The following is a 71,154-nucleotide window of genomic DNA, read 5'->3' as shown; positions in this document are numbered from 1 at the left end:
TCTGCCTAATTTTGCACAACGGCCAAATGTAAATTACACATCCGATTAAAATGGTGTCATATTTTTTGTACCTATATGCAATGATTTTGACTGAAGGGTAAGTTACAGAAAAGCCAGTTTTCATTCTATGTACGCGAATACGGTTAAATAATTAAACAAGTTTTACAATCCCTTGTGAGAGATAATCTCACATGGTAAGACAAAAGAGAGTAATTAGTGTTATTTCGATATTTCATTGATGGGCCATGTGAATAAAATTGTACCTAAAATGCTTTATTTCCCAAAAACTGCAAATAAAATAATTTTCTAGCAACTCCCGATATTTTTAACACGCGAAGTAGGTCGTTTACTAAATATATGTCCGTGTTACTTTCATAACCTTCACGGTGTTACTGATGACAGATTCTCCTGTAAATTAATTGCCTTATAAAAGGTCATCTGCATTTATAAATCTTCTATAGAATCTTGTTTACGAAAACTAGATCACAATCTATCAAACTAGTCAAGCGAACATTAAGTAATTTGTCGAAGTAGGTAGTTAGCTACATAATTATTTTTAAAATCGGACTTAATCGCGTATTGACTACATATCACCGCTCACCATCGACAGGGCGCTCATCCACACACCTTACAATCTAAATGGTCGCGCACCGTGCGGTTTCAGAGGAATTTCCTCCCACGAACGCTCCGGCTGTGGAATGAACTCCCATGTCGAGGTATTCCCGATGAACTACAGTATGCCTGGGGTTCTTCAAAAAAGGAGTATACAAGTTTCTAATGGGTCGGCAACGCGCACGTGACACCCCTTGAGTTGCAGGCGTCCATAGGTTACGGTGACCGCTTTCCATCAGGCGGGCCGTATACCTGTTTGCCACCGACGTGGTATTAAAAAAAAACATATTAAACTGAACTCCAATGTTTCAGGGACGGCGTTGTCCCCGTGGTGTCGGAGAAGACTGGCTTAAAATGACATCAACACCTTCTGACAGCCACGCGAAATAATCGTGAAAGTTTAAATCAGTGTTATGTAGTTAGCTATTTTACTTTAGCACCTTTGCTTTGCATACAAACTTCAGTGCACGAGCGGTATTTTTTTCTACAGGTGACTTATAAATAGTTTTTTTTAAAGAAGAAGTTGTAAATTGAACTTAGTGGATAGTTTTATTTGCCTTCCTATTTTTATATTAGATGGGTATATTGTAAACTTTCTGTCGACAACCATCAAAATATTACAGCTACCTAATATGATAATAAAAGACAATATAATCTTGCACCGGTTTTGTAAATATAACACATGTAAATAATTTACCTTTTTCATATTTTGTAGGTTTCGAAGGCATGTCTTTAGGCCGATAGTCCACTATCATATATTTATCATAGAAATATCACCATAGGCAACATGCCGTCCTTGTTTCTTCTCGTTGGGGAAAAAGGGAGACATACAGACCTACGATCATATTTCTATGATGAACATATATTATAGTGGACTATCGGCCTTACTGTATAAAACTATGACTTACATTTGGAGCGTCGTTTCTAATGTCCGAAATTGCTTGTAATTACTTAAACTCATAAAATATTTACATCTCACAACACAACACTGAATAAAGTTTGAAACAATCTCAGTAATCTCACTGAAAACGTTTTTAAACTAGTCCTGACTATTTACAATTCCTTAAAAATACAATTTCTCTTTGTTGCTGACATGACATGACACTAATAACATGGCATATCTGACGCGTGACAGTGGCAGTCAAATTGTAGATCTTTTAATTGCTACCATAAATATTTATTTTAAGAACTTTACCTCCTTTGGTCCTGATTCAAAAATTGTACAAACTACGAGCTACGCAACGGATTTTGAAGCGGTTTTTTAGGGTTTCGTGCCAAAAAGGTGCAAAAGGTACCCTTATTTAATAGATATTCAAGAGAAAGGTTTGTATGTAATGTAAAATACCCGTGTAAAGCCGGGGCGCGTCGCTAATCAAAATATACCTAGATAAATACGGAATTTTTTACAGCACGCAAAATTTTACGCCACAAAGTATGTTAGTTTACTTACTTTTTCCTCTTACAGCGATTATCTATTTCATTTGCTGGTCTCCTTTCCAATTTACTTGTGCATATTTATAAAATTTGTGATCACTGTTTTTCCCAGTGTTCGTACAGTTAGATACGTAGCAAGTATCGTGACGCATATTTATTTATTTTTAGTTTTACTTTAAATGCGCGGATACGTAAATTTCGCTGTAAAAATAAAAAGTGACAGTTGATCTGCCGAGGGTTCCTTTTTTAGCCACGGTGCGCGCTGCGATCGATTCGTGGTTCTCCCACCACCTACTTTGCACCCAGCCAATACATACGAGTAGTTAAGTACCTATGATGAAAATAGTTCTAGTGAAATTCCGCAACATGGTGCGTATAGTCACATATTTCTGGTCAGGCTTGACTCTGTTTTTGAAGACGTTCCAAAACAAAACTTACATAAACTACCTTGCCCTACAAAAACAATATTAGGCCTAGTGTATGCATTGGTTCGACACGGAATCCTACTTACCGTCCCATGTTTTATTGATGCCTTAAAGGACCATGGCACATTAAACTTTCATCACCTTTACGCCCGACCTCAAGTTATGTATGAGCATGACAATTATGTCGGACAAATTGTTTTTGTAACAAAAGGCTTAATCTTGGTGTTTACAACAAATTATACTTACTTAGTTTAACTTTTACATTATGCATATCGCTGTAATTTAAGTGCGTTTTCACATTGTCCGATCCGATATCGGATGTAGGACCGATATCCAAAACATTGCATTTGAAACAATCTTGAATTTTTTCAATTGAAATTCTTCCGATATCCGATATCGGATCGGATAGTGTGAAAACGCACTAAGAACGGAAGTTTATGTGGGCGAAGATTGTCACAAATACACGTAATCTTATGAAATGTCAAATATTGACGCTTGCAGTAGCCGTCGAAATTAATTTGATTCCTTAAGATTTAACATAGAATAATCTACAAAATGTGGTCAACTACTACTAGTGCACCTAGCGAAATAGAACTATTTAAAATATTATCTCTTATGAATAATATACTCTGGCACGTACACTTTGTCGGCAAAAAGGCGCGAAATTATTTATTTCCGGATTGCTAGGACAGCCGTTCATATTTTTATAATTTTCCGTCAGGTATATTTTATGTTAAGGTACAGCGGGGCAAATCTCGACTGGCGGAAAAATAGTATGGTAGGTGTGTTCAGTGGATACATGTAGAACTCAACATCATAGTGTAATAATGGAAAAAATTGGTCAGTTACAATTGACCCCCAGTCGAGATTTGCCCCACTGTTACTTACCTTTAAATATCTGTATGTATAAAAAACCTCATTAAATACTTTTGATATTTTAATTACAAAACTTTGGAAACCTAACGACCGAATTTGCTTTGAGGTGACAGTTTTAAAGAATACAGCCAGTTTCCATAAAAAAAATATCCAATTAATCCAATTATACGATAAAAATCTTTAATACCGAAACATTTTTAATTACTGAAACACAATATTCTTCCACCGCAGGATACTGGTGACTATAGTTGTAAATTATCTAGGTATACCTTTAATACGGATATGAAAAATTCTAAATGTTTATAAAATGTCCTGGCATTGATTATCACTGGAGACACCTCGGACTCTGGCGATCAAATATATGAAAGAGGCGCGTTCCTAGCACACAGTCTAAGCTCGTGTAGGTGAACGCGTACTATGCTTGCATGAGTGAAATATGACAGGTCGACTGTTCGCGTTTTTGACAGGCGGTAACTGTAAGGTAATTGAGAGGGGGTGAGCGGCACTTTCAGCGGGGAGCGGGAGTGGCCATACTGTACGATAGTACTCTTACTGTGCTGGAGATAAGATAAGAATCTGCACGATTATTGTAGAGCTATCTCGTAACTCACACTTAGGAGACTTCTTTGTTAAAGACGATTATTTACGAGTTCCGAGTTAGTAGGTATTCTTCCAATAACAAGACGAAAACAAGAAACCTAATAATATTGGCTCTTTTTGTAAGAAATAGAGTTGTGCCTGCTCGTTCACTGAAAAGATCGCTCCCAACTAGTACGATCTCCGAAGTGTACTAGTTCGTTCTTTTAGGACATTTAGTACAGTAATACACCGAGAGAGCGAGAGACAAATTGGCATAAATGGCGTACAGTAACGCTCGCTCGTACTAGACGAGAGCTAGTCCGAGTCAGTTGGTTTTAGTTCGGTTGCGGTCGGATCACACGAATCGCTTTGCTGTCACTGTTACTCCTCGGCTCTTCGCTCCTTTCGCTCCCATTCTGTTGCGCGTGTGTGAGTGTACTAAATGTACTAGAGAGCAGAATCATTTGCGAGTAGTTCGGTCTAGTACAGTGCAGGGAATCGTATATTTTGTAGGTACTATTAGTACATGTCCTACACAAGCCTAGTAAGAAATATAGGCAGTTGTACGTAATAATAAAAGGCACGTATGATTATAATTAGCAAAGTTTTATACAGCAATGTTTTGATGAAATTGCCTTCGCCACGAATTCAGCCTAGTTTCAGTCAGCACGGACAACTATTTAGCTAACTATTATCAAAGACCATATTATGTACAGTGAAACCTGGTTAAGTGGGACCTGGATAAGTGAGAAACCTCTTTAGTTGGAACCCAAGGTGTGGTCCCGACACTTTCACACCGATTTACCTCTATTAGTGAGACAAAACAGACCTCTATAAGTGAGATTAGCCTTTTCGATTTTATAGTCACATTTCCCTCTATTAGTGAGACAGAGTGTGTATTTTACCTCTGTTACTGAGACTATATTTGAAATGTATATGAACTTAATTGTTTGTTAAGAATTTTATAGGAATTTACCTCTGTATCTGAGATACAGTCAATCTATGACCTCTGTAACTTGGACTTCATTGAAAATCTACTTCCATATTTTTCATAATTAAGCCTATCTTTAAATTACGCGATTGATCCTTTTTGATGAGTGTAAAGGTTTTCTTGGTTTCTCTTCTTACTTAAAGTAATTAAATATTAAAAAAAAAATACTTTCATAATATACCTATAAAAGTTTTAAGACACAATGACGTTAGTCTCATATTTTATTTAAAGACAAGGCTTATTTACCTTTTCTTTTAAGTAGTATGCAACTAATAATAACTATATGCAAAACACCTTATTTATCACCTCTATAATTGACATACCCTCTATTCTGGCCTCTATTAGTGATACCCTCTGTAAATGAGACAAACATTTTATTATACCTGTCTAAGTGAGACCCTGAATAAGTGGATAAATTTAAGAGAGATAAATTTTGTCGTCCCTTGAAGTCTCACTTATCCAGGTTTCACTGTATATATAATACGGGACAGACAACGCCTATACAAAACAGCGTACCCCTGAAATGTAAGGGCCTTTTAGGCACATTAAAAAAAACGCTGATAGCTTAGCGGTAAGAGCATGCGACTTCCAATCCGGAGGTTGCGGGTTCGAACCCCGGCTCGTACCAATGAGTTTTTCGGAACTTATGTGCGAAATGTCATTTGATATTTGCCAGTCGCTTTTCGGTGAAGGAAAACATCGTGGGGAAACCGGGCTAATCCCAATAAGGCCAAGTTACCCTTCGGGTTGGAAGCGGCTGTCCAAAATCAAAACCTAGCAAGGGACATTTTTTGTCAAAATACGTTTTTTGTCAATCAATCAGCCTCAAATTTTGAGCTGCGTCTAATGCAAAAACACCTGTATTTCTATCTCAATTAGAATCAAAGTTACGGAACCCTCTAAACCTAGCAAGTGCATATCTTACATGCAAATATCAAAATCAAAATCCTAGTAAGTAACATTTTCAAGTCCAAAAACCTAGTAAGTGCATGCTATACTAGGTTTCTGAGTTTGTAAACGGAACATACTAGGTTTTTGAATATGGAATTGTCCCATACTAGGTTTTAAATTTTAAAAATTGCCGAAGGGTTGAACAAGGAATTCAAATATAACAATAAATAAAACATAGCAAGTCAGTAATGAGTGAAGTTTGAATTCAAACGGTCGCCGTTCCCGCGCCCCCGCCCGCGTTTGTTCCGTTCGGGATCCGAATTTAGGGAATGAGTTTCAACCTGAAGTTTCTAGTTTGTCGTACTTTGCGCTGCTGCGCGGACGCATGATGAATAAAAGTGATCGATGGAGACGAATTTTAGCAGCTGCTTTTAGATAGTCATTCTCATTATGTTCGTTGTTTTATCCCGTGATATTATACTTATTTAATATTGTGTGTGGCGATCGCAAAAGTGTTTGTGGTGCTGAATTGTGGTTTTTTATTTGTGATGTTTTAATGGGGCTTGGATCGAGGTATTAACATTCGGAATGCTTTTTAACATTATTTTTGCGATTTATTTTACGTAGGTACCTACTTAACCTACTTATATATATTTGACGATGGGAGCAACTTAAAATAGTTCTAACAATTATGCCTTTCCAATCTACCTAAAGGAATAACTGCCAGTAGTACCTAGTGCTTGTAACTTGTTGATGTGCAGTATAATGGCGTGTGTTACATATGAAACTATCGTGTTAAAAAAGGACACTCTAGTTGCAAAATTAGTGCCTTTAATGCCAGAAACAAGGCGTGATTTTTGGAGTCAATTGCCAATTAATGACCTTTCGGATGATCTTTAAACTGGAGGCGAATAGGCTACTAGACTCATATCTAATTTGGCACAATACATAATTGTCTTCTGTAATATTTTGGGTACCTATTAAATGTGTACGATGTCTACGTATTTTTAATTCAAAAATGTGAATAAATTTTTTTTGGCCACCGAAAACTCTGTCGGCCGTGTAGTGACCTCATAGAATTCATGTCAAATCAATCGCTGACATTACATAATACCTTTATGCCTCGTACTTAAATTGTCAGAAAGTGTTGTTTTCGCACTGAATGACTTCATTCACAGAAAATTTATAGATGACATGGCTGATGTTGTTTTTGCCTGAAATATTACGTAAGTAAACGTATTCCTTAAAAATATTTTTTTGCGATTTATAAGCCATAATAAAATATAGTGATATTTTTTTCCGTTAATTGGATAGTAAGTAATGCTATAAGACAAACTATAAAAAGGGTCAAGTAGCCTATTGTTTATCCGATGACTGATTTTTGTTTTATGCATAAAATTAAATTAATTGTCTAATAATGTTGCCTTTTGTTATTATGATCCCATCAAACAAATATTATAATGTGATCAGACACGAAACGACATTTTGATATTTGCTAGTCCCTTTTCGGTGAAGGAAAAAACTTAAGGAAACCGGACTAAGTCCAATAAGGCCTACTTACCCTTCGGGTTGGAAGGTAAGATGGCAGCCGCATTTGTAAAAACTAGTTCCTACGCCAAATCTTGCGATTAGTTGTCAAAGTGGACCCCAGGCTCTCATCCGTGGCAGCCGTGGCAAATGCCGGGATAATGCGAAAATTAACCATTTAAAATACTTAGTAAGACCACTTGCTAGCTTTTTGTTTTGTAATTGACGAAACAATACTATTATTTTTTTGTAATTAATTGTTAGTAAGGCACATAAAAGTTCTAAATAGACACATACATTTAGTTTCAACAATTTGTCTTGTAAAGCAAGTTATACTTTTGTGAGAAAAAGGTCTTTGGTATATAAAAAATCCAAGTCTTGTGAGAAAACTAGGTCTTTCATTGGTACTAATTTTTTTAGAGATCGCAACAAAATCTTTGTTTGCCTCTCCTGTAAAATTTCGGTAAATGCACTTGCTAGGCTTTGATTTTGGACAGCCGTTTTATCCGATAAGAAGCAAACGAGCAAACAGGTCGCCTGATGGTAAGCGATCACTGCCACCCATGGACCAGGGCCCAAAACACCGAAGAAGGGTCGGAGGAAGGTTTAAGAAGGGTGACCGAAAATGTATAGAAATCTGGTAACAAAAAAGGAAGGTTTCATACAAACTACATAGGACATTTTGGGAAACCTAGTGGATCTTGCTCAGCATCATAGACTATATCAGCCTACCAATTTTTATCAAAATCGGAGACGTGATCCAAATGTACAAACTTAACGGGAATTGCTGACATACGAGTACATCACTAATTTCTTGGAGGTTTGAAGGTCGTATCGGTCCGGAAATACCGCAGGCGACAGTTAATTCCATAGGTTTAGCTGTGTGAGGCAGGAAGTTTTTGGAGAAACACACACTTTGTGTTAGGAACAAGACTTAGATGTCTAGCAGGTCTGTACAGCCCAATTCCGACATAATACAACTACATGAGAACGATATCATCGTACGTTTCGTCCGCGCCAACGGGCAAACACGAGCGAAATGTGTTATTCTATCAATGTAAATTATAATTGGCCTGGCAGTAACGGGAACTTAGAGTCAATTAAGGTGCATTTGACATTTTATTAAAATTTAACCAACTTGACCTGATTTGCCAACCGCCCTTGAGTAGTGATGGATGACTCAGTAAGTCGACGCCATCATCAACATAACAGAAGCAAATTAGAATAGACTCCAAATCGCTTCCTATTAGCGCTCATTGCTTTAGTAAAAGCGTTTCTAAGACAGTTCGTAATCATTGTATTCATTGTTCTTTAAAAAGTAGCATTTTTAACCGACTACGGCAACGCAAATGGAGGTTATGATTTTGTCCGATATGTATGTAACAGTACAGGTTAAAAAGACGGATTTAGACATTAACGAGAAATCATAATTAAACAAAAAACATACGCCATATTGACAGTCAAAAATCTATATCTAACGATTCGGCAAAGAGTTTGCAACGATAGGGAGTTTAAATAGTTAGTAATGCAGTGAAAAGAATTGGGAAAGGAACCCCAAAATCATTTAATTATAAAATAAATTCTAAAACTAAAACTGGAGCACCCAAAAGGTATGAAATAAGCGGATAGAATTTTTGAATCTGGAATTATCAGTGCATTTTGCAGTAGTCGAGTTTTAGTTTTTTAATTTGCTGATGTTCAAAACAATCAGCACAAAGTGTTGTCACCTTTTTTCACCTTCTTCTTCTTCTTCTTCTCAGCATATTTGCGTCCACTGCTGAACATATGCCTCTTTCATGGATTTCCATTCTGTTCTATAAGCGGCGGTTCTGTGCCAGGTCGGCCCTGCCGTCTTTTTGATATCGTCCGACCTTACTTTACTTACTTTTTCACCTTATTGGACTTAAAGTCCAAGGTTATTAAGTGAAGGTCAACTTTTCAAATTACTCGTACAACATATAAAATAATGCAATAAACACTTACATTAAAACTTACAATAAAACTTATAAATAAAATATTTGGCCCAGGTCGTGCTCGTTGGGTAAGGTGCCCAGAAGGCTGGCCGCTCGTACATTAATTATTGTGATACATTGTCCTTATTGCATCAGGTCAATGTAAATTTGGATCGAGTGTCAGGAACTTTATAAAATAGGTAAAAAGTTTAGTCGATATCGATCGATTTACAATATAATTTAGCAGCTGCTGATAATTCAATTTAATTAATCGTAAAAATGAATGGTTATGGGTTTGAAGCAAAACTTCTTTTAGTATGATCATTAAAATATTGTCAAATTACCTACTTTTCAAAAAACTTTAACGATTGTAAAATATTATACCTTCTGGTCCATGAAGGAGCTACTGAAGGGTGACCTTCCTCTGTGTCTCAAGCGCAAAATTGTCGACATCTTAATTCGAATTTTGACCACCACATGCGCTGCAATCGCTTTACTTACTTACCCACTCCATGTACTTCTCACGAATTATCAGCCTAAAATAGTTCAATTTTAAATTAAAACGGCTCAATAAGATTTAAGTGATTGAAAAATTTTGTGCAAAATTTACATGTTTTATTAATTCAACAAATTCGCGTTATGTAAGTTATTTAAGTTCTTGAGCGACGATTAAGTGTTTTAATATTTATTACACAAACTAAGATGCCTTTTTATAATTATTTCCCTTTTACAAACATAATAACAGCAAGTTCATATTTTCTTAATAGCGATGCTTATGGAGCGATGTGTCAAGTTGTCAACTTGAAATCATAATATTTATGGCTCGCAAGACGCGTTAAGGTTATGTCTGAACTGGATCTTACTCAACATTCCTAGAGAAGCAGGGGCCTATTCGACTCAACTTGTAAGACTAGTCATGACATCGCAAAGTAAGTATTTATCCACTTTAACACCTTTGAATATAATGAATTATGTATTAGTAAGTATTTCTTCTATGTTACATCAGAGGCAACTAAGCATTCGATTCGCATGGTGGTAAGCAGTCTCTGCAGTCTATGGACGCTTTTTAGTATATTCAGATATTGGTATGGAAACCAGATCAACAACGTGAAATGGGCAGGTACACTCGCGACCATAGCAGCATGGAAACCACTAGGTCGATTATCGCATGCACGTGCCTGCGGTCGGATTGAATAAGGTGTTCAAATATTTACCTAGATGGCGTTGCTGGCCAAACGGACTTATTTAACGAATTAAAAATCAAATTTTCGTTTCTGAATAATAATATAAATGGAGTACATATAACGTAATATTATTTACCCAAATAATAATAGTTATATACCATTAGAAGTCATCTGTAATATCTTATAGCAAGAGCTGTTATAATCTGTGGTTTTACGTAGTACTTATCAACCAGTGTAGCAACTTTTATGACTTAGTGGGTCTGCGACCACTTGCTCACTTATAATAGTCTTAAGTGCCATTGACTCATTGAGACTTATGCCATTTATACCAATTATCGGCGTCACTAAATTCTCGAAACAAACATCATACTGATAAAAATATTCTTCACAATTACCTAACCTAACCTTTAGTAAAAAATGCATGATAATATTGATAATTGCAGCGGTAAAACTGGTCAAGCAAAGTTCGTTGTGCCGGTTGGAAACAATGATAATTTACTAAGTTATACAATACATATTATTTGGTGCCCGTCATGTGCACGGGTATTTGTGGGTTCGCACCAACGAAATAGAGATTGAAACAGTCGCCGTGGTCGAAATCGGCCAGGAGAGTAGTATCGTATTATTAAGTTAGAAAAGTGCCTTATCAAAAGCCGATACAGGCACAATGGGTTTCTTAAATACTTCGAGTTTTAGCAATAGACCATCGTTTGATGTGCCTTTTGATTAGAACTAATTTGAAATAACGCAATTAAATGCGCCGAAATGTGACTATTACCGTTCTTACTATTACCTATTATATCAAATAGGTATTTTTCTTTTATATTTATAAATAATATTTTTTACATTTATAAATAATAGTTAAATTTTTGTCGTAATCGTGTTTCGATTATTAGCCATGTCAACACTGTTTATCATTAATTCATTATACGGTACTAGTGATAAAAATAACCAAGAATTAGGTAAATAAAATCACTTTCACAGTTATTAAATACTTACTTATTGGGTGTACTCGTATTTTGGATTCTCCTTAGGAATTCATAAACATTAAACCATTTATTAATCTTATTATTATTAATCCTTTATTTAGAAGTAATTTAAATTATACTTAATGGCATATTTATATTATTACATTACATCTATAAATATTTTACTAGTTGAATATTTTTAAACCGACAGAAGGAATCTAACTTAACAATATAGTATGTTTACCTTGCTAGTCTCTGTGTATTACACATGCTGACAATCAATTGAAGAAATCAGTTTATTTGATTAGCAAAATTATGCCATCAACTATCTATAATAGGGCTGTTATTTAGTTCTTCAAAATGGCAAGCACCTAACATTTTATTGAGATTAAAGCTTAAGTAGCATTTCCGCAAAACGGAAAAGGATTGAAGCTTCACCACAATAAAAATAATAGGTATTAAAATAGAAGATCGGACTGCTATGTAACAAAGTATTATAACAAAATATTGATTAATAAAAGAAGCAATTTTAAATATTTACTACGAAGGTATTTGCCTGAGCGTAGTGAAAGATTCAAAAGCCCAAGGTGAAAATATATTTACTACCATGTGCACTGTTGACGTCAACAGAACTAAACAAATTATTGGAATTATGGAAAGCCACATTAGAAAATTGTGACTTTCTCCCTTATAGCAGGGAACAAACAGAGTTGATGGTGATGTAAAAAAAAAAGATTATTTGTATTATTGAAAAATACAAAAAAATGCTTTGAAATTAAAACAAGTTATAATTATATGATAAATCGAGAATCCGATCTTCTATATATCTTACGTATTTGCCAGCTGAAACCTCGAAAATGTTATATTACTGACCTGATTAAGTAAAGTATTTGCTTATCTATAATCATAACGACATAACTTCACTGCAGGTTAAATAGAGAAATAAAAAAAATATGCTGTAGCGTAGATAACAATTTATACAGAGTGGCCTTGGATGGAATGCGCTCATATAAGTAGATAAAGTCAGTTTACCTAATAAAAATATTATTTTATTTTAGAAAACGAACAAAACTGGGTAGTTTTTCCACACTGTATAAATTTGAATTCTACTGTCGTGACATACTTACTTAGTTAAGATTTTGATAAAATGACACTAATTACATTAGGTATTATCCACAAAATATTTTTTTTTTATTGTTATTGATCACTAAACACGGAATTCACTAAACACTACTTATAAGATGATACACTAATACTTTGTGTAACCTCCCTCTTTATTAATAACTGCCTGTAAACGGGATCTCATTGACGTAACTAGGTTTTGACACAAATCGGTACCGCGAATATTGTCCTGTAGCACGACCAAGTTTCCCACGCGTAACGCAGGTAGAAGGTTCCGCCGGCCCTTCCGATTCCAACGGTACCGCACCATTTTTTCTACATTGCGATGGCCGGCCACTGCAGATGCGCGGGTCCAACGTCCCGTTACTCCCGTTACACCCCCTCCACGCGGGGTGACGCCACGCCGCAGGAAGGAAGGAAGCGTCGCTTTCACCCACGCCGCCGGGTGGTATAAAAGCCCGCCGGGACACATCCCAAGTCAGTTGACATCCCAGTCTGCTCCTAACTAGGACCTTACTCTAGGCCTAAGATAGCTCCTTGCTAAGTACGGAGAAAGCCCGTTCCGATCACACATTGCGTAAACCCCTGCGTTTGGGTCGCAATTCCGATCACACACGGAGAGTCTTCTACTAGCAAGGCGTGAGCCCGGTTCGGAGTACGTCTCGTTACGTCACCTCTTTTCGGTACACCCGCTACCGTCGCGTCCATAGTCAAAGTGAAGTTCAGTGAAAGCAACAGTGTACAGTGCTAGATATACCACTCACGGCATTCGTGTTACTTAGTGTTACTAGACTACATTGTAGAAGACTATTTGTGTAAACCTGCGTGTAACTCTTGTGTTGTCTAAATAAATCCAATTGGAATCGTTGTTGTTGTTCTGTTAAGCCAGGCCTGAACCCTCACCATCTTATAAGAGTGTCGACTTATTGGGACCCTCAACCCAATTAGTCTGCGCTCGGTAAAGGGAACAACATCACCCCTTTACCGCCTGTCACAACTGGCGCCCAACGTGGGGCCCTGGCTTCAGAACCCAGAACACGAGCACAACACAGAGCAAAGATGGCCATCAGCATGACCGAAGAACAGCTCCAGCGCATCATCGCAGCTCTAGCACCGGCAAGCAGACAAGGTTCATTCGCACGATGCAACGCAGTATACGACGGGACCGGCGATAACGAGACTGTAGAGACGTTTCTCTCAGCCATCAAGGTGTACAAGAAAATCGAGAACATTGACGACGAGAACGCTCTCGAAGGGCTTACCCTCCTATTAAAAGGAGATGCCGCTGTCTGGTGGGAAGGCGCTAAGTCAGACGTCAAATCCTGGACGGATTTTGAAGATCGGCTTCGGCACGCGTTCGCACCGAAGATACCAGCGGACATCCTGTATCAGAGGATAATAGAACTCAAGCAGGATGCGAAAACCCCCACTGAGAAGTTCGTCGCAAAGAAGAGGGCACTCATAGCCCAGCTGCCTGCACCAATCCCACCGGAGACCCATCAACTCCATATGATTTATGGTCAGCTCCACTTGAATATACGGGAAATGGTGCCAAGAAGCGCTTTCAAATCGATCGACGAACTTCTGAAACTCGCAAGGAGCGCTGAAGAAATCCTATTGGAAAAGAAGACGAGCTGGGAAGAAAATGTTGCCTCAGTACCTTCAAACAATGAACGGAACACTTCAGGCCGACAACGCTGCGAGTACTGCGATAAGAACGGGCACGCCGAAGCAGATTGTCGCACAAAGAAGCGGCAACAACAAGATATGAGCTCAACTGCAGGGGAGATGTGAGCAAGGTTGCTCCATCAGCACCGGTTGGCATCAGTTGCTACGGATGCGGCAGACCCGGCGTCGTTCGCAGCAAGTGCCCTAATTGCTGCAGAAATGCAAATCCAGGAGACCAGAGCGTTGGCCTATATTCTTGGGCCCCAAGCGTACCTAGTGAAATAGGGCCAAGCCCTACAGCAAAACTTCAAGTAGGCTGTACGCAAGTTCCCTCTACGGAAGAAAGGGAGGAAATAAGAAAAGGAGCATTAGACAAGAATAGTCAGGAAGCTTTGAAGTTGCAGCCACGTGATCCAGCAGTGGTCATTCCAGCTCATGCTGAGCGTGCTAAACTTGCACCAAAACAAGATAGCTCTGACGTAAAGTCACAACGTCAGCTCGCATCATGCATAGTCACTCGGAATAGTGACTGTCCGGAGAAGATTAAACCTCCCCAAGATGCAGCGTTTGCGCTATATCATGAAGAGGTGGTGGCCCCTATGGAACCACCACTCCAGCCACTCAAAAACTTCAAGAAGAAGACTAAGAAGCCCAAGGGGCATGTAAAAGCAAAATCGATGGAAAAGAAGAAGTGCTACCTCGTGCTGGCTCCTCGCCGGGACGTCGTCGGATCCAGAGGGGGAGACTGTAGCACGACCAAGTTTCCCACGCGTAACGCAGGTAGAAGGTTCCGCCGGCCCTTCCGATTCCAACGGTACCGCACCATTTTTTCTACATTGCGATGGCCGGCCACTGCAGATGCGCGGGTCCAACGTCCCGTTACTCCCGTTACACCCTCCACGCGGGGTGACGCCACGCCGCAGGAAGGAAGGAAGCGTCGCTTTCACCCACGCCGCCGGGTGGTATAAAAGCCCGCCGGGACACATCCCAAGTCAGTTGACATCCCAGTCTGCTCCTAACTAGGACCTTACTCTAGGCCTAAGATAGCTCCTTGCTAAGTACGGAGAAAGCCCGTTCCGATCACACATTGCGTAAACCCCTGCGTTTGGGTCGCAATTCCGATCACACACGGAGAGTCTTCTACTAGCAAGGCGTGAGCCCGGTTCGGAGTACGTCTCGTTACGTCACCTCTTTTCGGTACACCCGCTACCGTCGCGTCCATAGTCAAAGTGAAGTTCAGTGAAAGCAACAGTGTACAGTGCTAGATATACCACTCACGGCATTCGTGTTACTTAGTGTTACTAGACTACATTGTAGAAGACTATTTGTGTAAACCTGCGTGTAAGTAACTCTTGTGTTGTCTAAATAAATCCAATTGGAATCGTTGTTGTTGTTCTGTTAAGCCAGGCCTGAACCCTCACCATCTTATAAGAGTGTCGACTTATTGGGACCCTCAACCCAATTAGTCTGCGCTCGGTAAAGGGAACAACATCACCCCTTTACCGCCTGTCACAGTCCCAAATTTTTAAACAATGTGCTTCCAATGCTGCCGGTGTTCTTTCGTTTTGATTGTCCCATCGTTGGACAATGACACCCCATAAATTTTCTATTGGGTTTAAATCGGGTGACCTTGCAGGCCAGGGAATGTCCTTGATGTCATTTTTGTGTTGACCAAACCACTCCTTTACAGTACGCGAACAATGTATCGGGCAATTATCTTGCACAAACGACAATACCGGCAATTCAGTCTCAGGATACACGTTTCGAACTGTAGGTAACATCGTATTTTCCAACACGTCCACGTAATTGTCACTATTTGCGCGGCTAGGTATCCTGACTAGTTCTCCCGGACCGGCTGCAGTCATCCAACCCCACATGTTCACGGTGATGCGACCTGACTCCATATTGGGCACGACATGCTCATTGTCATACCGCGTATTGTTTCGACGCCACAAATTCAACCGTCCGTGTTGGCTCGATTTAAATGTCTTCTCATCTGTAAAACAGTCATTTGATTTACAAGGGGGCAAAGTTGTTGTTTAACCGCACGTGCCAATATTTATACTTGAACAAGCGACAGATTCCAACCGCGAACCACGAGCGTAGCGTGTGGTTCAAAAGTGGGATCTTGAGCGTTGCGAGGGTTTCAACGCACGAAGGTTAAACAAACTTTTCAACCAAAAGAAACACACAAATTTTTACCAACCCAAACAAAATCCTAACTGTAAAACATGAAACAAAATGAAATAAATTTATTTCAGTATTCAATATGTGTGATTCAATATCATAGGTAGTTAAATTCTACCAGCCAGTTTAGGATATCAAGTTAAAAATTGTATGAAATTACTTTACTTTACACTCTTCTGGATAAAATGAAATTTTGCTACCTATCTGTATTAGAAGAATTAAAAGAGCCTTTACCAGTTTAATTTGATTTTACCATAAAATGGAGAAATAAACAAACACAGACGTAATAAAAAACACTAAATAGTAGGTAAATTATTAACCTGTAAAAATAACGTTAGTCCAGTCGTCGTCTAGATGTTTTCGAGCAAACTGTAACCTAGCAGTTTTATGTGCAGCAGTCAACAAAGGTTTGACGGCATGTCTGCGATGATGGAGACCCTCTTTATGAAGCGCACGCCGAACAGTGCGCGCACTCGTGCCAAACAATCCTGCGTAATGCCTTGTGGGCCTGAAGCCATCTTGCTCATACTCCTGCACCATTAGCTGACGTTGCTCAGTGTTTATTAGGCATGGTCTACCTGATTTAGGCCGATGCAACAGAGATCCTTCCCCTTGATACCTGTCAACCCACAGGCTAACAGTTTTACGCTGAAACAATGTAACAATATTCATACTTATTATCATCACATAATAATGTCTAGTTAGCTCGAGTTGATTTCACTAAACTCAAATGTTTTAGCAAAACAACAATATAAAATGGCGAATACTAATTTTGCATTTATACATTAATTAAAGGAAATGGTCTAAAATAAAAAGAAATATGTTATTATTTCGCAAAATGTTAAGTAGGTAAAAGGTTTCCTGTTTCATAATAAAAATAAGAAAAGTATAAAACAAAGAAATGCCATATAACTCATGTATTGTAAGGAAAAGTGAAAATTAAAAAGTTACTTACGTTTACACCCATTTCTCTTGCTATCTCTGATTTATTAAATCCTTCTTTGTGCAAGGCAATTATTTGCGATCTCATTATCATGTCGATGTTGGAATGAGAACTCATCGTTATTATAATATGAGTATACCTAATATAACTCAAAACGCAATTAATTCGGACGTAAGCGGCAACGAAGGACGAACAACGAAAAAGTCTGATAGAAAAATAATTTTGTATGGTGTGAATAGAATTTAAATCTACCCTCTTAACGTTTTAATACTAAACGGAATACTGGTAAAATTAAACGTATTGCCAATTTACAGTAATGAGGCATGCGTCAATTTGGGGGTTGTTGCATTCGGATAAGGTTCCTATTCCATTGGCATGTTTATCGAATGATCTTTAAGTGGTAGTAAATTTCGCCGGCTTCGTTAATGATGCTATGGCCCAGTGGCGAGACTGCAAGGCGCAAACGAGTCGGGCGCTCCTAAGTCCCGGGTTCAAATTCCAGCCATGACAATGACGTGATTTTGTGTTTTTTAGCGTCTTGGCTTGAAATGGCACTCCGTGACACCAATTTGAGCTTATTCTCAGACTGATCCTGATAGAAATGAAAAGAAAAATGTGGCTAAGAAAAAACTCAATACTTCAAAAACCGGTTAAAGTGTCTTTGAAATAATTAGGATGGAAGCGAAATTAGCAAATGAAAGATTGCAATCAACACAAAAATGTATTTTTCTGTATTCAATGACGCCAACGCCATCTAGTGACAGCTAAATATACCAGTAAGGTTCGTGTATAGGAATAATAGCATAATTATACAAAGAACGCATAGATGGTGCTCAACTTCGCTGCAAGCGACTTTTCCGCTGAGTTGACCATCGTCTTTAGGCCGTATCTGTACATTGTCTGAGCCGTACAGGTTGAGGTGTGGAGTGAGACAGGGGGGATTAAGCTCACCATCACTTTTCAACCTGTATATGAATGACCTTATTGTAGCGCTCAGCACCATGCATGCCGGCTGTCATATAGATGGGGTTAATGTGAACAATTTGAGTTATGCAGACGACATGGTGCTGTTGAGTGCGTCAGTTTGTGGCATCAGAAGGTTACTGAAGGTATGTGAGGAGTATTCTCACTCGCACGGACTTAAGTATAATGTTGAGAAAAGTCAGTACATGGTTTTTGGGGTCGAGTCTAAAATTCCGTCATTGATACCACCTATTAGACTTAACGCGGTTGCCTTAAAAAGAGTATACCAGTACAAATATTTAGGTCATATAGTTAGGTCCGACCTCAGGGACGATGATGACATAGAGCGGGAACGTAGGGCCTTGTCGATCAGAGCTAATATGATTGCACGAAGATTTGCTCGGTGTTCAAATGACAGTAAAGTGACGTTGTTTAGAGCTTTTTGTACAACATTTTATACCTGCAGTCTATGGCGAAAGTTCAATCTTAAATCGTATAAGGCCCTACAAGTACAATATAATAATGCATTTAGGGCGCTGATGGGGCTGCCGCGATACTGCAGCGCATCGGGGATGTTCGCGGAGGCGCGTGTGGCATGTTTTAAAGCTACTATGCGCCTGCGGGCTGCATCTCTGGTGCGGCGTGTGCGCTCCAGTTCCAACAGCGTCATGTCAATGATTGCGAACAGGTTTTGCCCTTATGTCGCATTTTGTTGTGGGCTTCATGCACCTGTGGTTGACACAGTGAGGAATAACTATAGATAAGGGATCCTATCAGTGTGTCAATCACAGCTGCTTGACTTTTTAGTATGTGTGTTGTGTCTGTGTATTTTTTTTTTTTATATTTTATTGTAAATTATGAGTTGTGTTACTTGAAATAAATAAATTTTAATTTTAATTTAATTTAATTTAAAATCGTGAGGTAATCTACATGCATGTTGCCACGTTGAACTCTGGCAACCTTTTTCATCGGCAGGAACACGGTAATACGAGGGTCTAGTGTTATTTGGCAGTAAAAATAAGTTTGTGAAATTTACACTCCTCACTTTTCACAAATTAGACTTTCTGTCGTCATATTATGAGCTGTAAAATATTAAGTCGATTACGACTTTTTGAAACGGGCACATGGTAGGACATACACCATTTTGTATAAGTACAAACTGTTTAAGAATTCAATACACGCATTGGAACAGAATACTTCACATAGATAACTATCTCTTGACGACTGAGACTTAATTGACTGCAATCCTTTACATTTTCAATTCACACATTTGTGGCTTTCCGTTAAAGAAGAGTTCTTATATGTAGTTCATATACTATAAGGACATATTTGTCAGGCCTTTTTCAGATGGAAAGGACCTTATTGCATTTGAAGCTTAATGACCATTTATTTACGGAAAGACGCACTTTAAGTCCTACATGATAATTTATTAACTTACCATCAGCCAAGACGAACCTTCAGTCCATGTCTTCTCTTGTACCTTCTTTCAAGTAGAAGTCAGTACTAGTATGATTACGAGTAAGCAGACTGTCAAATATTTATAGTGACTTTGTATAATATACATTATTGGGTATCATAACGGTTCGGAGAGTTGTTGTGATGCTGGTCAAGGCACATTTGTGATCGATGCGGCAGGAAATGCCAATCCGCCATTGGCTTGTACTGCCATCACAGCCGATGTAGGCTGTATTATATTCAGAATACCTACATCTTTACTTAGTCGCTGCACTCCTACATATTTAGGTACTTAGTCGCTGCTGCAATTATCATCGGAAAGATGCTGTGGCCAGTGATGATGGTTGAAGTAAGCGCCGGTGGCCTAGCAGTAAGAATGTACCAGTGTATTTTCGAAATTTATGTGCGACATTTAATATTTTGCCAGTCGCTTTTCGGTGAAGGAAAACATCGTGAGGAAACGGGATTAATCCCAATAAGGACTAGTTACCCTTCGGGTTGGAAGGTCAATCAGATGTCTACACCAAATATTGGGATTAGTTTTGTTGTCAAAGCAGACCTTCTAGCCTCCAATGAGCCGTGGCGAATGCCGAGATAACGCAAGCAGTAAGCATGATGATGTTGGTGTATGTACAAACTAAAGTTGCTAACACCATTGACAAAATATTTCGACAACTGAACAAGACGCTCGTCGATACCGGTTTAATGATAGCTGATCATTTGGCAAAACAGCGCGAATTCAGACCGACTAGTCGGCCAACCGGTCGCACGATTGACTTGTCCGGCGTCTAGTTTCGCCACATGTCGTGTGCCCTTAGACAAAAGCCGCATGTGTTATGCAATGGGCTGGGCATGCATCGAAAAAAGTGATGTGTACCGCTTACAACCTGCTCCAGAATTCTGGGTACCACCTGCCTACCCTAGCAATTATCATAAATTCATAACACAGAGCTACTCTCCAAACTCTCCATTCCTCCCTTGTCTGTGCGGCGATATTGGTTAGGTTGTAGATTTTTACTAAGAATAAGATCTAAAACAAGTTGCCCCATTATATTAGCGTTACAGAACATTTTGACTAAACGAAGTCTATTTAGTGATACAAATTTTCCTTTGTTGGCAAACATATATGATGAATGGAATCATCTACCTGTACATCACTCTGACAAATTGGATATGTACTCTCTGAATACGTGGGTATCCTCGATCGACATTAGGTCATGTGTGATTGATAGAATTGATTATATTGATGTTCCTAAACGGCACCATCAGAATGAGGCGTTGAAAAATTCTACATTGAAAATGCTTACTGAGCAGTATGATCAATTCTATAAATTATACACTGATGGTTCGAGATGTGTACAGGGTGTTGGAGCAGCTCTGTTTGATCCTCAGTGCAATGTTTCACTCATGTGGAAGCTGCATGATGACGCGTGCATTATGCGAGCTGAACTTGTAGCTATTAAAGAGGCGTTGTCTTATGCAAATAATCTAGCTAATAGTACTCCCGTTGTAATACTATCTGACTCAAAGAGTGCACTTCAACACCTTAACCGTTGTGTTCATGGACAAAGAGGCATGCCTATTGCATATGAAGCTCTCCAGTTGATTAATGAGTTTGCTTGCAATGATAGGGTGGTCAGATTACAGTGGATTCCTTCCCACATAGGTCTAGCCGGAAACGAGAATGTAGATAAGCTTGCTAAGACCGCTGTAATGGATGGTTCTGTACTAGATTCTAAACCATACTCAAGTGAAGTAATTCCCAGTATTAAAAAAGGAGTTTACAAAAATGGGAATACCATTTTGGAGAACAATCGCTGTCAAAGGGTGTAGGAATCTGGTACAGAACTATTCAAGCTAGACCCTTATGGATTCCCTGGTTTGACTCTGCCAATCTCGCTAGAAAAGTGTTAGTCTCAGCTTTCCGAGTCCGGTCTGGGCACATTCCTACAAACAAGTTTCTGTGTATGATGGGTGTTAAGCCATCCTCACTGTGTTTAGACTGCCAGAAGACTGATGACCTGTCTCATGTGTTGTTGGACTGTGTACGGAACTTGGACTTGAGGAATAGAATTTTTGGTGGCTCGGGCTCCATGCACAATGGACAGATCAATTGCTGGTTGGCAGAGCCAATGTCAGACAAGGCAATCAGTGTATACCACTTTATAGATCTCTCCCTTCAGTAGGGAGATTTGTAAGCACCCATGAGGCTGACATGTTCACCCAGAGTGTCCAAAGCCTCGACAAAAATAAGATTAAAAAAAAAAAAAAAAAATACTAGCGACCCGCCCCGGCTTCGCACGGGTACTATACCTACATGTAAACCTTCCTCTAGAATCACTCTATCTATTAAAAAAAAACCGCATCAAAATCCGTTGCACAGTTTTAAAGATTTAAGCATACATAGGGCCAGAGAAAGCGACTTTGTTTTATACTATGTAGTGATGACTCTAGTATTTCTACCTTCTTACATTTTTTAGTGTTTTTCCAATAAGTTTTCATAATTTCAGACTAAAGCATGTGAAGTGAAAAATTATTAATGAATGGTCCTATATGTAATGATCGTTCGGAAGCTGCGTTAATGAGCAAAGTTTAAGAGCGCTATGACAAAAAAAGGCGATATATTGTAAAATGCACAATATTTATCGACAAAATTGTACACTTTACTCATACTAAAAGACAGTGAAAGTACTTGTTTCAGTTAGAACATCTTATTAACTGTCGGTTAAATAAAAAACATATGAAAAAAAAAGCTTTTTCAATTAGTAATGATTGTTTTTCTGATGCTCGTTTAGGAAAAACCGCGTGAAGCACAGAATTCGGAGCTCTTATTATGTACAATTTGATAAGATCACTCTCATAAATGAGGTAAATTTAAGTTCCAAATATCTTGTACTTAAGGCCCATTAAACAATATTTATCATTTAATCCTTTGAAATTGAGAAATTGAAAGTAAAACGAACTCAATTTTGTCTTGAAAATACATCGAAACAAGTGATCATTTCTCCGAAAATCTACATGTTATCGAAGTTATTTTAGTATATAAATAATCTGCACAATGTGCTTAAACTGCTGTTATCCATTTGTCGTTATAATATTTTATCATGATTTTTTGCCAATTTTTTGAAAACTAGCCTTCCTGTCGCTATTTTACCGGCGACGGACGCCTGCGATTTCAGTGCCGCGCCGGAGCTCGAGCAGGTAAGACGTATGTCGCTTTGGTCTCCGAGTTTTCATCGCAAACGTCGAGAATATTTATTGTTGTGTGGGTCGGACGCCTTGTTTCTACACGGGCTATCCTCGCATTGTGTGTGTGTAAACAGCGACCAACGAATTTGATCCTAGATCCGTAAATATTTGCTTTTGTAATACTTTGTTATGTTTGAATGTTAAAGTATTACAACGTTGTGATGATAAAAATGTGAAAATTACAATACGGTCAAGATGATAAGACACATCAAGATGGTACTCGGGATCTGATGATGGAGCCAGAAGGTGGTCACCAGTACCAGTGAACCATGTAAGTAAACGACTTCGTGTTTAGGCTCGTTGGGTTCGTCTCAACAAGACCTTTGACAAGAGGTGGTACTCAGGGTCTGATGATGGAGCCAGATGGTGGTCACCAGTACCAATGAACCATATAACTAAACCCAGAGATGGGGAAATCGTAATCGATTCCGGATTACACGATTACTTGATTTTACTTTGTAATCTGACACTACTGGGTGTCAGATTACTTGTAATGTAATCAAGTGAAACGGTAAATTACCATTACATGTAAAGGAATCACTAATCATCTATACAATCATTACTATTACCAATAATTCGGAATCATAGTCGATTCAAAATAACAGGCCCCGTAGCCGAATGGCATTTCTCCGACGCCAAACGAAAGCGATACGCCGCTGGCTCTGTCGCGCCAATACGCAAGCGCGATAGAGATAGATATCTACTAGCGCTTCGTTTCGTGAGCGTTTCGTGAGCGATTGTGCCATTCGGCTAGCCACCCTGAAATTATTGACTTGATTACTTTCAGATTACGAATATGTAGTACCTCAGATTGCTGACTGTCACTTTGACACAAAAGTCATCATGGGTGTCGTAAAATAGGTTTTAGGGGGTGCTGATTCCAAAATTAATGACCAATGTGGAATCTGACATTGCTGACTGTCACTTTGACACAAAAGTCGTCATGGGTGTCGTAAAATAGGTTTTAGGGGTGCTGATTCCAAAATTAATGACCAATGTGGAATCTGACATTGCTGACTGTCACTTTGACACAAAAGTCGTCATGGGTGTCGTAAAATAGGTTTTAGGAGGTGCTGATTCCAAAATTAATGACCAATGTTCAATCTGACATTGCTGACTGTCACTCTGACACAAAAGTCGTCATGGGTGTCGTAAAATAGGTTTTAGGGGGTGCTGATTCCAAAATTAATGACCAATTTGGAATCTGACATTGCTGACTGTCACTTTGACACAAAAGTCGTCATGGGTGTCGTAAAATAGGTTTTAGGGGGTGCTGATTCCAAAATTAATGACCAATGTGGAATCTGACATTGCTGACTGTCACTTTGACACAAAAGTCGTCATGGGTGTCGTAAAATAGGTTTTAGGGGGTGCTGATTCCAAAATTAATGACCAATGTTCAATCTGACATTGCTGACTGTCACTCTGACACAAAAGTCGTCATGGGTGTCGTAAAATAGGTTTTAGGGGGTGCTGATTCCAAAATTAATGACCAATGTTCAATCTGACATTGCTGACTGTCATTTTGACACAAAAGTCGTCATGGGTGTCGTAAAATAGGTTTTAGGGGGTGCTGATTCCAAAATTAGTGACCAATTTGGAATCTGACATTGCTGACTGTCACTTTGACACAAAAGTCGTCATGGGTGTCATCAAATAGGTATCCGGAGGTGTTTGAAAACTAATGACCAATTTGGAATCTGACACTGTTGACTGTCACTTTGACACAAAAGTGATCATGGGTGTCTTCAAATAGGTTTTCATGGGTACTGATCTCAATATTAATGATCAATTTGGAATCTGACATTGCTGACTGTCACTTTGACATAAAAGTCGTTATGGGTGTCGTCAAATAGGTTTCCAGGGGTACTGTGCAATGTCAGGTTCCAAATCGGTCATTACTTTTTAAATCATTTCATTAATTTTGGAATCAGTACCCCCTAAAAACTATTTGACTACACCCATGATTGCTTTTGTGTCAAAATGACAATTAGCACTGTGAGATTCCAAAATAGTCGTTAATTTTAGAATCAGCACCCCCGGAAACCTTTTTGACGACACCCATGACGACTTTTGTGTCAAAGTGACAGTCAGCAATGTCAAGATTCCAAATCGGTCATTAATTTTCAAATCAGCACCTCCGGAAACCTATTTGACGACACCCATAATGACTTTTGTGTCAAAGTGACAGTCAGCAATGTTAGATTCCACATTGGTCATTATTTTTGGAATCAGCACCCCCTAAAACCTATTTTACGACACCCATAATGACTTTTGTGTCAAAGTGGCAGTCAGCAATGTCAGATTCCAAATCGGTCATTAATTTTTAAATCAGCACACCCGAAAACCTATACTCGTGGTATATGCACTTGAAATGTGAAAGTGAAAATGCTAGAATGACATGTAAACCACGAAGTTGTATAGTCATATTGTTCATTGGTATTGGTGACCACCATCTGGCTCCATCATCAGACCCTGAGCACCACCTTGAAGTAATTAGAATTGTATTTGTCTTATTTTATCATCATATTAATATATACTTTACTCTAATACTTATCATATAACAAAAGCAAATATTTGGGATGGGATCTACTTTTATAATTATTACTTTAATTTTTTAAATAAATTTTAACATAATTGATATTATTTCGCGCTATATTCTCGTATTTTCGTACAAAATAATGTTTATTAGAAACCAAAAGTTAATATCGAGATAGTAGATTGTGGTTGTTATCAAAATTCCATAGAAAGGATCAAGATTGTTTTGTCCATTATTGTAGTGCGAGCGAGTGATAAGACGTGCTAGAAAGGGTCGGCATATTGGGCTCGCGCGGCGGGTAAAATACCTAATTTCGCCCGACGCCGAAATGTTATAACGCTCTTAAAGGCATCGCTGTATAAAACGCGAGCAATTTTACCAACTATTTTATTGCTACCAATACGAGTACCTAACTATATTATGGAATGGACCTTAGAATATAGTTATTTGTTTTACAAGAGGGCAAAGTCGTTGTTTACCCTCACCTGCCAATACTGATACCCGAGCAAGCGAAAGATTAGAATATTGAACCACGAGCGTAGCAAGTGAGCCTACCAAGTGAAACACAAAATTTTTCGCCACACCAACGAGTGAAAATCATTAACTATAAAAATACATAATAACACACCTTACATAAATCAACTTAGCCCCAAAAGTTTTATACATATAAATATATGTAGTAAGTATCTTTAAGGGCCACTTGCACCAACGAAAATGTAGGGTTAATCCGAGGGTTAACCCAACATTTTATATGGAATTTGACAGTTGACAGCCCACTAACCCTGAGTTAAGCGGTTGGTGCAAGTGAGCCTAACAATACTTTCTTGCAAAATTTCTTCGCAAGCTTTAAGGTGTGGTGAAATACGGCACGTAGCATTACATGCACTGCAAATGCCGATCGTGGTTTTGGATTACGATTGTTCCCTGTTCAAGAAAACAAAAGCACCTCAGCAGAGCTAGAGCGTGATTATGTCGCCGCAAGGTAGACTACCCGTCCTAACATATGTAGAATAGAGAATAGAACAGAATAATGGTTTATTCGTAGGCACATAGACAATAAACAATTTTCGAGACATACAGATAAAATATGAAGAGCCTCGAAATGGCCTCACCTCAGCATATTGCTGGCGACTTCCAGCGATGGTCTTCCGGCGAGACCATTAAGTGAGAAAAATCACGGAAGGCAACATACAAAAGTATTGAAATAAAAAATATGGAGATCTAAAAAAGCACAGGTATACATAGAATAAAATACGATAAGAACCTTAATAACATTATACACTTTTACATTTACAATTAGAAAAAGTTGTGTATCTAATATGTTGTGGCGAGATACTGTCGCGTCAATTATATGCTAGCCCTGCTGAGGTGCTTTTGGTTTCTTAAATTGTGTTGTAAAAGTAAAATGAAATCCAGACCAATAATGATAATTATGATAATTCGACTTCTATTTATTCCTGCGCGTGTGTTATCTTTACCTTCTGACTAATTAACTGATTAACAACATTGAATGTAATGTGATCAAAAAAAAAATAGTAGTTATTAAGTTAAAACTTTCAGTAGAAATTTAAAATAACTCAACTTTTTTTCACAACACAATGGACCAAAGTAAAAATTAAATTGTAGGTAAATTTATTCATACTCGTGTAACAAGATCTTTTGTGTACACTATTAGGCATTTTTATATTTTTGGTATTTTACATTGCTTGGCTGTATACCGAAAGATGAAAATTGTAAACATTATTTAAAAAATTAGGCCTTATCAAAAAAGTCTATACTAGGAATCTATGAGAATCACGCCTTCATTTTTTTTGTATATATTCCATGAAAATAAATTACATATTTTCTGTAAAATATTTAGTGTAAATAGTTATACTGAAAAAACCTAAATCTTATAAATAATCGAAGGTGCGCCTTATATTTCAGTTTTAATTGACTGTGTGACTAGTAGTCGTCGGTTTCAAAGCGTCTCATCATTTATGCACATACAAAATTGACTTTACTATTTACAGCGAATATATCGCAAGCGGTAATTGACTGGAGTCCAAAATATTACATACTCGTAGTTAGTCCTGTTGCAAAGGCTGTCCATCGCGATCGCGGTTCAACGTGGCAACGCGGCGAGCGTGATGGGCTCCTTTGCAGCGGGAGGGACTCGGAGTGAGTTTAGTTAGGAGTTTAGTTCTAATTTTATATAAGTCTTAATTGTAATTAGTTTCTTAATATTAGTTAATCAGATTATACGTAGTTGGCAGCAACTGGCCGAAGACCGATATGATCGTATCCATGATGGTCAATCTAAATGACGAAATTTTTTTATAAAGAGAAACGAATGAGTCCTCACAAGCAGGGGCCTATTTCTCAAAACTGAAACTTACAAGTTACAAGCGGAAGTCTCTTTCCAACTTGTCATATTAGACATTGACAACCACTTGTAAATTGTAACTTGTAGCTTCGAGAAATGGGCCCCTGGCCTCCAACCCCTGACCAAAATATGCCAAATAAGTGTATACTCCAGCTGCATGTCCACGACACGGAATCCTATCCCGCATTGGGCTATACTCTTTAACCCCTTCCTTATTCACAAACGTTTAGTAAAGTTATTAAGCCGATAATTCGTTTGTCCCTTTCTATCACACCAGTACGTCGGAAAGGGACAATCGAACTTTATCGGCTTGATAGCTTTAGTGAACGTTTATGAATAAGGGGGTTATACAGCCACAAACGCGTATCGATATAATTACAAAGGCCTGTCAGTTAGTTACTTAATAATTTTTTTTTCTTTGAACAAAACCAATTTACAATATAATTATTATCAACTTAATCTATAAATAAATAAATAAATATTATAGGATATTCTTACACAAATTGACTGCATGAGTCCCACAGTAAGTTCAAGATGGCTTGTGTAGCAGGTACTCAGACAACGATATATATATAATATACAAAATACTCAAATACATAGAAAACATCCATGACTCAGGAACAAATAAAATCTGTGCTCATCACACAAATAAATGCCCTTAAATAAGTACTAGTATGTAGTATTTTACACATATTTCTTATTGGATTGCAATAATCTAAACATCCAAATGCATTTATTCAAAAGTCATCGGTACATGTAAAACTAACTTAAAAATACTAATTAATATAATACTACTCTATTAAAACTAACATTACTATAAAACTAAATTCTATTCACAAAACTCGTTCCGAGCCCTCTCAGATGCAAAGGTGCCCATCACACTCGATGCGTTCCCACGCTGAATTGCGATAGACAGCCTTTGCATCAGAAAAGACCCGGAACGAGGGTCATGGCCTCTCTCGCTGAGCCGTCGCCCCAATTCGATCAAAAAGGCTCTCCCCTCCGCACACCAACACCCCGACGTCTCCACGACGCTTCCGTGATGCTGCTAGTTCAGCCGCTGCTCCAGCAGTCCGGACTGTCCGGCCGATGTGCCAAACGAGTGTGAGGCGGCAAACGTGCTGACACACGTAGCGTCCCAGAGTAGGCACTTAACCTTCTCCCACGGTACGAGTTTCAGCCCGTCTGGCCTTTTTCCATCGGACCGGCTGAGGCCTGGAGGTTCTAACATGCACGGCACATTTGCCGACACAAGTGCTCTCCTAATAATGTCATTGAGGGCATGGTGCCGTGGAAACCTCCCCATACACCGACAACAACTCACACATATTACTATTGATTAAGCAATTGGGTGTTTTTATTAAAATTCAGACACTTTAGCAAAGTAATCATAACACTCCCAACAACTTTATACATTGTAATAAATAGCTTTAGAATTAATAACTCAAACTGCAGACAAGCAGCAAGTACAGGACGTTGAACTTGAAGCACTAATTTCAATTCAAGAAAATGCTTTTCATTGTTGGAACATTGACACGATTAATGTTTAGTTTACAGTTAAAAATTTGAATACTTAGCAGTTGGGAAGAAACACTTAAAAATAGCATTCTGACAGTTTCTACTGATGAACAATTTGTACACTTTTTCTGCCCAAATATTACCGCAAAATCGGACATTTCTAAAAATAAATAGGTACTAATACTATTTAAGTAGGTATTTATAGCGACAGAACACCTCGTCTGAAATAACTTCAAGCAACTGAAGTGATAATGATAAAGTGTGGTCCTGCGCGGCGTCGCGATTCACAAACTCATATTTACTCTCGCGACTCATCACTAGTATTACTAGATCCCCAAAATACAGTACGTTTACATAGCAGAAGTTCTCTTGGTTTAACTGTCCGTAAAAATAACGAAGAACTGATGTAACTGTGTCTAATTTGTCAACTGTAGCGTATGTTTTTAAGATCTTGCTTACACTGGTCCCTCATGCCTCGGTCAGTACGCAATGTACCAAGCAGAATTGTAATCGCCTACCAAGCTCAAGTAAAGAGAAGGCTCATATCCAGTATAAATGCGCTCTAGAGTAACATCTAGTTGTTACGTACCTCTAGGTCAGGTTACACTGGTCTTTTTGGCAAGTGGAAACACACAGCAAGGGATCTAACGACCTAGTGCGAGCTTGGGGGTAACCTAGAATAGTATAAAAGTTACCGCGCACCACCAAACCGTATCACTTGCTGTAGTGGATTTTATATAACATAATGGCAGCCAAGGTACGGACAGTGTGTGAATTTGTGGTTATTGTAGCGAAAAGTGAATTTAGAAATATTTTACAGTGCTCTATTTAATAAGTTATATCGTTATCATACGTGGACCTCTTATTTTAATATATTTGAGGGGCTGAGAACTTAACAGAACAATTTTCCCAAGAATTTTTATCGAGTATAGTATTCATTTTCATGCCATTTTTCATTTGTTTTATGGCCACCAAAACGTATATACCTAATATTATGACAAAACAATTAATCACATCACCGTTCGTAAAGGACCTCTTCCCTGATAGGAAAGATAAAATACATACTTTTCTGTTCTTTGATACCATTTTATACTTTTTTTGCAAAAGATACTTTTGTTTAAATATATGCGAAAAACAAGTAATGGTACGACAATTATTCCTACTTTAAGCGTTTACATTTGGATCCCTTACAAATCTCAGAATTAAATAAATAAATATTATAGCACATTCTTACACAGATTGACTGAGTCCCACAGTAAGCTCAAGAAGGCTTGTGTTGCAGATACTCAGACAACGAAATATATAATATACAAATACTTATATAAATAGAAAACATCCATGACTCAGGAACAAATATCTGTGCTCATCACAAAAATAAATGCCCTTACCGGGATTCGAACCCGGGACCGCGGGGTAGCAGGCAGGGTCACTACGCGCTAGGCCAAGACCGGTCGTTGAAAATTTAGAGTTCCTTTCTGTGCTCGAGTTTCAATTTAGAATATTTCGATTCGTTCAGAATAAAACAAAACGCCCTCGCCGTAAATATATAGGATCTGATTCCTTAGTATTACTGTTTGATGCGAATGCACCATACAATTTACATAATTATGTATATTTTCAAAGACTATCAACCCGCATTGCGATCTAAACACGCTCTATTGACAAAAAAAAATAACAAAAACTTTTCTCTTCACAGCTTATAGTATTCCTGTGCGCGGTGGCGGCCGCCAAAGCCGGAGGCCTTTACGGCTCTGCTTACGCCGCGCCGTACGCCTCGCTCGCGTCGTACGCCGCTCCAGCTTTATCGCCGTACGCCGCTGCCCCTCTGGCGTCCTACGCTGCGCCCGTAGCCACATACGCCGCTTCCCCGGTTATCAAGAGCTACGCCGCGCCAGCCCTCCCCGCCTACTCCGCGCCGATCGTGAAGGCCGTCGCTCCTGCTGTGTCATCAGTGTCATCGTACACGACTCATACCGCTCATGCCGCGCCGGTGTACACTAAGGCGGTAGGGCCTGTTGCTTCTTACGCCGCCGCGCCTGTTGCGACTTACGCCGCGCCCGCTCCAGTGACCTACGCCGCGCCCGCTCCAGTGACCTACGCCGCCCCTGCTCCCGTCGCGTACTCAGCGCCTGCTTACGCTCACGCTGCCCCCCTGAGCGCGTACGCCCCGGCGCCCCTGGCGTCTTACGCCTCAGCTCCACTCGCCTACTCCGCCCCATTGGTCAAATCGGCATTGGCGTATTCGGCAGCTCCCGCAGTCTCCCATGTGGCGTACAACGGCTTGGCCAATTATGGCTGGTGATCACCTCGAACGAATGAGTACAATCTAGTTATTTTTGTAATTGAGAAAAAGTTTATTTTTATACAATTTGAAATTAAAAACAATATTTTTCTAAACTTATTTGGTTTAATTTGAATAGGTACCTAAAATAAATATTTGAGAGAAGTTTTATCGGGGAAAGAAACCCTCTAAAAAGAATCACAAAAATAGAGGCGCTAGGCTTATATTACATCATATTGTTTGCTATCATAGCATTTCTAAGCCTAGTTGCCCCCAGCACAGATTAATAATAAGTTACTAACGCCCCCCCCCCCCCCCCCCCCCCGGCTTCAACTTTGAAGAAAAGTTCCATAGATACCTACTTCATTTAGAGATATTGTATATTTAATCATACTCGTATTCCGGTAAATAAATAAAGCATATAAGTTAAATGGAATGCCATATAATTTTTTGATAACTTGACTGAGCCATTTATTTATTTATAAGTAATGGCTTAATTTTATTCAGTTGTTTATTGAGCACACAACATATGTACAATTTTTCATACCAAGGACGATATAATACCGGGACAGCTTAAAACTAGATGGCGCTGTTTCGCAGCCTGGAAGTGAATAAAATCGTATTTTCTCCAAATATTTTTGGGTGCTTTTTTTTTATAACAACAAATGATCTTCTTTATTTTAATATCATGATATCACGTCAGTTAAGTACACATTTAAAAAAATTTTAGGCATCATCAGTGTACTTATGATAGTATTTAATAAGTGGCGCTAAGAAATTGAGGTACGATATTTGGTATGAAGATTCTAAATCCTATATAAATCATCGGTTCATACATTCAAAGAACAAGCCAGCTTATCACGGGGGTCCGTTTCTCGAAGCTACAAGTTACAATTTACAAGTGGTTGTCAATGTCTAATATGACAAGCTGGAAAGAGACTTCCGACTGTAACTTTCAGTTTTGAGAAATGGGCCCCAGAATGTCATAAATAACACCAGCTACAGATGTAAAGCAAATAAACTTTTTAACAAAAAATAAAACCGCCTTCAAAAATAAGCGCGTTACAAAACACGGAGAAACTAAAAAGCCAAAAATAATAAACCTTTCAATTCAGATTTCTTATCGTATTGCAATAAGCTAAACATCCAAATTATAAACAAATCAATTATTTTTGTAGTCGGTACCAGACCTGTTCGTCGCCTTGCTATTGCCTGTTTGCCCCACCCAACCATACACAGGCTGGTACCGACTCCAAAAATAATTGATTTGTTTATAATTTGGATGTTTAGCTTATTGCAATACGATAAGAAATCTGAATTGAAAGGTTTATTATTTTTGGCTTTTTAGTTTCTCCGTGTTTTGTAACGCGCTTATTTTTGAAGGCGGTTTTATTTTTTGTTAAAAAGTTTATTTATTTGTTGATTTTTAGTGGTTCCTAGTGATATTATATGTATCAGTCCGAATACATGTACAGTAGTGAAAGAATTATCCTTTAACTCCTAACCATTGAGGAGTTGACCTTCCATCATCAGCTCAGCCACATAAAATTATTACCATCAGACGTAAATACTGGTGTACCTTTGAAAAATAGACTAAAAACATTACATGTGCCTATAACATTTGAAGAGTTCCCTCGATTTCTCCAGGATCCCATCATCAGACCCTGACTTGGTGCCAATGGGACCATCTCGGGGTTATACTGGTTCGATCAAAAAAAAAATTTTGAAAATCGGTCCACGATTCTCGGAGATATCGAGTAACATACATACAAAAAAAAAAAAAAAAAACATTCAGTCGAATTGAGAACCTCCTCCTTTTTTGAAGTCGGTTAAAAAGGGTTTCCTTCGGAAACGTTCGTTTATTTGTCACGCTAGTTCAGTCAATGTCAGTACCTACATCTTGAAATAGCATGACACGTTCGTACGTTTCCGTAACAATACGAAGGCAAATATTTTCGCACTACATCTGTACCAGAATGTCACAAATAATTTGAAACAGAAAATAATATTCGGCGTCAAATAGCCTGTTTAAATATTTCTCACGTGAAAAGTGTGAAATTAAGACGATACAGGAGCGAAAATGCTAAAATGGAAAGGAGCCCTTTCAATTTGGGAATTTTAGTTAAATATACTAATGTTATTAACTAGATTTATCGAAAAAAAATTGTCCATTAAAAACAACTCAGTTAAAATATATTGCGAAAAAATCTTTAAAATCGAGGTTCCGCTCTCGAAACCTCCTTCAAAACTTAATCAATCAGAGCGAAATTTGAGAATCTGAACAAAAATGAAGTTATTTGTGTCGAACCGTTTAGTTTTTTTGGCCAATTGTTACCAATCTTGAGTATCACACCTTAATGAAAAAGGCCGTTTTTGGAAATGTTTGATTTTCCTAACACAAAGTGTGTGTTGCTCCAAAAACTTCCTGCCTCACACAGCTAAACCTATGGAATGAACTGTCTGTGTCTTTAAAAATAAAAAAATAAAAACGGCCCGACACAGATAAAAATAATCAAAATCTGTGATGAAAAAATCATTGCTCTATCTTCAAAAACCAGAGAGGAAATAGTCGAGAGCGTTTGTATAGAGAATTGACCCCTCCTATATCGTCTTAACCCAACAATGACAAAACATTAAAAGAGTGATGTAATTAAAACTGCTAAATTAAGATGGTACCTCCCGTGATGAAAGATTAATCCACAACAATTAGTATTAAATACAATTACAAAGGAAAACATAAAGCGTGTAATTAACATTTATCTTGCTTATTATGTATGATTGTGTGTTAAAATGAAAGATAGCATCAACTCGTGAATTATGTATGAATCACCAGTATAGCTTGAACCCTGACATATAAGAAGACGCAAAGAGGTCGCGGGTCAGTGAGTAATGGTTGGCATAGATTAACAAGGTCAAGAAACTGTGTCAAAACATAAACAATGCCACGCCTTCAATGAGACAAGGTGTAAAAATCTTGATGAAACAACTTGAAAAGACGATACGGTTGGGGTCAATTCTCCATACAAACGCTCTCGACTATTTCCTGCCTGGTTTTTCAAGAAAGAGCAATGACTTTTTCAACACAGATTGTTATTATTTTTATCTGTGTCGGAACGTTTTGATTTTTTTGAAATTCTGCTTTTTAAAGATTCTAGAGCCAATCAAAAATTTCCATAAACAGCCTTTTTCATTGTGGCGCAAAAAAAGGTGTGATATTCAAGATTGGTAACAATTGACCAAAAAATCTAATCGGTCCGACATAGATTATTTCATTGTTATTCAGATTCTCAAATTTCGTTCCGATTGAAACCCTTAATTTGGCAGAGACTCTGGTGACATAAATTTTCCGATTTTACTTAATATATTGAATAACAGGTGTTTTTAAAGCGTCCGAAAAATATTTAAAAAAATCTAGATTTATTAGTTTTGGAAAAAAAATATGTCCGCCACAGCGGACTCTGCCAAATATTGGGATAAATTAATATGTCCGCTGAGGCGGACACTGCCAAACATACGGTCATTTAAAATAAACAAGTATTTCTTAACATATATTTATTTTAAAAATTAACAAATATAATAATTTTGTATGAAAATCAAACTGACACATATTTATAGTCAAATATCATTATTTTAACTTTTTTCCGACTTTTTGGCCAGGTTGCACAGGCCGTGATCACGACAGACTGATGTGACAGTGATGTCCCAGCAAAATGTCGTCGAAGATGTAAACAACACAAAACTACCCGAAATTAATTATATCAATGTTCGGGGCAGACAAAGAAATTATAAATTTTGATCTACCCGGTTTTCTTTAATGTTTATTGCCCCTCGCGCGACATGTAACATTCACAATATCCGCGCACTACGTATACCTAAAAGTGCCAAAATTTTAACTGCTTGGTCCAGCACCACACGCTGTTGGATTAAATAAAAAATCTAAGCATAAAAGCAGGCCACCAAAACAAGAAAATCAAAATAATAAACAAAACAATATAATAATTTGTTACAACACGTGTCACCGCAACATTGGCAGAGTCCGCCACGGCGGACAAATCGTATTTAGTATATATTTGGCACTGTCCGGTGCGGCGGACAACTTGTTTAGATGATGATTATGAGTATTAGAAATTGAGAAATAAATTGAAAACATAACCACTTGCAACTATTATGTAATATATTTTATTATTTATACAACAGAAATACCCTGTTCTTACAAAAACCAAAAGAAAAACGCATAAATATTTTGCTAAAAACAGTTGACTTCTGATGCGGTGCCATCTTGACGAGTAACTGTCAAACGAGTATTGACAGTGGTCAAATTGTATTTTTATACAAATCATGTATCATAAAAGATTCTCTTTCCATATGTTAAATTAAATAAAATTCTACCTAAAAAGCGAAATATTTTTTTTTATCACCTGTCCGTCCCACCGGACTTTGCCAAATTAAGGGTTAAGTTTTGAAGGAGGAAAGAGTCGAGAGCGGAACCTCGATTTTAAAGATTTTTTTGAAATATCTTTTGACTGAGTTGTTCTTAATGGACAATTTTTTTTCGATAAATCTAGTTAATTGTATATTTAACGAAAATTCCCAAGTTGAAAGGGGGGCTCCTTTCCATTTTAGCATTTTCGCTACCGTATCCTGTTAAATAGATGTGAAGCGCCATTCAGGTTTTAGCTGTAGATCATTGTAGCCGGCTAGCAGCAGAGAAATTAAACGAATGTTCTTGCAGTAAACAATATAATATAAAAAAAACCAATATATACAATAAAGTGGGTACTATCTGTCAGTACGCGAGTAGGTAGTAAAAGATCGTCACTGGCCTCAACGTTCCTTCTGCTGGTCTTCGTCTAGCCGTATAACGTGGTCTGTCCGCAGGTGCCACTGCGCGAGTTGTACAGAAACCAGGCTGAAGATGTTCCAGCTCTGAGTAGTATAAGCAGCGACGTTCAGCAAAGTTCTTCTTAAATTTTAAAGTAGAAGAAAGGGCTGCAACAATCGTGCGTGCTTAGGTCTGCAGTCGGAACCTAGCCCAGGCCTTATTCGCTTTCGCGAAACAGTGACGTACAATAAGACTTGGATTAGGTTTCAACATTAAACGAATAAACTTAACTATTTACACATATTATACAATTATAAATACCTGCATAAGAGGCAGCCCAACACAAACACACTGTTTTTACAATAGAAGTATTTCACAAGTTTTAAATGCAATTAAATAATTAGCACTTGAAATGTATATGAGCCTTCCCCGGCAGAGAAAATTTTGTGCAAAAAAACAAAAGACGCGTGATATGACCGTACTTTTTCTTCTTAGCGGCCAGTGCGCGCGGCGACTGCAACATGCAGGTTTGCCATGTTACGAGTACATCATGACTGTGATAATACAGAAGCAAAACAACAGCGTTCCAGCGGTTAAGAGGTACGAGTATAAACTAGGGGATAATATCTCCGTTGACCGTCTATAACAAAAAATGTTGTCTTTTCACTGAACTTGTTTAACGTAATGATAAAACTAGTTAACTTAAGTTCGTTTCGTCTACTTACTCTCGTGGTTCAGGGATTTTATCAAATCCCTAAACAAATGTAGTGAAATGACAAAACGGGGCATGTGTGTTGGCCGATTTTGTGATTTCACTAAACAAAGTCAGGGATTTAGTCACATGACTGAAATTTTCTAGAGAAATGATGAAATGGATTCGCCATTTTGACATCCTGCGTGATTTGATCATATCCCTTAGAGATTTGATGAAATCTCTGTTTTGGAAAGTAAGTTACTCACAGCACTAGGTGGGTATTGAAACTTTCAAAAGGAAATTTCTGGAATTACTAAAAAAGTAAAAAAGCAAATATGCACCATCTTTTGTGTGTTGCATAATTAGTAAGTATACCTTTTAGAAAAAAATGTTATTATAAGAGCACGAGTGAAAAATTGAAAATACGCCATAGGTACCGTTAGCCAACATATGACATGACACGCCCATAGAGCGGTTGAAAATACTGAACTATACAAATAACGCTGATTTTATCCTATCCCTTCTACCTCGGTGTTGCTGATTCCCACGGTAAGGCAAAACATAGCTACATATCAACCAGTTATTGTTGTGTGCGAAGTACATTCAGCACCAGAATTTGAGAATCAAATAAAGTTTTTTTACACATAAAAAAGCTTTCAATCGCATTTTAGTTAAACTAAAACTAAATATTATTATGCCCCTCGTTAGTTATCGACAAACCAAAACGAGTTTATGATTTTCATAGAAGACTTAACTTTGCCATAACTTAAAGTATTAGGAAAATAGTTTTTTCCCCTCACTAGCTCGGAAACACGTGTTTTGTCCTTTAATGCCAGCGGGTAAAAACGCATTTTATCCACTAGTGGGTAAAGTAATTTGACCTTGAATAAAGTCAAATTAACTGCTTTAAAATTGATAAAAGTAGGTGAATCTAAGTAATAAAGATGATTTACCACCTGTGGAACTACTGGAAGCAGTGATAAACGCATTTTTTGCGTTGTAGTTTCCTCGCTACAGTGAGGGGAAAAGTTTTGTGTTACACTCGGGTGCAAATGTATTTTACTTCTCGTGTGTTAAAAAACTCGCAAGTTCAGGATTCTATTCTCGAACCACAATTCCAATTTTTCAATTCCACACTCGGCGTTAAAATACAACTTTGCCCCCTTGTATAACAAATAACTATTATTGGTTAATGAGCTGATGTGTTTTAAGCGAAGGGAATGCCCTTCTGTCTAAGTTATACTATCTTATTAAATTCATTATAATCCATTACTTAAGCAGATCTCACAGACATATATAAGTGCCCCACAACACGTTTTCACACGCCGATGATCATATGCAAAGATTGCATTTGTACCTATTTTTAACCGACTTCAAAGAAAGGAGGTTCTCAATTCTACTGTTTTTTTTTTATATAATAACATTAATAAATTAAACAATTACCTAATTAAAAATGCTTCTCAGGTCACTGCCTGCGATGATACATAGGTTGGGAGCGTTGCCTTTTTGAATGGCCATGCTTTATCGCTGGCCAAAGTTACTGCAAGCCAGGTCACCGAGCTTATCGACTAGGCATTGGAAAATTTATATATATTTTTACCTATGATCCCACGGCCCGAGATCCCAAAAGATGCCAAATATGTAGCTATGTACTGAAGGTTTACGCACCGTAAAAGCATTAAAAAGTACCGATGCTTTTAGATGATCATTATAATTATGTAAAATGGACTACACCTAGTGCACCTACTCTTATACGCCGTGGCTTGCGTGGGCGACGGTCGCGCGATGGTCGCGCAACGGCGATGCGACGCATACGAAATCAAACCTTATCGATATGGAAGTATGAGACGCGACGGCGATGGTCGCGCGACGGTCGCGCGACGGTCGCGCGACCGTCGCCCACGCAAGACACGGCGTTACATGTAATATTGGGAAACCAGTAAATTAAAAATAATAAGGGTTAGGCACTATACACTTAAGTTGGTAGCAATACTCGCTATACAAATTTACAAATTAGTATCAAGGTCTTAGCATTTTAATTAATAAACTCAGAACTACAAAATCAAGGCGCTTCATTGGATGAAGAGATTATTCTAGGAAAAATGCGTATCAATGATTAGATTATTAGTAGTATGCATCAATAATAAGTAAACAACGTTGTAAATAAAATTATGCATAATCATATCGAGCGAAAAAACATAATTATAAGGATGGAAAGCGGTGCATCCGGAAATATAGCTGTTGATATTTCAACATAGTTCATATCTTAGCCCAAAGTAGCTAAAACACAACAAGTAAATATGTGTGGCGAAAATACAAATAAATGTTTGACTGAGACAAACTTAAGACCTCTAAATCTTCAATTATTTTATTGGATTTGGTAATCAAACAGCGAGAATACCGACAATTGGATGCAAAACTATAGGATGACTGCCCTTCTACTCCTTTAGCGAAGAGTCTGTTAAGCTATATGTCTGTGACTATACTGCGGCCAGACTATAACCGTCTTTTTTACTGTTCATTAAACTTTTGTTTCCTTACTGAGTTCATTCCACTTCTTTGTGTGTTCACCTTCAGTATCATTTTCTCACTATTAAAATTAAATATCAATTTAGCGGTGACGATGTCGTAATCAGAACAATTTGCTAACGGCCAGCCTTGGCAAAGGCTGTGTGTTATTTCCTTCATAGTTACATATATAAGCAAAATTTTTGGATGAAGAAACATTCCCAGTGTCACAGCTAAGGAAACAACATGATCGGAAAGGTGAGGACTCAAATAAAATACACATGTGACTCCTCTTTGTATATATAATAGATAGAATTCGATACTAAGTTTCATGCATTTTTGAATTTTAACTACAACAATGGGCGGTGCTGAAAACTAGTGCAACGACCTGGCAACCGTACTGTTTTCTGACCTCATGGTTCTAATTACTTGCCATGTGACAATAAGATAATAATAAATAATACATGACAGAAAATTAGTCTAAAACTACTACTAACTTTAAATGTCCGTAAAGACTATTTTTGAACAAAATAGACCATTACCAACTAGTTTATTGAACTAGTATTAAAGATTTTAATCTAATTAACGTGAGATCAATCAAAGCGCTGTAAGTAGTGTTGTAAATTATCTAGTACTTACATACGTGTGGAAATCGACCTACGTTTTCATTGTATCTTTAGTTTAAGCAATTTTTTTTAAGAATTCCTTCCATTTAATAATAAATTTCTCTATTTCAGTTCACCCTCCTTGTCTGCCTGTTCGGCCTCGCCAGCGCTGGAAGCCTTTACGGCGGCGGGCTTGGCTACAGCTCCCTCGGTTACGGATCCCTTGGCTACGGCAGCGGTTACGGCTACGGTGGCTACGGCTACGGACATGACATCGGCTACTCCGCCCCCATCGTAGCCAAGACAGTAGTCGCCCCTGTAGTCAAGACCATTGCGCCCATCTCCTACGCTCCCGCCATCTCTCATGTCTCTCAGTACAGCTACCACGGATCTCCCGTCATTAAGTCTTACGCCCCGTTGGGTTACTCTTCGTACGGACTTGGACACGGCTATGGTATTGGACACTCTGCGTACGCCCCTCTTTCTTATGGTGGATACGGACATGGATACAGCCACGGTGGTTACGGATACGGCGGTTACGGATGGTAAATTTTAGTATAATTGTAAATTATTTATGTAAGAATAATAAATGAATTATCTACATCAATAATGATTCTTTTTACTATATTATAATGTCATTCCCTTAAAAGGCCACCAGCTCATACCTAATTAGCAAGTTTTAGTATGGGATCAACCCCGTAAAAAATCTTTTTAGAAATGTCAAATGTTTCATACATTTTGTCAAATCTGTGATTGTCAATTTCTATGGTACAGCTAAAATTTGTTTTTCTCAAACATGGTATGAAATATTGATGTTATGTGCCTTATAATTGGCAGCGAAGTATGACGTTGCAGGTGCGGCTAGGACGATTGATAGATAATGGAATTTCATACAAACCTTGCAGGCCAAGGCCGGCAAAGTCTTCTTTTTTAATTTCCAAACACAGATAATTGTGACATAACATCCAGGTATTTAGCCAATTAAAAAAAAAAACTATAAGGGGCTTTATAGACGTGCCGACTGCAACTGGTACGGGCCCTAGACAATATTTGATTTTGGGTGCGTTTTCATACAAAAAAAAAATTTTTTTATAAGCGTATACGGGGTATCAAAGGGGAACGAAAATTCGATTATTTTTGCGCTACGACGCACCGTTTAGGAGATACAGCCATCCAAAGTTACTATTTTCAGTAGACTTTATTTATTTCATACCATGTTTGAGAAAAGCACTATACATACCTCGGCGGCCTCTGTAGTAATGTACTATTATTTATAACTAGAGATTTTTAAAAATACCGTAGTAGCCGAAGTTTCTCGAAGGTTTACATCCCGGACAACATCCCCTAGAGGGCTAAGGGGGCGGAAGTATGCCCATACAAACTTATGATGACAATGTACCACCACGATGTAAACTAGTTCCACACGGACGAAGTCGCAGGCAGAAGCTAGCAGAAGCTTCTAATATTTGATTTCCCCATAGGCAAGCCATGATTACTTAATGTCATTTATTTATTTAAACTTTATTGCACAAAAGACAAACTTAATGTACAAAACGCGAACTTAATGCCATGAGGCATTCTCTACCAGTCAACCTTAAGGCAAAGCAGAGAAGATTGTAGGCGGTGCATTGGAAACAAAAGAATAGAAAAAGAAAATCTAGAAATCAAAAAAAAAAAAAAATAAGGCAACTCAAAATGTTTTATGAGTCATAGCGTAGCGTCAATATCACTGCATAGATTTTTTGTTTGAGTATCGCATGAAACTTACCATTGAGCTTATTCCGGTTGACCTACACGTCCACTACAACTTGAACACTTGACTGTACGTAGGCGAAACAGCGCCGGGCTCAATCTTACCTGGACGTATCCAAATCACTTAGAACGACGGAAAAAAGAACAACAAACCTTGATTCATTCATGGTCCGGCACGTAGATCGCCCGGTTTTATTTTAGTAGAAAACCTTGTCACTGCAGTACTATATTCTTTTTCATACTACGTCGGTGGCAAACAAGCATACGGTCCGCCTGATGGAAAGCAGTCACCGTAACCTATGGACGCCTGCAACTCAAATAGTGTCACATGCGCGTTGCCAACCCATTAGAAACTTGTACACTCGCTTTTGCTGTGTTAAAAGTACACAGCAAAAAGGAGTGTACAAGTTCTAAGGAGGACTCTCGCGTTAGAAAGAGAAAAAAAGTAGTCTATGTCACACTCTCCATCCCTTCAACTTTACTATCTCCACTGAAAAAATCATGTCAATTCGTCGCTCCGTTTTGCCGTGAAAGACGGACAAACAAACAGACACACACACTTTCCCATTTATAATATTAGTATGGAAGTATGGATAAGTATGGATATAAGTAACTCACGTCTGTTGTTCTGTGGTCCGTAACGCAGCGCAGTAATTGGAAAAAGTTAACATTCGAACTACTTGAATCTACATTTATCTGAGTCGACCTTCCTGTCTATTGAAAGGCTTTTCAACTTAGTTCTTTACTTAGGAAACAATCGGTAGCTAAAAATAGAGTCGTTGACTTTAGTGAACCATGAACTTGGCAATGGCAAATCAGATAGCGCAGTCTACAGCACTTTATCAAGGTTCTGGAAATTCAAGTTATAGGTAGTTTTTTTTTTACTACATCGGTGGCAAACAAGCATACGGTCCGCCTGATGGAAAGCGGTCACCGTAACCTATGGACGCAACTCGCAGAGTGTCACATGCGCGTTGCCACCCCATTAGAAACTTGTACACTCCCTTTTGCTGTGTTAAGTACACAGCAAAAAGGGGTGTACAAGTTCTAAGGAGGGTTTGGGTTGCCGACGACTCAAAGGATAATAGACGGAACAAATTAGTTCCGTAAGTCCTCCTGTCGTCAGCACACCGCACCCTCGTTGAGCTCTGGCAGCCTTACTCACCGGCAGGAACACAACACTATGAGTAGGGTCTAGGGCTATTTGGCTGCGGTATTCTGTAAGTTAGTTCACCTAATAGCGTTTTTTTAAGCATCATGAGATTTTCATAAGTTAGCTAAATCAGAATTAATTACACGCCGAGTTTCCTTTTCGTTAAATTCGTCACTTCGTTCATTATCACGAAAAACCTGGAAAACGCTTTTTATTAAAATTAAAAGCAAAATTTTATTTTCTTGTTTTCATACAAAATAAAGTGTGAACAAAACTAAATATAAAATTATGTTTTAAGTATCTGACCATGTCAAAATAAATACCTAATACATTTTAGAAATTAGTAAAAGTTGGGATTCACTAAACTTGTTCATTCATTAAATTTAATTTTTGAATAAAAAGTTTAACTTAAGCACAAATAAAATGAACAATTGTTTACTATACCTACCTAAATAGATGGACATGATACATTGTAGAGGTATATACTAATCACATTGAATGAATTAAGCATTTAAGTTACTGCGAATTATTGTTCTAAGACACGGCTGACGGCGGCAGCTTCTGAGACTGAATGTGCCCTTACAAATCGTGCTCAATTATTTGTACCCGGTAGTAAAATAAATGGAATTATGATTCAACCCAATTCACGTCCAATCTTGCGGAGATAAAAAAGAGTTGTAAGTATCTTTACAAGGCTGCTCTAACATTTATATCGGCTGCTTGTCTAACAAAGGAGCACCTAACTAAACAATTACTACATCGGACATTCCCCATTAAACATTTACAGTTAAGAGAATTTCAAGATTTAATTAATCAAGATTACAAGGGAGAACTTACTGAAGATGATAATCAGCTGTTTTACGAAATAATTCAAATTAGACAACGTAATTATTCAACAATAATGTTACACCCAAACACGAGCGGGCAAAAAATGTAATCACGTTACGGTCCGTTTCATAGAATAGAGCCTTGGCAAAGAATGCTTTATATCCTACCTTTTTCATATAAAAGCCGACTAACAATGGCTGGAAAACATTCAAATCATCACTTTTGAAGAAACAACAACAAAATGTTTGCTAAGGTACGAGTAAAGCATTTTTTAAATTCCCCTTTGTTACCGACGATTTTTACTTTGGTAAATTAAATTTCTTTCCACAGTATAATAATTATATAGACTTGTAAATTAATAAATATTATCTTTGTTTTAGATCGCTGTGATCGCTGCCTGCCTCTTCGGCTTCGCTCATGCTGGAGCGCTTAGCTCCGGTATTGGCTACGATTCAAACCTCGGACATGGTTCAAGTTTGGGCTATGGCGGGTACGGCAGCTATGGTGGTTACGGCGCTGGACTGGGTTACGGAAGTTACGCCGGCCACGGTGGTTACGGTGGACTTGGATATGGTGGATACGACTTAGCGGGCCACGGTCTCGGTCACGCCACTTCCCACGTGTCTGTGGTTAAGAGTGTCGCTCCTTCGTACTCAGGCCTGGGATACGCCGGAGTTGGGGGTTCAGCCTTAGGCTATGCCGGCGCTCCCGTTGCTACTTCATACGCTAACCAGTACAGCGTACATGGCTCTCCCGCTCATGGCTATGCTGGTTACGGATCCGGTTACGGTGCGGGTTACGGATCCGGTTACGGTGCCGGTTACGGATCCGGTCACGGTGCTGGTTATGGCGGTTACGGTCACGGTGCCTACGGCCATGGGGCCTATGGTGGCTGGTAAAAGTGATTTATCATTAGATAGGACGACCTTTGTACTGAACTGAAATAAATTATTTGGTTTTTAAAGTATAAATTGTGTTTTAATGTTTTTGTAAGTCACACCCAAAATATATGTGCAATGACCAACTAACAAAATATTGTAGGGAAAATGTAAATACTCAATTTATAAATATATTTTATTACACATCACAAATATTTGTCATACGAAAAAGACAATTGTTTAGGTTAAAGAAGCAGTATCTCAAACACCACTGGAGCTGCAGTCTAAAATCTAAAGATATTACTTTCCAAAACTTACATTTTTAAAGACATCGTGTACCTATCGTGTTTTTCTGGAAAACTTAGAAAGTAACAATAGGCTACTTGACTCTTTTTTAAAGTCTGTCTTATATGATTAAGTACTGTCCAATTAACCGAAATAAAATATTACCATATTTTATTATGACTTGAAAACCGCAAAAAATATTAAAAAAAAATACTTTTACGTAATCAGGCGAAAACAACACAGACATGTTAATCATCATTATCTGTGCATCAGGTCATTCTACTCGAAAACAAAATTTTCTGACTTATAAGTATGAGGCATAAAGTTCATTATGTCAGTGATTGTTTTGACATGAAGTAAGGTTCCTATTCGATGACGTCACTACATCGCTGACAGCGTTTTCGGTGGCCAAAGTAAATAAAAAAAATACTCACATTTTTAATCGAAAATACGTAGTTATCATACATTTTTAATACCCAAAATCTATAAATATTGGTGTTTATTTCAAATACTACAGAACCACAGTATAATAAAGAGTATTCTCGTACAGTATGGCCACTCCCGCTCCCCGCTGAAAGTGCAGCTCACCCCCTCTCGGTTACCTCACAGTTACCGCCTGTCAAAAACGAGAACAGTCAACCTGTCATATTTCACTCATACAAGCATAGTACGCGTTCACCTACACGAGCTTAGACTGTGTGCTAGGAACGCGCCTCTTTCATATATTTGATCGCAAGTGTCCGAGGTGTGACAGAACTCTACCGAAGACAATCATTTATTGTGCCAAATTCTATATGAGTCTAGTAGCTGAGTAGTAGCCTATCCTATTATTCGTGCCTGCCAATTTCTGTTTGTTCTGTGCCTGTTGTTTTGAATGGAAAAGGGTGCCAAAAGATAATACCGTTGCACGTATTTTGACTGACCAATGACAGTTGTCGGGTGCAGTCGAATGGCGTGGCAAGCAAAACTCATCGACTCGATAAAACCTAACAAATCATAAAAATTGTCTGAACTATCAATGAAGCTCGCTGTCCTCAATGTCTATTTAGTAATAAAATTCGTTATTCTCCTTAATGGGAGAAACTCTTTATTTACATGAACATATTTACATAATTATATAAGAAACTAAGGCTAAACTTAAAAGCTAGCTAATGTCTAAAATAGGCCCTTGATGCATTGTACCAAGGATACTGGCGACATTTCCTCGCTGTATCGCAATTCTGATACGTTGTGCGAGGAAGTCGCCAGCTCTTCGGTCACCAGTTACCTCAACCAGACGCTTCGCGATTTCTGTGAACAACTTGTTCGCGCTGGGATGGACCTAGAGTTTCTACGCCAAAGGGTACAAAAGTGTATTCTTTGCCAAGACTTTTGTATTTGAGACTTCTTCTTAATTGACTTCCTTTAACAACATCCGGCAAATTATTAGCATAGCTATTAAATCCGTATTAATAACAAAAAGTTAGTACGAACCACTTCTAATAAGGCCAAAAACCATGAAGCCCTTGATAATCCAGGAAGCTATGACATAATCCCTCAGACACATCTTACCGAATCGTTTTACTCAGGATTTCCTTATGGACCCAAATATCGATGGCACATAAATAACTTGTGTAACTTTAAGATCAATGGGTGGAGCCTTACCTTGACTTTGTGAACATACCGGTTGCAATAACCGATGATTAATACCTGTCCGAAGATACGCGTATAAAAGCGAAAGCAAGTGCTCCGAAAAGTATTCTGACAAGAACACTCATACAAACATGTACGCCAAGGTACGCAATTGGAATATTTTTTTAAATTAATTAAATAAAAAAAATAAGGATGTGGGATTCAAATGGGACTTATACATAAGTAATTATAGTGATGTATAATACATATCGAGCAGTATTATTCACGTGTTTGGAGAGTTTTAATTGGTTTCAAATTAATTATATTTTACTATTCGAAGAAAGTTTGAACAGAACCTTTTTTGTTTTAACACCTAGAAATACTCTTATTTTTTTTGTAGAATCACTGTAAATGATAAATTTCAAACTAAAATATTGATTATTCAATGAAAGTGTTCTACGAAAAACTAAATATGTACCTACTATATTTTTACAGATCGTAGTAGTCCTGTGCGCCGCGGGCATCGCCTCCGCCGGCAACCTGCTGCACGCCGCGGCGCCCGTCGCGTATGCCGCGCCCGTCTCCTCCGTGTCGTATTCGACGCACACCGCGCACGCCCCCGTCGCACAATACGCCGCCGCTCCCGTCGCGCAATACGCCGCTGCCCCCGTCGCGCAGTACGCCGCTGCCCCCGTCGCGCACTACGCCGCTGCTCCCGTCGCTCAATACGCCGCTGCCCCCGTCGCGCACTACGCCGCAGCCCCCGTCGCGCACTACGCCGCTGCCCCCGTCGTCAAATCCGTCGCCCCCGCCGTCTCCTACCAGAGCATCTCCGCTCCCGTCTCTTACGCCGCTCCTGTGGCGACTTATGCCGCTGCCCCCGTTGTGCACAAGACCATCGCCGCACCCGCTTACCACTCTGCTTACGCCGCCGCTCCCTCCGTCCACGCTTACCAAGCGGCTCCGGTAGCCACTTACGCCGCCGCCGCTCCCGTAGTCAAGACCGCCGTCACCTACTCCGCTGCCCCTGCTGTCTCCCACGTCTCTTACTCCAGCGCCTACGGTAACTACGGCTGGTAAATTAAATTAAGACTTGTTACGTTGTGATATTTATTTTTTCAGTTTTATACCGTCTGTAAATATGCAAATATAGAAAGTGAAAAATATTTTTATTTACTTTCAATTTACCGCCCTTTCCAAACCTACAAATGTTATTATCTAAGACCCTTAGAACTTGAGCAAAGTAACTCCCTTGTATGCTAACAAAAGGTAAGCCTACTAAGCCTATTTTCACAGTAAGTATTGAGGGATAAGTACTTTTACTTTGCTTTTATCATTTTCTTTACAATATACAATATTTCGTACCTACTATCTTCTTACGACAATCAGCTTTTCTAGAATGTATTATTTTGTAAGAAACTACACTATTATTAGTCCACTCGATCAACAAGAAACATTGATAGAGCCATCCTTTAATGTGCAGAAAACGCTCCCAATCATAAATCAATTCAAATGAAACCAAAATCGAGACGATGTGATAAATAACGGCAGTGATCCCTGATTTATTTTTCCGATCGTTTTTCTGGCACAGCCTTTCAGTCCATTTCGGGATAGTTATTGCTATCTCTTGCTGTCCGAGCGAGCATTCGTTTCAAAAAGGTCTTAATATTAATGAGCCTTTAATCACAGTATAATAAAGAGTACTATCGTACAGTATGGCCACTCCCGCTCCCCGCTGATAGCGCCGCCCACCCCCTCTCGGTTACCTCACAGTTACCGCCTGTCAAAAACGCGAACAGTCGACCTGTCATATTTCACTCATACAAGCATAGTACGCGTTCACATACACGAGTACACGAGCATAAACTGTGTGCTAGGAACGCGCCTCTTTCATATATTTGATCGCCAGTGTCCGAGGTGTGCTTTAATCGTGTATTTTAAATTCTCTCGTAATAACTATAGGTACTATTTTGTTAGTAACCCTAGTCCGCCTAAATAATCCATCTAGATTAATTATGGATATGATCTGGCAATGTAAAAAAATCATTTCTTCAACTTGAAATATCACAGAGACCGATTATATTCATATCTAATCCAGAATCCAGAAATCCAGGCAAATATTGTAATGATGAATGTTGTTAACACGCGGTGCTTTGGAGTAACGTCGAAAGTGTTACAGAAGTTATCTCACTTTACAAATTCATCGTAATTATTATGCAGCACAACATCAGGGTACCTAGCCAACGACACAATCGCTAACACTTCGTAAGCGTATCGTAGCTACTTTTCTTCAGTAACTGGCGCGACAGAGCCAGACTGCGTTTCAATTGCCGCGTAACGTCAGCTATTGGCACTTCGACTAGACCGGCTTACTTATATACCTCACTATCAACGTCTTGCCTCCCTGTCTCATTTACACACGAGTATGAATATGAATACACAAGTACGCTAAACAGGCGACATGCCGGACGTAGTTTTCCATATACCCTGAGACATTTTTTCTTCCATTCAATGAGAGGATCTCTCGCTAGCTCGCTACAATTTGCCTAGCTATGGGAATTACGTGGGACCGATCTCAATATGCGGTTGACGTGTAGAACTGGTTACTGACACAGTTTTATACAAAAAAGTGTTTTATTTGGACCCTTGTCAATGATTTACTTTTATTAATTTGTAAGCGTTCCAACAAATTGAATAATTGTTTGAGATTTTTTAATGGTTAAACTGCAAGGGTAAGCTTAATTAAAGCCCAATGAAACTGCGATTCTTCATCCTGGCTCTCCTTTACACAAAATCATGTCTTGAACTTTGTTTTGGAATAAATATCTACCTAAATGTACTTAATAAATACAAAAGTCTTGGCAAAGAATACCTTACTGTACCCTTTGGCGTAGAAACTCTAGGTCCATGGGGTCCCAGCACGAACAAGTTGTTCACAGAAATCGCGAAGCGTCTGGTTGAGGTAACTGGTGACCGAAGAGCTGGCGACTTCCTCGCACAACGTATCAGCATTGCGATACAGCGAGGAAATGTCGCCAGTATCCTTGGTACAATGCCTCAAGGGCCTATTTTAGACATTAGCTAGCTTTTAAGTTTAGTCTTCGTTTCTTATATAATTATGTAAATATGTTCATGTAAATAAAGAGATTAAGTAAGTTAATGTCCTTATAACTCGTTATTTAATAATCGGTTCTTTTCAATCGTCGTAAGTCTCGGCGTATTTGTACAAGTACTAAGTATATTCGAAAAGCGTTTCTGCAGTAACTTCCTGACCCGCACATCTAAACCATAGATAGTACTCTTTATTATACTGTGTCTAAACTGTGGAATGCATTGTCGCCTGCGGTATTTGCGGACTTTCAAACCTTCAAGAAAATAACGTACAACCAGATGGGTGTTAAGATTAAAGGCGGGTGTCTAGAAAAATGGCTCGAGACTTAGGGCCCATTTAGACGGTACGAGAACTCGCATACGAGTTTTATTACATTGCGGTATTTGACAACTGTGCAAAATTGTATGTAACTTCAACAGCCCGCAATGTAACTAAAATCGCATGCGAGTTTGCACACCGTCTAAATCAGGCTTTAGATTGGCTAGAGTTGTTGATCTTGTCCTGCCTATGTAATTATGTATACCACCTATAATTGTATGAATCAACTAGCCTGTATGACGACAAGTAATATTGCAAATCTAAAAACTTTTTAACAAAAAATAAAACCGCCTTCAAAAATAAGCGCGTTACAAAACACGGAGAAACTAAAAAGCCAAAAATAATAAACCTTTCAATTCAGATTTCTTATCGTATTGCAATAAGCTAAACATCCAAATTATAAACAAATCAATTATTTTTGTAGTCGGTACCAGACCTGTTCGTCGCCTTGCTATTGCCTGTTTGCCCCACCCAACCATACACAGGCTGGTACCGACTCCAAAAATAATTGATTTGTTTATAATTTGGATGTTTAGCTTATTGCAATACGATAAGAAATCTGAATTGAAAGGTTTATTATTTTTGGCTTTTTAGTTTCTCCGTGTTTTGTAACGCGCTTATTTTTGAAGGCGGTTTTATTTTTTGTTAAAAAGTTTATTTATTTGTTGATTTTTAGTGGTTCCTAGTGATATTATATGTATCAGTCCGAATACATGTACAGTAGTGAAAGAATTATCCTTTAACTCCTAACCATTGAGGAGTTGACCTTCCATCATCAGCTCAGTTGATTTTTAGTGGTTCCTAGTGATATTATATGTATCAGTCCGAATACATGTACAGTAGTGAAAGAATTATCCTTAAACTCCTAACCATTGAGGAGTTGACCTTCCATCATCAGCTCAGCCACATAAAATTATTACCATCAGACGTAAATACTGGTGTACCTTTGAAAAATAGACTAAAAACATTACATGTGCCTATAACATTTGAAGAGTTCCCTCGATTTCTCCAGGATCCCATCATCAGACCCTGACTTGGTGCCAATGGGACCATCTCGGGGTTATACCGGTTCGATCAAAAAAAAAATTTTGAAAATCGGTCCACGATTCTCGGAGATATCGAGTAACATACAAAAAAAAAAAAAAAAAAAAAAAAAAAAAAAAAAAAAAAAAAAAAAAAAAATTCAGTCGAATTGAGAACCTCCTCCTTTTTTGAAGTCGGTTAAAAATACATAATTACATAACATGACCTAAACCGGTTTATTCATCAAATATGTATTTAATATCAAACCGACATGACCGTGACCGAGTGTGCCCACACCAATGGCGTCTATGATTAATTAATGTTCTATGTCATACCATACGTATAGCGTATAGGTCATATCATATAATATAAGATGAAGTGCGGATTTGTCAAATCTGACCTATAATAACATGGTATTACGAGACAAGCAGCTCGTCTTCGTCTATGACACGATGTAGGTATACAGCGTGTCTTAGACGGAATTCTGTTGATACCTCGATCTGATACCTCGAGATTAAAGCCGTGATTTTGACCTACACTAACCAAAGAGAATAGAGTAGGTATCTACAGTCGTCATCAGGATATATAAGAGCGCCCGAGATACTCGAAAATATCTGGACACACCACAACAGATACTTGTGAGCACCTCGGGCATTCCGATATACATATTTGATGGCGACTGTACTTATACGAAGTGCTATTTATGCAATTATGCAGTTTTATTTTTATTTTAGAATTTTTTATTTGCAACCTTAAAGAATTTTTTTCATCACTGATAAAAAAATCCACTTTATCGCGATGAATTGCTATTTTTGTACTCTGCTGATGAAAGATGTAGAGTAAAGAGAGAAAATGGTTTGACCGAGCGCTGCGTGTTCAGCAAGCAGTTGGAACATACTTAATAGCCGAGTTATTCGACAATCTCAATGTTAGCATCTCCTCTGACAAACTACTACTTATATGTATAGCATGATCTCCTTTCCTACCCTTGGTTGTTAAAAAAACATTTTTAAGCATTGATAAGCCAAGAGGGTATATTACTTCTTTGCTATGTGAGGTAATTTGTTATAAAGAATGCTTTGATTCAGAAAAATATACCTGCTAAGTAGTTCGATCGCTTTTCTAATTTTATTTGGCATTATGTATGAAATGTTAAGGAACCACTTATTCACATTGTATTTCTAACATAAAGTAGATGTTATTCATGTGTTTGTTTTTACCTTATTAACTGTTTTCTTTATATTTTCTTTGTCACAGACAGACCCGATAAAGGGCTGTAAATGAAAACGGAACCAATACTCGGCAAAATATGAAATGGAAAAGATATAAGAAGAAAACATATTTTTAAATTATTTATTTTCGTTTTTGTTTTCTGTCATTATATTACAATAAATATCAACATAAAACATTAACAATAATTATCACAGTTCGTTCGGAAATTTACCAGCCGTAGTTGCCGTACGCTCCAGAGTAGGTGACGTGGGATACAGCCGGGGCAGCGGAGTAGGTGACGGCGGTCTTGACTACGGGAGCGGCGGCGGCGTACGTAGCCACGGCGGGCGCAGCGTACGCGTGCACGGCGGGGGCAGCGTACGTCTTGGCGTAAGCGACGGGAGCAGAATGGTAGGCAGAGATGGCGGGCGCGGCGTAAGTCTTAGCGACCAAGGGAGAGGCGGCAGCGTAGGCCACAGGCGCGGAGTGAGTGGAGTAAGAAGAGTAAGACACCGCGGGAGCGATGGCTTTAGTCACAACCGGAGCAGAGTAAGATACAGCGGGGGCAGCATAGGTGTGCACGGCGGGGGCGGCGTAGGTCTTGGTGATGACGGGAGCAGCGGCAGCGTACGCCACGGGAGCAGCGTGGGTCGAGTGGGTAGAGTAGGAAGAGTAAGACACCGCAGGCGCGATAGCCTTAGCGTAAGTAGCCACAGGCGCGATGGTCTTGTGTACAACTGGGGCAGCGGCGTAAGTGGCTACAGCGGGAGCGGCGTAAGAGACGGGAGCTGAGTGAGTCGAGATGGTTTGGTAGGAGACGGCGGGGGCGAGGGATTTGACGACGGGGGCAGCGGCATAGGTGGCGACGGGGGCAGCGGCGTACTGCGCGACGGGGGCAGCGGCGTAATGCGCGACGGGAGCGGCGGCGTATTGTGCGACGGGGGCGTGCGCGGTGTGCGTCGAATACGACACGGAGGAGACGGGCGAGGCGTACGCCACGGGTGCCGCGGCGTGCAGCAGGTTGCCGGCGGAGGCGATGCCCGCGGCGCACAGGACTACGACCAGCTGTAAACAAATTGATGAAATTATTAAAATGATTGACGATTGACTGAGTGACTATATAAAGTAGGTTAGGTAGGTACTTAGCGTTTTTAGTCTATAGTTTATACATAGATACTTATTGCATGCTGAACGATCGTAAAAATATACAAGGAACAAAATATATTGAGTATTTCAAGTTTCTTTTGATTATCAAATGAAAAAGCAACAGTAGTAATAAGGAGAAATATATATTTTTGCTTTAAATATCGAATAAATATTATAATGTTTTATTGACATATTCATAGATACATAACTTTAGTTACAACAATATTTAAATTATCATTATTTTGTCATATTTATTTGTAAATATTTAGATGAGCACTTAGCAATGGTTTGTAATTAAATATATTTTATTTGAAATGTTCTGCTTTTTAATTCGCTTACGAGCATCATGTTAACAAAATTAAATAATATTGTAATCACTTCACATTTAATTTTAATATTTTTAATACCTAATACATTAAGCTTTATTGTATTTGAGACACATTTTTCTATGTCACTTATTTTTATTTTTAAATATATTATTATTTAATAAACCCTGCGTACCTTTCCGAACATGTTTAATCCGTGTGTTTTGATGACAGAATAATTTCAAGAGCACTTGCATTCTCTTTTATACCAGCGGCACCGAACTGGTATCGAATCCTCGAGCTATCCGGTGCAAATACTCGTACCATCCATTACATTACAAAATAGCGCTTCGGGCTACGTAATTATAAGGTAGCGAGTTTTGCGCGGCATTATGGCGAAGTGTAACAATGTCAGGGTAAAGCTCCCAAAGTTCCAACCGACCTAGCAAAAAAGACAATCGTTGATGCCAGCGGGCGTAGCACACTTTATCGCATCGGTGCGTCCCTGTCGCACTTACAGATAGTGCGAAAAGGACTGCCTATATCTTTTATCACGCGATCGTGCTTACCTGCCTGATGCCGGTCGAAATGCAGTCTGGGTCCGTCGCGCTAATACAAAAGAGTGATAGAGATAACTAACTACGATAACGATATTATCATAGGCGTTCGTGCATTTGGCTACGTACCCAGTAATTAATCGATTACATTTCCAGTTTTCGTAGGAAATTGCTGGTGACCCTCTGGGGGGTCGTTTGCGATTTCAAGTTGAGCATCCTGCGTTCGATGGCCAAAGGAATCGAAGGATTTATGAAATAATTTTTGTCAGTTTCTATTGCAATTTGCCTTGTATTATACTTAGCAAGTCAAAATATGTTCATGGCGTTTTCCCTAACAATTTTTGCCTACGGCTCAAATTGTTACTCGCCTGTTTTGACCCCTCTAAGACATAGGTACCTCTAATACAGTAGGTTGAGTACTTCATTCTCCTTGCGCTATCCCGGCATTTGCCACGGCTCATGGAGCCTGGGGTCCGCTTTGACAACTAATATCAAGATTTGGCGCAGGCACTAGTTTTACGAAAGCGACTGCCATCTGACCTTCCATTCCGAAGGGAAACTAGGCCTTATTGGAATTAATCCGGTTTCCTCACGATGTTTTCCTTCACCGAAAAGCGACTGGCAAATATCAAATGACATTTCGCACATAAGTTTCGAAAAACTCATTGGTACGAGCCGGGGTTCGAACCCGCGACCTCCGGATCGTAAGTCGCACGCTCTTACCGCTAGGCCACCAGTGCTTGAGTACTTAGTACCAACAAAATAAATAAAATAGGCTAAAGCTTTCTGGGTTCTCTTATTTATCGCCGAAAATTGTATAGCCGAATATCACTTCCCACTCACGTTACGCCGAATTTCATTCCGCCGAATATTCATTTCCCAAATTATCATAATGTGTTTTTTTTATTTGCCAACTTAACGTTAGGCCTTTTTCTTAAAAGGCCTTTTTTAAAAACCAAACTTTCATGTTGCCGAATGTTTTGCTTGACGTAATACACAACTAGTTGTTTATTGTATAGGTACCAAATGTTTTATTGAACACCAACAATATGTATGGCGTATTTCAAAAAATATGCAATACTAAGTCTTCTATGAAGTTCTTAATTTATTGACAGGGATGCAATTTTTACGTATAAATAGTATTATTTAAAATAGTTACCTACTTACTTTTTTACAAGAATATTGTTTATTTTTGTTTTTATTATATTAAAAAGTTTTTTTCCGATTTGCTCACGGTCAACCTAACACGCTCCTCCTCGCTTCGCTCGTCGTCGCACCTAACTGGACTCTGTCATGTGTCATTATGCTGGCAACATAGTCCTTGAACAGAAAAGTGCTACTTTGCTCCCTCCTAACAGGGAAGAAAAGTAAGTACTTTTCTTCCCTGTTAGGAGGGAGCAAAGTAGCACTTTTCTGGGTAAGTACCCTTTCCGAATAGGTGATGTTAAAAATTATATAAGTTATGTTTCGTTGCGAAACGTTATTTGTCCAAAAGTTGTTTGACCAAGTGAAACATTTGACAAATGATTAGTCTGCCAAACATTTATTTGGATTATATAAATCTGATTTTTAATAATTCTGCCAAATGAAAAGTTGGCATACAAAAAGTTGCTAAACGTTAGTTGTCAAAATGAAACTCGGCAAATGAAATTCGGCCAAACATATTTCTGCGAAAAGGCAGAACACCATGTTTACCTATAATTTGACGTGAACCCGTTCGATATATATTTGTCATTAGATACATTACTTAAAATAAAACATTTTTTTTTTACCACAATAGGTACAAAAACTATGTCCCTCTCCTTTAAACTCCTTGAATTAAAATTTGGTTGCACAATCATTATTTAGGTACAACATCATACCTTAATTAAAAACCAACATTAAAATATTTTATTACCGACATTGCTAAAAAATGACTCAACGGCCTTTAAGGTTGCTCGCATTTCGGATTGAAACTTATGCGAATGGTAATTCGAATTGATGGTCAAGTAATTGATAGCAATGTAAATAAATAAAAAAATATTGGGGACACCTTACAGAGATCAACTTAGCCCCCAAACTAAACAAATTTTGTACTATTGATGCTAAGCGACATACTTAAATAGATAAATACATACTTATATACCTACATAGAAAACATCTATGACTCAGGAACAAATATCTGTGCTCATCACACAAATAAATGCCCTTACCGATTCGAACCCAGAACCGCGGCTTAGCAGGCAGGGTCACTACCGACTGAGCCAGACCGGTCGTGACATTTTTAGCAATTCGCAAATTATTTTTGAATGGACATTGCAACTCTTGTCATGTCCTTATTAACTAGACATTTGACGCACGTAGATGCAAAAGAATGCTAAATTATTCAAAATAAAATAATGAAAAAATAATATAAGTCTAATGAAAATAAAATTGGTGACGAGAGCCACTGCTCTCGTCACCAATAGTCTCGTCTCGTCACCAAAGAGTAGTTGAAAATTAGTAACAAAGATTAATCATGTCAAATACAGTGAAAAAAAAAACATACCTCACTAGGTATGTTTTTTATTTCACTGTATTTGACATGATTAATCTTTGTTACTAATTTTCAACTACTCTTTTTTTACCAAATAGGTAAGGGTTGAACTTTCAATAACTCTTTCTTCGAAGTGTCAAGTTCATCTTTCAAAACATGTTAGGTACTTATACTCTGTCAAACAAGTCTGTCAGTAAATAAGAATTCAAACAACAAAGAAAATGAACAAAGAAAACTATATGCATCATTTTCTTTAGGGTGCTAGAGAAAAGGATACCTATAGTTTACTTTGCCAACCTGCATGTGGCAGTCAAACGCGTGTACTGGCCGCTGCCACTGAGAAAAAAATATGGGCATGTCGCGCGTCTTTTGTTTTTTTTTTTTTTCACGGAAATGTCACTGTCATGAAAGGAAATTGTTGCACTTAAATTACTTACCCAAGCATATTATATAAATTATCCGCGTAAACTTTTGTCTTGAAATAAACACTTAAAATTAAATTTTTTTGAAGTACAAATATTTGGATAAAGCCCTGTTGCTTGACGCTTTTAAACTAAGCAATTTCTTTTAATATTTCCATGAAACTTTCTTGTTTTCTGTGCGAGAATGAATCTTCATGTTTTCTGATATCCGCGGTCAAGGTTTTTGTATGCGCGCGCAAACGTTGAATTTTCCCGCCAAATACGCAATAACCAATCGGTCTACTCCCGGCGCCATGGCACTTGCGGACATTTCAAATCGGCCGGGAGTCGACCGCTCAGCACTCGGGGACTTTTGAAATCGGCCGGGAGTCGACCGCTCAGCACTCCAGTGTTTAAATTACATTTATCTTATTTTGTTTGAAGCTTGTGCTTTGTTACTGATGTAATATTAGTGTGATTGGGCTGCCCCTAATGAAGGTACCTTACTAATTTCATTATTTTCTAATTTAAATAGTTCTAGGTTTTGCTCATGTTGAAACCTTATCTAAGTCCTATTGTACGTCACGGTTCTTGCAAAACGATTTAAGCACGAACGATTGTTTCAGCCCCTTCTTCACCGTTTAGACTAAAGAAGAATAACTATTGACGCTCCTTTAGTACTGGATGTTAGATATTGAGTTCTTATGGTTCTTATATGCTTTCGCTTTCGAACATCGTTCGCAACACGCGTGGTAAGATTACATCGTGCAGCTTTCAGGACAACGATGTCTTACTTGTTATGCTCGCGTAGTGCCAAAATTTACTTTACCTTATCCATACTAATATTATAAATGGGAAAGTGTGTGTGTGTGTCTGTTTGTTTGTCCGTCTTTTACGGCAAAACGGAGTGATGAATTGACGTGATTTTTTAAGTGGAGATAGTTGAAGGGATGGAGAGTGACATGGGCTACTTTTTATCTCTTTTTAACGCGAGCGAAGCCGCGGGCAAAAGCTAGTTTGTAAATATTTCTTTATTATTATGCAGTTTTATGATAAGAACCATAGATTTATTATTAATTAGAACAACAAGCTTTCAACACTTTTTAAGCGCCCTCTTCAACTATCGAAAAATTACGAACTTTCTGGTGTTGAATATGCCGATTACTGTGAAGTCCCTAGCTTAGAACTAAAAGGAAAGGGGGAGGCCACTTCTCCATATTTATTTTATCTGTCCTCATTTTCCAAAAATACTTTATGTTGAATAATTAAAAAAATAATAAAACTAATTGGAACGATAAAATATTTGAAATAAGAGATCTGATGAAAAAGATATCGCGGGACCCGTCTCCTTTTTAGTTCCGTCTCCGATTTAAAACTTAGATTTATGAATCCTCTGTATTGTATATATATTTCCATACGATTAAATAAATAAATAAATTTAAAACTCTAAGTACTACTATTACGTAGTATTTTCGTTAGGTACCGTTTCAAACTCCTTAAGGGTTTAACTTTTCAAAATTGCTTATTTTATTGTGCAAATAACAATTATTTCCAAATTTAAACTTTCAGGCGTTTGTAGTTTCAGTTTTGCGTTGATCAGCAAGGTCAGTCGTCGGAACATAACTTTTATATTTTCACATATAATACCTAGTGTTATGTAAATCTTCCAATTACCTATAAGTAGGTAGGTAGGTAAGTCGTCAAATATTACTGATATTGCAAAACTGTCTATTCATGCTTGGTTTTCTCGCATTCGATACGAAAAAGTAGTGTTGACCTCGGGTCAAAGGCACCCGTTTCCGTTACGGACTGTTGGTGATCTCACTTCGTTCGAGAGCTTAACCGCCTCGACAGGAGTAAGTACGAGTACGTTTCGTCCCTTGTGTAACATGCTGTTCCTTGTTGAACTTAATATTTAAATTCAAAGTCAAAAGTCTATATATTTCACTTGTTTATTGGTTTATTGCCTACCTAAAATGTTGAGATTCTTTTACCAACCATAGTTAGCTCCAAGACCGCTGTAAGAAAGGTGAGACACGGCCGGGGCAGCAGAATACGCCACAGCAGCCTTCAAGACGGGAGCGGCGTGAGCGTAGGTGGTGTACGCGGGAGCAGCATGGACAGATACTGCGGGAGCAGCGTACGTGGAGATAGCAGGCGCGGCAGAGTACGCCACAGCAGGAGCAGCCGCGTACGTGGCTACAGCAGGACCGTGAGCGGTATGCGAAGAGTAAGAAGAGACTGAAGATACTGCTGGGGCGATGGTCTTAGCCACAACCGGTGCAGCGTACGCGGCTACGGCAGGAGCAGCGGCATACGTGGCCACAGCTGGGGCAATAGTCTTGGTGGCTAGGGGAGCGGCCGCATAAGTCGTGTAAGCGGGAGCGGCGTAAGTCTTGGCGACGACAGGGGCGGCGGCGTATGCGACGGGAGCGGCGGCGTAAGCAGCGACGGGGGCAGCGGCATACGCGGCGACCGGGCCGGCGTGCGCCGTGTAAGTGGAGTAGGACGACACGGATGAGACCGCCGGGGAGATGGTCTTGGTGATGACGGGGGCGGAGTAGGCCACGGGGGCCGCTGCCAGGACACCGCCAGCGCGGACCATGCCCACGGCGCACAGAGCTACGATCACCTGAAACATTTGCCATTTATTACTCACCTACGTTTTATTAGTAATCACGAGTAGGATGTTAACATCCCCACAAAAAATAAAACCGCCTTCAAAAATAAGCGCGTTACAAAACACGGAGAAACTAAAAAGCCAAAAATAATAAACCTTTCAATTCAGATTTCTTATCGTATTGCAATAAGCTAAACATCCAAATTATAAACAAATCAATTATTTTTGTAGTCGGTACCAGACCTGTTCGTCGCCTTGCTATTGCCTGTTTGCCCCACGCAACCATACACAGGCTGGTACCGACTCCAAAAATAATTGATTTGTTTATAATTTGGATGTTTAGCTTATTGCAATACGATAAGAAATCTGAATTGAAAGGTTTATTATTTTTGGCTTTTTAGTTTCTCCGTGTTTTGTAACGCGCTTATTTTTGAAGGCGGTTTTATTTTTTGTTAAAAAGTTTATTTATTTGTTGATTTTTAGTGGTTCCTAGTGATATTATATGTATCAGTCCGAATACATGTACAGTAGTGAAAGAATTATCCTTTAACTCCTAACCATTGAGGAGTTGACCTTCCATCATCAGCTCAGTTGATTTTTAGTGGTTCCTAGTGATATTATATGTATCAGTCCGAATACATGTACAGTGGTGAAAGAATTATCCTTAAACTCCTAACCATTGAGGAGTTGACCTTCCATCATCAGCTCAGCCACATAAAATTATTACCATCAGACGTAAATACTGGTGTACCTTTGAAAAATAGACTAAAAACATTACATGTGCCTATAACATTTGAAGAGTTCCCTCGATTTCTCCAGGATCCCATCATCAGACCCTGACTTGGTGCCAATGGGACCATCTCGGGGTTATACCGGTTCGATCAAAAAAAAAATTTTGAAAATCGGTCCACGATTCTCGGAGATATCGAGTAACATACATACAAAAAAAAAATAAAAAAAAAAAAAAACATTCAGTCGAATTGAGAACCTCCTCCTTTTTTGAAGTCGGTTAAAAACAAGATGGAAACGGAAATGAAAGAAGCATTCATTCACCGACCTCGTCTTAGCGCTTTTCAATTTTACATGGTAAGATCCGCTAACGAACGTCCTTTTAATTCTTCGCAGTGTAACTAAAAAAAACTACATTTCTACTGTTTTTAACCGAGTTCGTCGCGAAATTAATTTCTTAATCTCATTTATTACAAAAAGAAGACTTTTTATTGAAATAATGTGCTATGTACTTAGTTCAATGCAAGTCACTATCCTCAGAGCATTATATCTGTGTCACTATCACTACTCTCAAGTGGATATTGGCTTTCGCTTTTTAAGAATCCTCTCAAACTTAGTTTTTCAGCAGACATTACTATGAATAGAATATTGTAATTGTTTGTATACCTTGGCGTACATGTTGCTTTAGTTAGTGTTGGCAACTGAATAATTATCGCAAAGAGGGCCTCGGTTTTTATACCAACCAAATGTTGCACTAGTTTCACTTTCATTGTCAAGGCGTCTACGATGTGTAACAAGTTAGGTGCTCCTTACGGCCCGATTCGACCTTAAGATACGTTAAATATTATTTATAAATACGATATAAAAAAAAAATATCAATCAGTGTCTGAAGTCATTATTTTGTGTGAAGAAACGTCCACGTTGTTTTAGAGCAAATTTTGACGAGTTACAGATAACAATGGGGGCTAGAATCAGCGCTAAACGGCAGGGTGCCCAGAAAACTGGTGACATTGCCACGCTGAATGTCGATGGTGAAGGTCACCCTCTGGTCACCCGTAGCATCAGTGAGATGCTTCATTTTTTTTATGGGATAGGAGGCAACCGAGCAGACAGGTCGCCTGATGGTAAGCGATCACTGCCGCCCATGTTCATGAGCGTAGTTTGTAGTTTGCTGCCGGCCTTGTCAAATCGTTGGCGCCACGTGGCGATTTAAACGCAGTCTAGCTCTGCGGCGCTTTTACAGAAGAGCGTAACTAGCTACGATGTGCTAACGAAACGTAAGCGATTGTGACGTTGGCTAGCATAGTGTGGGATCAGACCTCATTTTTGACCATGGTCTTTTTATGGTAAAAACCGGTAGCCTAAACCAATGCTACGACTAAAACTCCCGAATGTCAAATATGACTAGTTAACGAGAAATGATTTTTTGTAGGGCAAATGTTCCCGAAAATTGACTAAAACTCAAAATATCCTGAGAACGGTAGGTATACCGATCATCAAAAAAACACTTTTCAGAAAACTTTTAGAACTAGCAATATACTCTATCGTATGGAATAATCAGCACAGTCCTAACATTATTCATATCGGTATTAGAAGTTAGTCATTTTTGATTTTGATTTTTTTTTCTCAAGAGTTATATCATAGTCGCATTTTTTTTCACAAAAAGTAAATTATCTTTCCTATATGCCATAATTATTTCATTGAATAATTCCATAGGATTCAGAAATTATGGCGTGTTTTAACGTCCCATATAAATTCCCCATACATAAATTATCTAGATACCATGAATATTCAGGATCTGACACCCCATATAGTTCAACCTAGCAACCGGCACGTATAATTTTGACGTATCTCAAAGATCGAATCGGATCGTTAGTAGACGCGAACAGTGGACGGCAGGGGAGGACATTGGAAAGGGCACTGGGTTAAACTGATTTGAAATATCGAATTGTAAGCTTTCAATACACTAATTGTGAGTAGCAATGCACGGTCGAGAAGTTTCCAAAGTTGCAGAACATTCCTCATGAGAATTTTCGGTAACTTCTGAGAATGTTCTCGAGAACGAGAATTTATCAGAATACTTAGTAACTTCGTAGTTTATACCATAATTTCGTCGAACTCAGCAAGTCAAGACGTAGTCCCGTGGTAGTGCGCTGGCTTCGTATGCCGATGTTCTCAGGTTCGATCCTGACAGCGATCTTTTTGTTTTTATCTTGTTTTTTTTTTGTATATACATATATTGGCATGACCAAAAACAGGCATCAAGAAGTAACAGTTCGGTACCTAATTTAAAAAAGTCAGGACTAAAACTGTGAAGTCCGAAAGTCGAAATGTTCCCTAAAGTATAGTGAGAATTTAAGCAACTTATAGTGAGAATTTAGGTAAATTATCACTTATCAACAAAATAGCTAACTGTAATAGACAATATTATACATATAATAACATATAGTTTTATATTATGCCCATTTAAACATTATTTCAAGTATATTCTCGTGTTGAAATAATAAATTGCATGTTGCGGGAATGTTCTGCGAACATTCTCAAGAATGTTTCCGCTTTTTGGGAATGTTCTGCAATTTCTACATTACTAATTGTGAGTGATGTAATATGTCGTCCGTTTATTGATTTTGGTTGGCGTTTAGTGGTTTGGTCCGTTTATACTTTTTCAGTACCTACGGATGGGTGGTGGTTTTTTTACGCACTAGTGCGAGAAGTGGTTCATTATAATGTCAGGTCAAAACTTCGGAGGGCCACCTGTACTGAAAAACGTCGCAAGATACACGTGCGAAAAGGAAATTCGTAACTCGTGTCGATTTAAAATACTCCCTTCGGTCATCTTTTAATCTATCGCCACTCGTTTCGAACTTCCTTTTTTACGCACTTGTATCGTTAATGTACTATTTCAGTAGGTACAGATGGTGGTTTTTTATTACGCACTAGTGCGGGAAGTGGTTCATTATATGTCAGGTCGAAACTTCGGAGGGCCACCTGTATTGAAAAACGTCGTACGATACACGTGCGAAAAGGAAATTCGTAACTCGTGTCGATTTAATCACCCCTCGTTTCGAACATCCTTTTTTTCGCACTTGTATCGTAATGTAATATTATTTAAAATTTGAAAACATCTAATGGCTCGTTACCTTTTTAAAAAAGTACGGATATAAATTGCGAAATATATTTTATGGTCCCGGGTTCGAATCGCGGTAAGGGCATTTATTTGTGTGATGAGCACAGATATTTGTTCCTGAGTCATGGATGTTTTCTATGTACGAGGGGCGTTCAATAAGTAATGATGATGAGTATTAAAACATAAGAATGTAAGTATCCTTATATTTTTATAATTAAAAGTAACTCTTTTGTGATTTATACATATTTAATTTTTTCAATCATTATTTTTTTATCCCCTTTAAAAATTAAAATCTTAACGATAGTCTAAATACCATGTCAGTAAGCACTTCACTTCATTATACTTCAGAGTAGCGATTATATTACAATTTTATTTAAAGGTCGGGTATAAAATATTAATGATCCTTATATTACCTTCAATATTAGGTATATCACTTGTAGCTTTAAATACACTAACTTGAGCAGCACCCTCGGCAATTTGAGTGTTCGGCCCTGTCGACTGTCATTTTGAAGGCCAAAAACATTATTATTTGTTTGTTTAAAATGTTCTTATTGTAACTAATCATTGTTTTAATATTAAAATAATTTTATGTTCTTCTTTAATACTAACGTAATTTTGTTTCCAATCTATATTCTCAATTTTCGTGATAATCTGTAAAAATCGTGAACATGACCCAAAACAGCACCTAGATTTTTTTTGGATACCATACCGTTTGAAAATGTATCCATACGAACTTTCTTTATTGCTGTTACTAACAAAGGATAAACCCAGCTTTAATTTAAAGTATGATTATTTTTGATATTCATGTCAGAAATGAACTCACGACATGTCAAATATTCATGAAAACATGCTCTTATTTTACTGAAAATTTTCATCCCCCACCTTGTGTCAATTATTTACATATCAAAGAAAAACAAATGAATATAGTAAAAATTTGAATTATGCAATTTCACTTTAATGAGTACTGCTACATGGACAAGTTAAGAAAAATTAAATCAAGATACATGAACATATCCATTCTCATTACTTTTTGAACGTCCCTCGTATATAAGTATTTGTATATTATATATATCGTTGTCTGAGTACCCGCAACACAAGCCTTCTTGAGCTTACCGTGGGACTCGGTCAATCTGTGTAAGAACGTTTTATAATATTTATTTATTTATTTTGTGGCGAAATTTAAGGCAAGCAAGATAATATAAAATGCTTAAATAAAAGTAAAGAATAAGGAAGGAGATTTAAGGAAGACAACAGGCACAATGTTCCATCTCGTAGTTTGTCGATAAGAGAGGACATCTTACACAGTGTTCCAGGTTGGTTTCAGGTAATAGTGGGCCAGGACCTGATTTAGGGTAGAATGAGTGGAGCGGCCGCTCTAGACGCCAAACCAAGGGAGGTGCGCCAAAATGCAAATGGTAAAAAGAGCCTCGTTTGCGATTTTGGTAAAAAAATATAACCAAAGGCGCCACAAATCCTTTGCGCTCTACCCCGATTGAGTGCTCAGGCCGGCGCTGTAGGGGTGCACGAGGGCTGGTTCTGATAATTCAGAATGCCCAGAAGCTTATACCTAGTTGACAATCAGTGTCAAAAGTGTTTACCACCATCAGCATCAGAAGTTTTCGAAATGTCGTCCTTCGTTACCTAGTGGAGTTAGCCTAAGTCCTACGGCAAAAACTGTGTTTTCTTTTACTAAACTTTAGTGAGTTCATATTAGAATTAAATTTCCACATTGTTAATAATTTTTCTCTAGTCATAATAATTATATAAAAATAAGGGTATTGCCCTTGAAGTACGTTTAAGGATGTCTCTATTTATGGTGAACCATCTTGTGGAGAGGTCACCGTCTAACGGAAATACGATTAGGGGTGAATCCGCGTAAATGTAACGTGAGTCACGACTTCATTGACTGTTTATTTGAACTACAGCTGCAAATGAATGGATCTATGCATATATCGGGAAAGTAACACTTATTTAGATTAGAGATATATTATCACTTGAACATGCATCGTGAATAAATGGAACATGCCATAAAATCGTGACTCGTGTTACTCTTGCCGCGGATTGACCCAGATACCGTTTTATTAGACAGGCTTCCGGTTCTTTTCAACCAATAGTCCATTACCTGAAGCCATCGTTTTCAATTCAATATGTCAGTTCATTTGAGATTCCATTTCTCAATCTCATTCCTTACACGAGAGAGCAGCAGAGCAGAGGCAGCATCCAGTCGGGTGTTGCAAGTTGTCTGATAATTTAAAAAAATACATAGGCAGGTACCTAGGTTACACTACAACTCCTCATTTTTTGTCTTTCCCATTATTATTGGTATTCCAGACTTCAATTTAATTTAATAATTAATGCCTAAATGTAAACTAGTTATTGCTATTCAGCAACCTTGGTCCACTTCTGCTGCAATTTAATAAAACTAAAAAGCTTGTTGATCTTGGTACCTAATAACATAGGTAATTACTTAATTAGTGTAACATACTAACTACGTAATTCTCAAAGGAAACATTCCATTTTTCAAAATTCAACAAAGATTTCAATATAGGTTTTGATGTTCTATCGCGCTTTGGACTTTAAAATGATTCATGAGTTCGTATAAGATTCGCAATGAAAAAGACAATTGTGTTATCGAATCCTCCTCTTCTTCGATTGGCCGGCAATATGGTTAATTTTGTAATTCATCAATATGCCAACAAACCGATCACTGTGTGTAAAAAAACGGGAAGATGTATTTTGAAATAGGCACCTAAATAGGGTCACAAAGGTCAGTTTCGTTCCTACCTGAAGTACCTAAGATCAGAATAGTGCTACCGAAATGTTCACAAATATGCACAAAAAAAGAAGGTATGAATCAGACCCGTGTCGAATGTTTCAAGTTTTTACTAAACTAAATGTGAAATAATGTAAAATAATATAAGGGATTACACATAAAAGAGACATCATTATAATAAACAAATTGTTTATTTTATATATTTTCTATTATTTACAAAATTTTCGTGAGATTCAGTTTACCAACCATATTGAGCACCGAGTCCGCTGTAGGAGAGGTGAGAGACCGCGGGGGCGGCGGAGTAGGCCACAGCCGACTTCAGGACGGGAGCGGCGTGGGCGTAGGTGGAGATGGCGGGAGCGGCGTACGCGGAGATGGCGGGGGCAGCGGCGTAAGTGGCCACAGCGGGGGCGGCGGCGTAAGAGGCCACCACGGGGGACCCGTGAGCGGTGTGGGAAGAGTAAGAAGATACGGAGGACACAGCAGGGGTGATGGTCTTGGTGACCACGGGCGCAGCGTACGCGGCCACGGCGGGAGCGGCGTAGGCTACGGGAGCGATGGCCTTAGCGACCACGGGAGCGGCGGCGTAAGTGGCCACGGGGGAACCGTGGGAGGTGTGGGTCGAGTAGGACGACACGGAGGAGACGGCGGGGGTGATGGTCTTGGTCACCACGGGGGCAGCGGCGTAAGTCGCGAAGGCGGGAGCGGCGTAAGTCTTGGCGACAACGGGGGCGGCGGCGTACGCGACGGGAGCGGCCGCGGCGTAGGTGGCGACGGGGGCAGCAATTTTGTTTTTTAGGCTTTTCTATGTTTAATCTCATAGTGTCAAATTAGTTCCAACAACTGCAGCTAGCATTGATGTTTGGCATTTTATAATAAACCAGCGCCTCTCCTTCATGCACGTAGCAAAACCAAACTAGGTAGGTTTTTGAATTCTGTTTTTAATAAATATATGTATACAGTTACCTACTTCACAGTTTGGCTTAGGCAGGGGCGGCTCACTCCGCGATTCTATCGCTGCGCTACAAGTACATGTCAGCGGCCGCGAGTTCGCGGCCCATTCATTGGCGACGACCTTCGCGCGGCGCAATAAAATTCAATGTTGGCTGCTCGCGTGCGGTCCGTTTGTTAATGTAGGTAAGAATTTAGAATGGCGGCATTTTGTGAATATCAAAGGAGTGAGCTTTCTGTACTTGTACTATTATATATTCTGTGGCTTAGGCTGAATCAACTTTTCTTTGCTAGCAAAATTTGGCATAGGTATTTATCAAGGTATCGAGTAAATATGATAGAGTCTGTTCGGAACATGAAGAGGCGTGGAATGTATTGGACCCCATACATTTCACGACTCTTTACTTTCCGAACAGACTCAACATTAATTTATTTGGATTCTCTGGTACATAAAGAAACATTTATTCAGGGTTTGATATTTATCACTCGGTTATGACCAGTTACATAGCTATCCCCTACTTTTTTATAAAAATAATGGTTCTTCTACTAGGCCACATTCTTTTCATTAGGAGTGTACTTACAGTTTTTTTTCGGCCTCATTTGGCATGTTAAATAAGGATCCTTATTCACGTTGTCCATAATATAGTAACTCAAAAAGTAGAAGTAATAACCCCAAGGTGGCCCGTTAGGACTCTCAGCTCTGGCTTGCCTTCATTTGCCGTCCAGAGTGGAACGTCTGAGTAGCTCCAGGGGTGGAAGTGATAAAGGGCATAACGCCGCGAGTAACTTCGGAGAAAGCGCAGCACCAACTCTCGACACCCCTGAGCCACTCACGCAGGTGTTGCACCTGGCCGTCTCTACTATGGCGAATCAGGTGCCCACCATCGAGTGGCGAGCCACCACCTGCCTCGATAACTTGTGCCAACAATGTTATGGCAGGTGTCCGGATTTCTTTGCAATAGCCCAGTTTTTTTTTCACCCAAACTTAAACCATAGACCTTCTATCCATATTATTTACAATAGGTTCCAATGCCTGTTGAAACCGATTCATGGGTATCTGCGAATGGGTTCCAGCATTCTACATGACATCAAATATCTCTAAACGGCCTCTACGTATTGGATCTATATCCCCACGCACGCCTTATAAATGACCGGGCTCTAAAGACCTAAGAGTTTTAAAACAGAGAAATAAATAGCTTGCTAAAATCTAAAAGCCTTGAGGCATTACACCAAAGAATATATTATAATACTCACTAGGAGCATTACACCTAAGATGCTGCCGACATCTTCTGCATATGTCATAATTATCGGCATAGTTTTATTCTCTTAAATTGGTATTAATTTTATCAGACAGGCGTTCATCCAGTTCTTTATCCCATAGATTAGTATTTAGTCCATCAATCAAATAGACTATTTAATTTTAGATTCCATGAACCCTCAAATAAGATAGCCCTTTCTTACCCAGTGGGAGGTGCTGTCCCTGCGAAGCACGGGCATGGACAGCATCTGCTCGGTGTATTTCTTAGATTTAATTAAATTTATTAAATGTGTGTTCATTTAAGGGAAAAACTCCTGAGGTGGGTACCTGTACCTGACAAAACACCATTCTTCCGCGATTGGAGAGACGTAGTATGTCTAATCACAGCAGATAATGAATGAAGGATTTTATATATGTAAACGAGACACATTTTATAATAAACAACTTGTTTATTTTCTATATTTTCTATTATTTACAAAAGTTTCGTGAGATTCAGTTTACCAACCATATTGAGCACCGAGTCCGCTGTAGGAGAGGTGAGAGACCGCGGGGGCGGCGGAGTAGGCCACAGCCGACTTCAGGACGGGAGCGGCGTGGGCGTAGGTGGAGATGGCGGGAGCGGCGTACGCGGAGATGGCGGGAGCGGCGTACGCGGAGATGGCGGGGGCAGCGGCGTAAGAGGCCACGGCGGGGGCGGCGGCGTAAGAGGCTACCACGGGGGACCCGTGAGCGGTGTGGGAAGAGTAAGAGGACACGGAGGACACAGCAGGGGTGATGGTCTTGGTGACCACGGGCGCAGCGTACGCGGCCACGGCGGGAGCGGCGTAGGCTACGGGAGCGATGGCCTTAGCGACCACGGGAGCGGCGGCGTAAGTGGCTACGGGGGAACCGTGGGAGGTGTGGGTCGAGTAGGACGACACGGAGGAGACGGCGGGGGTGATGGTCTTGGTCACCACGGGGGCAGCGGCGTAAGTCGCGATGGCGGGAGCGGCGTAAGTCTTGGCGACGACGGGGGCAGCGGCGTACGCGACGGGAGCGGCCGCGGCGTAGGTGGCGACGGGGGCAGCGGCGTACGCGGCGTACGGGCTGGCGTGTGCCGTGTGAGTGGAGTAGGAGGACACGGAGGAAACCGCCGGGGAGATGGTCTTGGTGATGACGGGGGCGGAGTAGGCCACGGGGGCCGCTGCCAGGAGACCGCCAGCGCGGGCCATGCCCACGGCGCACAGAGCTACGATCACCTGAAATGAAGCAACATTTATTAACATCGACCTAAAATTTACCGCTGAACTTTCCTTTCAGCGCACTAACTGAACGTTCAACTTTAAAATGTGTTCTTCTACTTTGCATTTGCAACTTTTGTAAGCTCTATATAGATTTGTTTCTAGCCTCCAACGTTTAAAGCATTGCAGTCCATTAGTTCTGAGACAAAGGATGGCTCTGTCGAAAGATCGTCCCGACGGTATTGCAAAATATTACGTAAAGTTGACGAATTAGACTAGATGAAATCCTTTTTACTGCGCAACTAAACTAATTATTTTTAGTACCTTAGCGTACATGTTGCTGGTTCTATAGTTGGCAACTGAATAATTTTGACTAGTAGTGCTCCGGTTTTTATATGTATGTGTGCAGTGCGTCCATTTCACTTTCATTGCCAAGGTAAGCCGGCGGTATTACCTAGTATTGCCGACGCGCACACAGTTTGCTGTTCGTGACGCCTGCCACAACATTTCCTTACATGGGTCCCACTATAAAGGTAACTTTTTGAAGGCTTGTCAAGTTTGAACTGTCTGCTTAGAGAGTTGGCTGCTTAACATTTGTAACAGTTTCCTAAGTAACACGCCTGAAGCTTACCTAACATTTCTGAACGTGTAATGCTTACAGGACAGGTGATATCCCGGTGATATACCTTGCGTTATCCTGGCATCTGCCACGGCTCGTGGGAGCCTGGGGTCAGCTTTGACAACTAATCCCAAGATTTGGCGTAGGCACTAATTTGGCGCAGGCACTAGTCTAAGTTAAGTAGGGTACTTACAATATTTGATACACCTACATCGGTAGTTTCAATTTCGAGGAACTTTGTTTTTTGAGAGATGATTGAGATAGGTAAATAGGTATTCGTTACTGAGTTGTTACCAAATGATTTTCAGATATTCCAATGCACTATGTTGTTGCACGAGTCATCATATATACATAAACTCACGCCTTTCTTCCCAAACGGGGTAGACAGAACATAATGAAACTG

The 71,154-nt window shown here is 39.0% G+C and overlaps 5 protein-coding genes across 5 annotated transcripts; 4 read left to right on the top strand and 1 right to left on the bottom strand.

The window, feature by feature from the left end:
* The first annotated feature begins 13,620 nt into the window (after positions 1-13,620).
* LOC125229859 (activity-regulated cytoskeleton associated protein 2-like) lies at positions 13,621-14,355 on the top strand. The gene has a single exon (XM_048134797.1). It carries the CDS (start codon positions 13,621-13,623, stop codon positions 14,353-14,355), a length of 735 nt encoding a protein of 244 aa, XP_047990754.1.
* A 15,797-nt stretch (positions 14,356-30,152) lies between these two features.
* Positions 30,153-48,031, top strand: LOC125229858 (fibroin heavy chain-like). Its single transcript, XM_048134796.1, has 6 exons — positions 30,153-30,205; positions 31,145-31,747; positions 40,491-40,754; positions 44,472-44,713; positions 46,954-47,029; positions 47,361-48,031. The coding sequence occupies exons 1-6, from the start codon at positions 30,194-30,196 to the stop codon at positions 47,943-47,945; spliced, it is 1,782 nt and encodes a 593-aa protein (XP_047990753.1). The 5' UTR covers positions 30,153-30,193; the 3' UTR covers positions 47,946-48,031.
* Positions 39,929-40,978, top strand: LOC125229928 (cuticle protein 64-like). Its single transcript, XM_048134877.1, has 2 exons — positions 39,929-40,011; positions 40,491-40,978. The coding sequence occupies exons 1-2, from the start codon at positions 40,000-40,002 to the stop codon at positions 40,905-40,907; spliced, it is 429 nt and encodes a 142-aa protein (XP_047990834.1). The 5' UTR covers positions 39,929-39,999; the 3' UTR covers positions 40,908-40,978.
* On the top strand, positions 44,277-45,055 carry LOC125229927 (glycine-rich protein-like). The gene is made up of 2 exons (XM_048134876.1): positions 44,277-44,344; positions 44,472-45,055. The coding sequence occupies exons 1-2, from the start codon at positions 44,333-44,335 to the stop codon at positions 44,988-44,990; spliced, it is 531 nt and encodes a 176-aa protein (XP_047990833.1). The 5' UTR covers positions 44,277-44,332; the 3' UTR covers positions 44,991-45,055.
* A 4,626-nt stretch (positions 48,032-52,657) lies between the features above and the next one.
* On the bottom strand, positions 52,658-70,519 carry LOC125229857 (calphotin-like). Its single transcript, XM_048134795.1, has 6 exons — positions 70,457-70,519; positions 69,413-70,150; positions 66,945-67,508; positions 59,449-60,086; positions 54,551-54,590; positions 52,658-53,595 (listed from the first exon to the last, which is right to left on the bottom strand). Exons 1-6 carry the CDS (start codon positions 70,466-70,468, stop codon positions 52,759-52,761), a joined length of 2,829 nt encoding a protein of 942 aa, XP_047990752.1. The 5' UTR covers positions 70,469-70,519; the 3' UTR covers positions 52,658-52,758.
* Between the last annotated feature and the right edge of the window lie 635 nt (positions 70,520-71,154).

This window comes from Leguminivora glycinivorella, chromosome 9 (genome assembly GCF_023078275.1).
Source record: "Leguminivora glycinivorella isolate SPB_JAAS2020 chromosome 9, LegGlyc_1.1, whole genome shotgun sequence".
Classification (NCBI taxonomy): Eukaryota; Metazoa; Arthropoda; class Insecta; order Lepidoptera; family Tortricidae; genus Leguminivora; species Leguminivora glycinivorella.
The sequence above is the reverse complement of the archived record's forward strand: the minus strand, read 5'-3'. Positions and strand labels throughout refer to the sequence as shown.

Bases quoted from the DNA above. Each gene is read 5' to 3' on its own strand.
- LOC125229858 (XM_048134796.1), top strand. The intron at 40,755-44,471 runs GTCATTAAGTCT...TCTTTGTTTTAG, and splicing joins ACAGCTACCACGGATCTCCC to ATCGCTGTGATCGCTGCCTG. The intron at 44,714-46,953 runs GTCTGTGGTTAA...ACCTGTCCGAAG, and splicing joins GGTCACGCCACTTCCCACGT to ATACGCGTATAAAAGCGAAA.
- LOC125229857 (XM_048134795.1), bottom strand. The intron at 67,509-69,412 runs TAAACTGAATCT...GATTAAACATAG, and splicing joins TCGGTGCTCAATATGGTTGG to AAAAGCCTAAAAAACAAAAT. The intron at 54,591-59,448 runs GTAAAAGAATCT...CTTTTGTATTAG, and splicing joins CTTGGAGCTAACTATGGTTG to CGCGACGGACCCAGACTGCA.
- LOC125229859 (XM_048134797.1), top strand. From the start codon at position 13,621: ATGGCCATCAGCATGACCGAAGAACAGCTCCAGCGCATCATCGCAGCT.